The sequence below is a fragment of the Ursus americanus genome, chromosome 14 (assembly GCF_024610735.1).
Source record: "Ursus americanus isolate L20-20 chromosome 14, mUrsAme1.1.p, whole genome shotgun sequence".
NCBI lineage: Eukaryota > Metazoa > Chordata > Mammalia > Carnivora > Ursidae > Ursus > Ursus americanus.
The window spans coordinates 49,976,491-50,036,969 of NC_142140.1; the positions used below are offsets into that span (position 1 = coordinate 49,976,491).

General features: G+C 42.6%; 1 protein-coding gene across 2 annotated transcripts; it reads right to left on the bottom strand.

The window, feature by feature from the left end:
* Positions 1-2,158: 2,158 nt before the first annotated feature.
* Positions 2,159-48,684, bottom strand: LOC123801747 (adhesion G protein-coupled receptor E2-like). Of its 2 annotated transcripts, none has more exons than XM_045811967.2 (18): positions 48,588-48,684; positions 46,382-46,435; positions 46,032-46,148; positions 43,954-44,109; positions 36,963-37,109; positions 36,828-36,874; positions 36,642-36,719; positions 36,076-36,253; positions 31,486-31,593; positions 31,095-31,318; positions 30,712-30,891; positions 25,445-25,642; positions 24,930-25,165; positions 13,669-13,735; positions 13,316-13,407; positions 12,090-12,258; positions 11,894-12,004; positions 2,159-3,143 (listed from the first exon to the last, which is right to left on the bottom strand). In XM_045811967.2, the coding sequence occupies exons 1-18, from the start codon at positions 48,616-48,618 to the stop codon at positions 3,117-3,119; spliced, it is 2,220 nt and encodes a 739-aa protein (XP_045667923.2). In that variant the 5' UTR covers positions 48,619-48,684; the 3' UTR covers positions 2,159-3,116. The 2 variants fall into 2 exon arrangements, with proteins under 2 accessions (XP_045667923.2, XP_045667921.2); XM_045811965.2 differs by having other exon boundaries at positions 46,032-46,163.
* Between the last annotated feature and the right edge of the window lie 11,795 nt (positions 48,685-60,479).

Consider the following 60,479-nt stretch of genomic DNA (forward strand, 5'->3'; position numbering starts at 1 on the left):
CTCTTTCCCCTCTCTATGATGGCATTTACCCCTGATGCAGTATGGCTCCAAATCCCCGTTGCTTCCACTTTCTCCCCAGCCCCTTCCAAAAGCTTATTGTAACATACTTCTGGTGTCCGGATTCTATCTTCTCTACAAAGGTGCTAAATCCTGAATGAGTTCCTGTGTACTCATCCATACAATGGCTGTCAGATCCAGGAAAGGGGGCAACTGGTGATGGAAGCTCCTCACCACTGCCCCTCAAAGCAGAGACCTAAAGGGATAGATCTCTTCAACCTCCTATCTTAGCCCCTCTCTACCACCTGCTCTTTGATGGGTGTAGTATTGTACTGGAGCTCTGGTGTGAGAAGTGGAATCCCACTTCAGAGCCTTGCCTCATGGTGGTTTCTAACTTGATGACAGAATTCTGGAGAAAGGAGCTAGAAAACACCCATGTCCAATTGCCCTGATTAACCCTTGTCTTTCATTTTCCTACTAGAACTTAATATTTATTTTCTCACTTAACATTCAAAACTGTCTATGGATAGGGAAAATTAATAAGTATTAAATTGCAAATTGATAATATCAAATAGTAGGTAATCTTTATAATGAAAAATGAAAAATAAATATGATTATTTCAGATCCAGTAAGTGACCTGTGCTAGTTAAAGTCCTTGTCTAAGCATTGTAAAAATTTAAAAGCTATAATTTACACAAGTTACCTTATTTATACCTTAAAATGAATATTTGAAGTAGAATGGTACCACTTTAAATATGAGCAAATGGAAGCTCAGAAAGTTTAAGTTATATACTGTGAGTGACGTCTGAGTTCTTTAATTCCAATATCTAATCCTATCATCACTCTGCTATTCTCCTTCCCATTTGCAAATCTAATATATGTTGATCATTTATAACACACCAGTAACTATGCTGTGCTCTTTACATTTCTTAACTCTTAAAATTTCTCTTTGATTTACAGGTGAAAAACAGGTTCCGTGTGGTGTGAGATTGCCCATTTCATGTTAAAAAATCTTGACTTAAATCCCGGTCAGAAATGAAACTTTGTGCTTTTAACCACTATTCTACATCATTTATATATTTGTTTGTGAATAAAAATTTACCAAATGCAAAAAAAAAAAAAACACCTGACTCATAACAAAATAAATATAGTCATTCCTATTGTAGATAAGGAGACTAAATTTGGTAGACTTTAAAATTGAAGATATGGGGACAAATTCTAAGATCTGCCTCCCAAACCATAATCTAGGAATGCAGCCATCAGTTGACAATAGTGCTCCTTCCCACCTGCCCTCCCCAACCAAGGTTTGTTCCACATCTGCCATGTCCCCACAGGCACAGGGTCCCCTAGACCACAGTAGCTACTATACTGTATGTTCCCTTACTTCTGGATTCCCACCTTACAGATTGTCGTGGACTAAATGTTTGTGCACCGCTAACCAATACATATGTTGAATCCCTAACCCCCTCCCCACGTGATGGTATTTGGTGATGGGGTCTGTGGTAGATAATTAGAATTAGATGAGAGTGGAGCCCTCATGATGAGATTAGTGCCCTTGTAAGAAGAGACACGTGAGAGTTTGCCTTTTTTTCACTTTATACTTGAGAGGCGAGAGAAGGCCATGGGAGCACGCAGTGAGAAGGTGGTCAGGAAGAATGCTCTCACCAAAAACTGAACTCTGTCAAACCTAGATCATGGACTTCCCAGCCTCCAAAATTGGGAGAAAATTATCTCTTGTTTCAGCCCCCCAGTCTATGGTATTTTGTTATGGGAGTCTAAGCTAATACACAGGTCCTTGGGATTCCCAGACATGGGGATTGTGTCTGCCTTGTTCATTTTCATTTCTTTCAATTTAGCACCATGCCATAAAGAGTAAGCACTCATCAAATATTTGAAAACTGCTGAATAAATTGATATAGGATGAAGAGCTCCCTGGAACATTCTAGGGGGCAAATTACACCTGATGGGCCAAATCTGGCTCACCACCTGGTTTTGTACAGCCCACAAGGTAAGAATTGTCTTTACATTTTTAAACAGGTGAAAAAAATCAAAAGAAGAATGATATTTCATTTCATGTGAACATCACATGAAATTCAAATTCAGTATCCAAAAACAAAGTTTTATTAAAACACAGTAATGATCATTCATTTGTGAGTGTCTATAGCCCAGTTTTCATGCTACAATGGCAGAGTTGAATTGTTGCGATAGATTCTAGCCGTGATGGTTAATTTCATGTGTGTCAATTTGACTGGGCCACAGGATGCCAGATAGCTGGTTAAACGGGAATTCTGGGTGCATCTGTAAGGGTGTTTCCAAGAGAGATTAGCATGTGAGTTGGACTGGGTTAAAGAGAAGGCCCTTTCCAAGGTGGATGGGCATCATCCAGTCCCTTGAGGACCTGATAAAATAAAAATTGGAGGAAGATTGAATTAACCCAGCCTGATGGTTTGACTGGGACATCCATCTTCTTACCCTCAACACACACAGCTCTTAGGCCTTCAGACCCGGAATGGGTTCTGCACCATCAGCTCTTTGGTTCTCAGGCCTTCAAACTACACAACTGTCTTTCCTGGGTATCCACCCTTCAGACAGCAGACTGTGGGACTTAGCTCCATAATCATGTGAGCCAACACCTCATTATAAATTGCTTCATAAAACCGTGTGTGGGTGTGTGTATGTGTGTGTGTCCTTTTGGTTCTAATTCTCTGGACAACCATGACTAATACACTGGCTCACAAAGCCTAAAACATACTTATCATGATCTGAGTTTTCAAATTATCTGTATCATCATGTGAGGATGAAACAAGATGGTATCTGTGAAATGGATTATACTTCAATTGTTCAGCTATAGAGATGTAATTTATAGGAATTTTTCAACCTCTGAGTCAACTCTAGCTGCAAAAATCACTTTATTTCCCCCTTAAATCTCCGGGAAGACAAAACCTGTGTCTCTCTTGATCTCTGCCTTAGAACTAGTGAGAAATCAATATCTTTGAATGAATGAATAATTAAACCTACAGAAAACAGAACAAAGAAATTACAAAATCCAGACTGGTGTGAACATTTCCATTCTTGTGGATGTTGCTGGTAGGAAAATCCATTGAGTTGGGTTTTCCTGCTCATAGAGGTTCAGCATCTGGAAGAGACTTTGTAGGAAGGAGAGGCTTCAGAAAAAGATGTAACCCACAATGACCAAGAAATTGGGCCACATCTGGCCCTTTATATGTTGAAGGTTTTTTTTTATGATTTTTTATTATATTATGTTAGTCACCATACAGTACATCCCCGGTTTCCGATGTAAGGCTCGATGATTCATTAGTTGCGTATAACACCCAGTGCACCATGCAATACGTGCCCTCCTTCTACCCATCATCGGTCTATCCCATTCCCCCACCCCCTCCCCTCTGTAGCCCTCAGTTTGTTTCTCATAGTCCATAGTCTCTCATGTTTCATTCCCCCTTCTGATTACCCCCCCTTTCTTTATCCCTTTCTTCCCCTACCGATCATCCTAGTTCTTATGTTCCATAGATGAGAGAAATCATATGATAGTTGTCTTTCTCTACTTGACTTATTTCACTTAGCATTATCTCCTCCAGTGCTGTCCATGTTGTAGCAAATGTTGAGAACTCGTTCTTTCTGATTGCTGAGTAATATTCCATTGTATATATGGACCACAACTTCTTAATCCAGTCATCTGTTGCAGGGCATCTCGGCTCCTTCCACGATTTAGCTATTGTGGACATTGCTGCTATGAACATTGGGGTGCATATGGCCCTTCTCTTCACTACGTCTGTATCTTTGGGGTAAACACCCAGTAGTGCAATGGCTGGATCATAGGGTAGCTCCATTTTTAACTTTTTAAGGGACCTCCACACGGTTTTCCAGAGTGGCTGTACCAACTTGCATTCCCACCAACAATGTAGGAGGGATCCCCTTTCTCCACATCCTCTCCAACAATTGTTGTTTCTTGCCTTGTCTATTTTTGCCATTCTAACTGGCGTAAGGTGGTATCTCAGTGTGGTTTTGATTTGAATTTCCCTGATGGCTAAAGATTTTGAACATTTTTTCATGTGTCTGTTAGCCATTTGTATGTCTTCATTGGAAAAGTGTCTGTTCATATCTTCTGCCCATTTTTTGATTTGTTTATTTGTTTCTCGTGTATTGAGTTTGAGAAGTTCTTTGTAGATCTTGGATACCAGTCCTTTATCTGTAGTGTCATTTGCAAATATCTTCTCCCATTCCGTGGGCTGCCTCTTAGTTTTTCTGACTGTTTCCTTGGATGTGCAGAAACTTTTAATCTTGATGAAGTCCCATAAATTCATTTTATCTTTTGTTTCTCTTGCCTTTGGGGATGTGTCATGAAAAAGGTTGCTTTGGCCGATGTCGTAGAGGTTGCTGCCTATGTTCTCCTCTAGAATTTTGATAGATTCCTGTCTCACATCGAGGTCTTTCATCCATTTGGAGTTTATTTTTGTGTATGGTGTGAGATAGTGGTCAAGTTTCATTCTCTTGCATGTAGCTGTCCAAGTTTCCCAGCACCATTTATTGAAGAGACTGTCTTTTTCCCACCGGATGTTTTTTCCTGCTTTATCAAATATTAGTTGCCCAAAGAGCCGAGGGTCCATTTCTGGGCTCTCTATTCTAGTCCATTGGTCTATGTGTCTGTTTTTGTGCCAGTACCATGCTGTCTTTGTGATCACAGCTTTGTAGTACAGCTCGAAATCTGGCATTGTGATGCCCCCAGCTTTGTTTTTCCTTTTCAACAGTTCCTTGGAGATTCGGGGCCTTTTCTGTTTCCATACAAATTTAAGGACTGCTTGTTCCAGTTCTTTGAAAAATGTCCTTGGTATTTTGATCGGGATAGCATTGAAAGTGTAGATTGCTCTGGGTAGCATGGACATTTTAACTATGTTAATTCTTCCGATCCATGAGCATGGAATATCTTTCCATCTTTTTATGTCTTCCTCAATGTCTTTCAAGAGTGATTTATAGTTTCTAGAATAAAGGTCCTTTACGTCTCTGGTTAAGTTAATTCCAAGGTAACGTATGGTTTTTGGTGCTATTGTAAATGGGATGGATTCCCTAATTTCTCTTTCTTCATTCTCATTATTCGTGTACAGAAATGCAACTGATTTCTGAGCATTGATTTTGTATCCTGCCACGTTACTGAATTGCTCTATAACTTCTAATAGTTTGGGAGTGGCTTCTTTTGGGTTTTCCATATAGAGTATCATGTCATCTGCGAAGAGAGACATTTTGACTTCTTCTTTGCCAATTTGAATACCTTTGATCCCTTTTTGTCGTCTGATTGCTGTTGCAAGGACTTCTAGTACTATGTTGAATAATAGTGGCGAGAGTGGGCATCCTTGTCGTGTTCCTGATCTTAAGGGAAAGGCTTCCAGCTTTTCTCCATTGAGAATAATATTTGCAGTAGGCTTTTCATAGATGGCTTTTATGAGATTGAGAAATGTACCTTCTATTCCTACACTCTGAAGGGTTTTAATCAGGAAAGGATGCTGTATTTTGTCAAATGCTTTTTCGGCATCGATTGAGAGGATCATATGGTTCCTGAGTCTTTTCTTGTTGATATGATGTATCACGCTGATTGATTTGCGAATATTGAACCACGCTTGCATCCCAGGTATGAATCCCACTTGATCGTGATGGATAATCCTTTTAATGTACTGTTGGATTCTATTAGCAAGTATCTTGTTGAGGATTTTGGCGTCCATATTCATTAGGGAGATCGGTCTGTAATTCTCCTTTTTGATGGGGTCTTTGCCTGGTTTGGGGATCAAGGTAATATTGGCCTCATAGAATGAGTTTGGTAGCTTTCCTTCTGTTTCTATTTTTTGAAATAGCTTTAGGAGAATAGGTATTATTTCTTCTTTGAATGTTTGGTAGAATTCCCCAGGAAAACCGTCCAGGCCTGGAGTTTTGTTCTTTGGAAGGTTGTTTATCACTGACTCAATTTCTTCATAATTAATTGGCCTGTTTAAGGAATCAATTTCTTCCGGTTTCAATCTTGGTAGTTTATAGGTTTCCAGGAAGGATTCCATCTCTTCCAGATTGCTTAGTTTATTGGCATATAGCTGTTGATAAAAATTTCTAATAATCCTTCCAATTTCAATGGTGCTCGTCGTGACCTCTCCTTTTTCATTCATAATTTTAATAATCTGGGTCCTTTCTCTTTTCTTTTGGATAAGTCTTGCCAGTGGTCTGTCAATTTTATTGATTCTCTCCAAGAACCAGCTTCTAGTCCTGTTGATCTGCTCTACTGTACTTCTGGTTTCTGCTTGATTGATTTCAGCTCTAATTTTGATCAACTCCTTCCTCGTGCGTGGATTAGGCCTGTCCCTCTGTTGCTGTTCCAGCTTCTTGAGGTGAGAATATAAAAACTGCATTTTAGATTTTTCTGTTCTTTTGAGTGAGGCTTGGATGGCTATGTATTTCCCCCTTAGGACTGCCTTTGCAGTATCCCATAGGTTTTGGACTGTTGTATTTTCATTCTCATTGGTCTCCATAAATTGTTTAATTTGATTTTTGATTTCCTGGTTTATCGAGTCATTCCTGAGCAGGATGGTTCTTAGTCTCCAAGTGTTTGAGTTTCTTCCAAATTTTTCCTTGTGGTTGAGTTCCATTTTCAGAGCATTGTGGTCTGAGAATATGCAGGGGATAATTTCAATCTTTTGGTATCGGCTGAGACCTGTTTTGTGTCCCAGAACATGGTCTATTCTTGAAAATGTTCCATGGGCATTAGAATAGAATGAGTATTCTTTGGTTCTGGGGTGTAGTGTTCTATATATATCTAAGAGGTCCAACTCGTCGAGTATGGCATTCAAAGCCTTTGATTCTTTGCTTAGTTTTTGCCAGGGTGTTCTGTCTATTTCTGAGAGTGGAGTGTTGAGGTCCCCTACTATTAATGTATTTTTATCTATATGTCTCTTTATTCTGGTTAAGAGTTGGCTTGTGTATCTTGCTGCTCCCCTGTTGGGGGCATATATATTTATAATTGTCATATCCACTTGTTGAATACTTCCCTTAAGAATAATATAGTGCCCTTCTATGTCTCTAACTATAGTCTGTAGTTTAAAATCCAATTTATCTGATATGAGAATTGCTACCCCAGCTTTCTTTTGAGGTCCATTTGTGTGAAAGATGGTACTCCATCCCCTTACTCTCAGTCTGAATGCATCTTTGGGTTCGAAATGAGTCTCTTGTAGACAGCAAATGGATGGGTCATTTCTTTTTATCCAATCTGCAACCCTGTGGCGTTTTATCGGATGGTTCAAACCATTTACATTAAGACTGATTACTGAGAGATATGATTTTAATGTTGCCATGTTGCCAGTAAAGTCTTTGTTTGTGTTGGCTGTGACTTTCTGTTCTGTATCACTCTTGGGGCCTTTTTACTTTTATAGAACCCCCCGTAATATCTCCTGTAGGGCTGGTTTCGTGGTTACAAAATTGGTTAGTGACTGTCGATTCTGAAATGTCTTTATTTCTCCATCAATTCTGAATGACAGCCTTGCTGGATAAAGGATCCTTGGCTGCATGTTTTTCTCTGAAAGAGCTTTAAATATGCTCCCCCAACCCTTTCTCTCATTCCAGGTCTGTGTAGACAGGTCTGATGTAATTCTGATGCTTTTGCCTTGGTACGCGAGAAATTTCTTTGCCCTGGCCGCTTTCAATACTGTATCCTTGGATCTAATATTGGCGAAATGCACTATGACGTGACGTGGCGTAGGTTTGTTGTGGTTGAGCTTGGGAGGGGTCCTCTCTGCCTCTTGGACACGAATGTTTGTTTCCCTTGCTAGATTAGGGAAATTTTCAGCTACAATTTGTTCAAATATCTCTTCTAGACCTCTGTTTTTCTCCACCCCCTCAGGGATGCCGATGATTCTAACATTGGATCGTTTCATTGAGTCAGTAATCTCCCGTAACCTACATTCGTGGGCATGGATTTTTTTAAGACCATCTTCTATTTTCATTTTTTCCTCTATTAACCCATCCTCCAATTCACTAACCCGTTCCTCTGCTTCTGCGACCCTGGCCGTCAGAGCCTCTAGTGTTGCCTGCATTTGGCTCATAGAATTTTTAATTTCTGTCAGATTCGCTCTCATTTCTGTCCTTAGGGATTCTATATTCTCAGTAACCTTTTCGTTAATAGTTTTTTCAATTCTACTCATCATTTTGACCATTGTTACTCTGAATTCCATTTCTGATAATTTGGTTACATCAATATCCATTATTTCTGTGGCAGAGGCCACAGACTCACTGTCTTTTCTTTGCTGGGGGGGGCTTCTCCTTCTTGTCATTCTGATGAAGAGAGGTTGCGGGGGTTTCCAGAGCCCAAATTATTGACTGGGTCCCAGGCCGTGCCCCTTGTTTTATAGGGATCTTAGGGATGTGGGCTTCTTCTTTAAAGATTTTATTTATTTATTTATTTATGTGGCAGCCAACCAGCGAGAGAGGGAACAGAAGCAGGGGAGTGGGAGAGGAAGAAGCAGGCTCCCAGCGGAGGAGCCCGATGAGGGACTCCTTTCCGGAATGCCGGGATCACGCCCTAAGCCGAAGACAGGCGCTCAATGACTGCGCCACCCAGGCGCCCGGGTTGTGGTCTTCTTGATTTTTCAGCCTGCCTTCTGGGGGAGGGGCCTGCCGTGCCGATACTCAGGCAGCCCTGTTTGGGTAGAGTCTCGGTGTCCCCTGCGAGGGGGATGGGGATGGGCACTCCCTGAGCCAGTATTTCCAGGCTTTTGTTCTCTGGCGGCTTTCCCTGGCGGTTTGCTGTGCCTCTTCTGAGAGAGCAGCAGTGGCCAAATTTCAGCCTCTGTCACAGAACAGAAGGATTGCAGCCCGTTCTCTACTAATGTTCTGGCCACTTTAACTCTGTTTCTATTGGTGCTGCTCAACCCTGCAGCGTCCCGGGATGTGCACCCCACACCCGGCGTCCCAGCCCTCACTTCCAGGCCCGGCGCGTCTCTGTCCTTTGTGTTTCTAATGCCGCCAGCCGCCAGCCGCCCCACGCGCGCTTTCGGATCTCCCGGTCTCAGTCTGGATCCAGTGAGCGCACCGGGATTCTGGTGTTCCGCGAGATGCCTGGTGGCGCGCGCACCCGGCTCAAGATCTCAGTCTGCTGTTTTGCGGGTGCTGTCCGCGAGCCCTGCCCGCTCTCCCGTGCAAGTGGCTACCGCTTCCCGGCACCCGAACGCAGTGGCTCCCTCCCCCTTCCATTTATCTTCCGATATCTGTGCACAGTTTCATGGCTCCCTGCTTCGTACCTCAATACTCAGCGCTGGAGATGTTCATTTGTAGAGATCCAGATGCGTCTTCCTGGATCTCAGGCTGGTTTCTGTGGTTGTTTAGGCTGGTCTGGTACCTATCCAGCTCGACTCGGAGGACCGGCTGAAAACGGTGTCTCCTACTCCTCCGCCATCTTAACTCCCTCGAATTTATGTTGAAGTTTTCTGAGCACAATGAAGGACACAGAAAAATTCCGGATTCTGCAGATCTTGAGTGTCAAACGTGACTCACTTCTTTCACATTGTTGACATGGTGAATTTCTTGAAATGCACACAACAAAGTCTTGTTTACCCTCTCAATGGCTCAGAGAATAACAGTTCCAATTTTCCATGGTATAAAAGGACATAGTTAAAATGTCTATGCTACTCAGAGCAATCTACACTTTCAATGCCATCCTGATCAAAATACCAATGACATTTTTCAAAGAACTGGAACAAACAGTCCTTCAATTTGTGTGGAACTGGAAAAGGCCACGGATCACCAAAGAATTGTTGAAAAGGAAAAACAAAGCTGGGGGCATCACAATGCCAGATTTCAAGCTGTACTACAAAGCTGTGATCACAAAGACAGCATGGTACTGGCACAAAAACAGACACATAGACCAACGGAACAGAATAGAGAACCCAGAAATGGACCCTCGGCTCTTTGGGCAACTAATCTTTGACAAAACAGGAAAAAACATCCAGTGGAAAAAAGATAGTCTCTTCAATAAATGGTGCTGGGGAAATTGGACAGTTACATGCGAAAGAATGAAATTTGACCACTCACACCGTACACAAAGATAAACTCCAAATGGATGAAAGACCTCGATGTGAGACAGGAGTCCATCAAAATCCTAGAGGAGAACATAGGCTGCGACCTCTTTGATACCGGCCACAGCAACCTTTTTCGTGACACATCTCCAAAGGCAAGAGAAACAAAAGATAAAATGAACTTGTGGGACTTCATCAAGATAAAAAGCTTCTGCACAGCCAAGGAAACAGTCAAAAAAACTAAGAGGCAGCCCACGGAATGGGAGAAGATATTTGCAAATGACACTACAGATAAAAGACTGGTACCCAAGATCTACAAAGAACTTCTCAAACTCTATACACGGGAGTCAAATAATCAAACCAAAAAATGGGCAGAAGAAGTAATGAATCATGGAACTTTACATCAAAAACTAGGGATGTACTGTATGGTGACTAACATAATATAATAAAAAATATTATTTAAAAAATGGGGAGAAGATATGAACAGACACTTTTCCAATGAAGACATACAAATGGCTAACAGACACCTGAAAAAATGTTCAAAATCTTTAGCCATCAGGGAAATTCAAATCAAAACCACACTGAGATACCACCTTACACCAGTTAGAATGGCAAAAATTGACAAGGCAAGAAACAACAAATGTTGGAGAGGATGTGGAGAAAGGGGAACCCTCTTACACTGTTGGTGGGAATGCAAGTTGGTACAGCCACTCTGGAAAACAGTGTGGAGGTCCCTTAAAAAGTTAAAAATTGAGCTACCCTATGATCCAGCCATTGCACTACTGGGTATTTACCCCAAAGATACAGACATAGTGAAGAGAAGGGCCATATGCACCCCAATGTGCATAGCAGCATTGTCCACAATAGCTAAATCGTGGAAGGAACCAAGATGCCCTTCAACAGATGACTGGATTAAGAAGTTGTGGTCCATATATACAATGGAATATTACTCAGCCATCAAAAAGAACGATTACAGAACATTTGCAGCAACATGGACGGGACTGGGGGAGATGATGCTAAGTGAAATAAGTCAATCAGAGGAAGACAATTATCATATGGTTTCACTCATTTATAGAACATAAGAAGTAGGAAGATTGGTAGGAGAAGAACGGGAAGAAGGAAGGGGGGGTAAACAGAAAGGGGGATGAACCATGAGACTATGGACTCTGAGAAACAAACTGAGGGCTTCAGAGGGGAGGAGGGTAGGGAAATGGGATAGGCCGGTGATGGGTATTAAGGAGGGCACGTATTGCATGGTGCACTGGGTGTTATACGCAAGTAATGAATCATGGAACATTACATCAAAAACTTGAGATGTACTATATAGTGACTAATATGATATAATAAAAAATTATTATTAAATATATATATATATATTTGTAGTAATTCTTCAAATTGGGATTATGGGAAGAGAATATGGAGTTGAAGGCCCTTCCTACATCTCAGTCTTTCCAAGATTCGATTTTTTAATCTTCAAAGTAGAAGGAGTCATAACACCTATATCTCAGGAGTGCCTGGGTGGCTCAGTCAGTCAAGTGTCTGCCTTCAGCTTGGGTAGTGATTCCAAGGTCCTGGGATCGAGCCCTGCATGGGGCTTTCTGCTTGGCGGGGAGCCTCCTTCTCCCTCTCCCTCTGCCTCTCCCCACCCCACTCATGCTCTCCCTCTCTCCCTCACTCTCCCTCAGATAAATAAATAAAATCTTAACCAAAAAAAAGCAAAGCAAGTGTGAGCCACCCTGGGGCATCATCTGCTACACACTACAGTTGTTCAGCATGATAAGCATATGGTACTCAAGCGATCGCTTAGTGAGTGCTCCGAGAGCAATGCCTGATCTTACCATGCTGGGTTGGGAGGTATCAGACGTGACCTTGCTGGACAGTGTGTATTTCTCAGACTTGGCTCTTGTTTTCCTGATCACTTTGAACCATTTCCCATATTGCTCCCGCACCTGCAGAGGAAATGTATGTTCTGGATCAGCTCACTGAGGGTAGTGAGGACAGGAAGGGTCCTGGGTGGGAGCTGGGCAGGGGTACCTGCTGGCTGAGGAGGCAGTACACCAGGAAGAGGAAGACGCCCTGCAGGCTGTTGACGATGGTGAAGAGGTAAGCCATGACGAGGGCAGCTGGGCCCACCTGCAGGACGCCCAGGCACCACGTGCAGCCCAGGATGAAGAGCTGAGCTGTGGCTTTAAATGTCAGCATCCTGGGTGGGAGGAGAAAGGAGGCTCATGACGCACCCGGGGCAACACAATGACAACCATTCTCCTCTCTACCCTATGGATTCTCCTTCCTTCCCCTGTTGGTGATGAGTTCTCAGACTGAATTGTGATCAGCTTTGATCTTTACTGCCTATGATCCCCTAGAGAAAAAATGTCACTAGAGACCAGGGTAAAGTTTTGGTTCATATCAAGGAGGATAGGGATACTTCATAATGTAAGTTTCAAAAACGTATGACGCTCCATGGAGACCCTGAATTTCATTCATCCAACATTAAAGAGGAGGAATTTTGCATCAGTCTCTGAGGTGGGACCTGGGCATTAAAAATAACAAAGCAAGATTTCTATTTTCATTTGGAAAGGATAATAGGGACATGGAAGAAATAGCAAACATTTGCACAAATTTGCTGGAGCACAGGACTGCCCAAGCCTCCCAGAAGATTTGACATTGACTACAATTTTCTCCACAGAAAGGAATGGAAGAGGGGTCAGAAGGAGCCTGAACTGAGGGTGGTGTGTGGAAGTGTAGGCTGGGTTGTGAAAACAATCACAGGTTTTTCTAACTGCTTCATGGGAACATAAATGTTCTCTGCACATTTGTCATAGGATTGATGGCAAGAGTCCAAAGAATGTTTATTAACCAATGCCATTTCTTCCTGTTGCTGAGAGAGTTACAAACTGGGGTTAGAAATAGAACAGAGGCACTTGGGTGGCTCAGTCACTTAACATCTGAATCTTGATTTCAGCTCAGTGTCATGGGACTGCTTAAGATTCTCTCCTTCCCTCTCCTTCTGCCCTCCCCTTCCCCACCCTCTCTCTCTCTCTCTCTCTCTCTCTCTCTCTCTCTGAGGAAAAAAAATAGAACATTTTGGCCAGGGTGTCAGCAGCACACCACTGAATCTGAGCCAGCTGCCATAGAAGGATAGCTGCACCTCTCTACTCTAGGCCCCCTCAGCAGACCCCAAAAAGAAGCATCAGGGTCACATGGCTTTGTCCTTAGAACCACACATGTCTGTAGGGTTGTCACTCTCTTCTCCATCTTACCTTGTGTTCTGGAGGGTGGATACATCACTATTGAGGGATGACAGTTTGCTTTTCAAAATCCAGAGGGTCATGAGAACAAAAGCTAAATTGACCTTCAAGAAACCACAGAAGGTTTATTGAATAAAATTTCAATCTGTGATCTGTATCCTGACCTGTCCAACATCAATTCCACATTTAAGTTGTTTCCATATTGAGCAACAGTGTTAGAGTTTGTAGTTTTAGGAGCAATCTTAGAAAACCAAACAATGCCCTGACAATCCAGGGACACGCCTGCCCCTGTCACCCCCTTTAAAATTCTGCTCTTCTAATGACCCCCAGCTAAGCATCAAGGATGCTGTGATGTCATTACTCACAGAGAAGATGACACAGATTGGTCCAAGGAAGCTCCATAGAAATCCCTCATCTGGGTGGAGCCAGCAGCTGAGCAAGAGAGAGAATAAAAAATGCATTGGTCCTTAGGAATACAGAACTATTATATAAATTCATTCATTCGTTCTTCAACAATTTTAAGTGACTCTTTTTTTTATTATGTTCAGTTAGCTAGCATATAGTATATCATAAGTTTTTGATGTAGTGTTCAACGATTCATTAGTTGCATATAACACCCAGTGCTCATCCCAACACATGCACTCCTTAATACCCATCACCTGGTTACCCTACCCCCCACCCCCCCTTCTTTCTGTAACCCTATTTGTTTTCCAGAGTCCAGAGTCTCTCATGATTTGTCTCCCTCTCTGATTTCTTCCCATTCCATTTTCCCTCCCTTTCCCTGTGGTCCTCTGCTCTATCCCTTATGTTCCACATATGAGTGAAACTGTATGATAATCGTCTTTCTCTACCTGACTTATTTCACTTAGCATAATCCCCCCCAATTCCATCCATGTCAATGCAAATCTTTTGTGACAGGCTCTGTGGTTGCCTCTGAAGATACAGTGGTAAAGAAAGTAAACATAGTCTTAAAACCCACAAATCTCACGTGGAGTATGAGACACACGATTAGACATACTATAACAATAAAACAAAAATGTGACGCTATGAGATGTATCATTGAATGTCAATGCTTAGTTTGGAGTCTCAGGGATTAGGATGGGTAAGGAAGATTCTCTAAGGAAACTATATTTTTAGCTGAGATATTAACAGTGAAGGATGTTACGAGATAAACAGTGTGGAAGCAAAGAAGCCCACAAACATGTTAACAGATTTTGAGAGTCCTGTGAACCTAACATGGTTTCAAGGGCCTTTCTTGCACAGTTCAATTGAATTTTTTTCCATTGGCTGCCAAAGCCATCAACTTAGTTTTATGGGGGAGGGGAGGCTTAGCCTTTTATTTGTATTTTATTTTATTTTTATTTATTATGTTCAGTTTTTCATGGCTTTATTGAGATTTATTTTATAGACCATAAAATTCACCCATTTAAACTATACAGTTCAGTGATCTTTAGAATATTCACAAAGTTGTGCAACCAGCACCAACATCTAACTTTTGGACATTTTCAACTCCTCTAAGAGAAATTTCATTTACATTAGCAGTCACGTGCTCCCACCTCCACACACTCCAGTCCCCACCCACCCCCCAGGGCACCATTACTCTGCTTTCTCACTTGATGGATTTGTCTATTCTGAATATTTTACATAAGTGGTATCATGAGATATGTGGTCTTTCATGACTGGATTCTTTCATTTAGCATCATGCTTTCAAAGTTCATCCACACTGTAGCACATTTTTATGGATGAGCAATATTCCTTAGTCTTATTTTTTATTATGTTCAATTAGCCGTGGCAAAATAATATTCTGCTGGATGCATATGTTACATTTTGTTTATCCATTCACCAATTGATGGGCATTCCAGTTGCTTCCAATATTGAATACTGCTGCTATGAGGATTCATATACAAGTTTCTGTCTGAACATATGTTTCCTTTTGTTTGGGGTATATACCTAGCATATGGTAGCTGTATATTGAACTTTGTGAAAAACCGTTAAACCACGTTCCCAAATGGTTGCACCGTTTTACATTCCAACCAGCAATGTATGAGTGCTCCAAATTTCCCATATCCTTCCAAGCAGTTTTTACTGCCAGTCTTTTTTAATCATCTCCACTAATGGGTATACAGTAATATCTCACTGGTGGTTTTTGACTTGCATTTTCCTAATGACTAAGGTTGCTGAGCATCTTTTCATGTGCTAATTGGTCATTCACATATCTTCTTTGGGGAAATGTCTATTAAAATATTTTGTCCATTTTTTCAGCTTTTTATTTTCTTTAATTAATCTCTACACCCCACATGGGGCTCAAACTCATGACCCTGAAATAAAGAGTCACATGCTCTTCCAACTGATTAATTAAATTGAGTTATTTGTCTTTTGTTGTTAAGTTATTCGATTTAATTTTCACAACAGCACAAATCAGAGGTTCTCTTATGATCACACATTGGTAACTAATGCATAGAGAGCTTAGGTCTATGACTGAAGGTTTTACTGATACACAGTGACAGAATTCACTTTTGATTCTTAATTAGGATAAAGGAGAGAATGAGCAGGGCATTTCAGAACAATAGAGAGTGTGGAAGACCATTTCAGGACAACTGAAATATAGACTAAGAAGAACGTAAGCAAGAGAGAACTGAAGTGTCCAAGAAAGACACCCGGGAAGAGCTCGGTTGATGTAGGTGAGCATAAGCTGTAGCAGCATGTTGTGGTTAGGCGTGCACGTCCTGGGAACTGACCTCCTGAATGGAGGAGTAAGGACCTTGGTGAACTTGCTCTCCTTCTAAAACAATAAAAATACATACAGGACAATGAAAACCAACCATTTCAAAACTCTGGCTGTTACCCAAAACCGCAGAACAAATTGAAAATAGTCTATCCAAGAGAAATTACTACACCTCACTAAGACTAGAGAGAAAGGAGGCTGGGATGGTTAACATGGAGCTTGGTGGTGTCGCAGCCAAAAGTTGAGAGCACTGAAGACAATGGAGAGATCTGACTATTTTTGGAGCTCCACTAAAAGCATCATCATCACCCCCAGAACACAGCCAATATTTTTTTTGTAACCCTGTAGTTCCCTAACTCTTTATTCTCTAAATTTGGTGACTATTTCATTTGACTGAGAACTCATGGGGGAGAGGGGAGCCTATGCTAGGGCGTTACCAATACAATAGCCAACTACTGCCTATGATTTCAAGTGGGATCAACAAGAACTTGTCCAGCAATTTAAAAGGAAATACTGGAGAACCAAAAGACCATAACAAATTTTGAAAACCTCTGAAACATTCCTCTAAGTCTAAGGATGCACACGGATAATGCCTCACTCAAAAAAGGCATGGGATGCACCCCAGTGTTTATAGCAGCAATGTCCACAACAGCAAAAAAAATATAGGAAGAGCCCAATGTCCATAGACAAATGAATGGATAAAAAGATAGGCAAAGCATTAAGAAAATCTTCTGATCAAGCATTGGGTGGCCATTAAATTATACTGACCCAGATGTGACCAACACCCTACAAGGATCACATACTGCAAGGAATGAACAATTTACAGAATTAGTCCAGGAAAGTCACTAAACAAACAAACAAACAAAACACCACAAACCAGAAACTGCAACATATCTTCGATGGTGGAGGAACATTATAACAGAAGTGTTACAATATATTATCTAAAATATTGAGTTTTAACCAAAAATTTATGATATATCCAAAAAAACAGGAAAATGTGCAACATACAAAGGAAAAAAAATCAGTCAAAAGAAAATATCTCTAAGGAACCACAGATTTCAAACTTTGTAGATAAAGTCTTTTAATCAGATATTATAAATACATTAAAAATACTAAAGCATGTCTAAAAATTAAAGAAAAAACAACTACAGTGTTGTTGAATATGGATATGGATAAAGCAATCGATATGTATGGAACCAGATAGAAATTCTAGAGTTAAAAAATTCAATAACTGAAGTGAAAAATTCACCAGAAGGGCTCAACAACAGATTGGAGCTGGTAAAAGAAAAAAAGTAATAAATTTGAATACAGGTCAATGGAAGTTATTCACTGAGGAACAGAAAGAAAATAGAGTGAAGAAAAATGAACAGAACCTCAGAGATTTGTGGCACAGGACCAAGCCATCAATATACACGTAATTGGAGTCCCAGAAGAAGACGAAGCTAGAGGGCAGAAAAATACTTGAAGAATGAAGAGCTAAAAACTCCCCAAATTTGAATAAAAATATCAATCTATACATCCAAGAAGCTCAATGAAGTACAACTGGAATAAACTCAAAGAGATCCACACTGAAACACATCACAGACCTACTGACAAAGGACAAAGACAAAATCTTTAAAGTGGCAAGAGAAAATTGATTTTTCGTGTACAAGAGATCCTCAATGAGATTAACAAGAGACTTCTTGTCTGAGATCATGGAGGTCAAAAAGCAGTGGAATAACATCTTCAGTGTCAAAAAAAAAATGATGGTTCACAGGGACTTCCATATCCAGCTAAATTCTCCTTGAAAAGTGAAGAAATTTAGGCAATTTAAGATAAACAAAAATAAGATAATTCTTGCTTGTTGAACTGTCCTAGAAGAAATACAAAATGAGTCCTTCAGCTTGATAAGAAAGGACACTAGGCAGTAACTTGAATCCAAACAAAGAAATAAAGAGCACCAGTAAAAGTAACTAGGTAGGTATTAGGAAAGACACTGTAAGTGTATTTTTGCTTGTAACTCTTTGGTTCTCCTGTTTTAAAAGATAATTGCACAGGGGCGCCTGGGTGGCACAGTTGGTTAAGCATCCAACCCTTGATTACCGTTCAGGTCATGATCTCAGTGTCACGAGATCAAGCCCCAGAAACTGTGGAGCCTGCCTATGATTCTCTCTCTCTTTCCTTCTGCCCCTCCCTACCCCCACTTGCTCTCACTTTCTCTCTCTCTAAAAACAAAAACAAAAAAGATCACTGCACAGAATAATACTTATAAAACTGTATCATTGGGCTTATAAAGTGCAAAGACATAATTTTTATGACAGCAGTAATATAAAGGAGGAGGAAAGGAATGTTGGAATATTAGGTTGCATGATGGCTTTAGATATCACATCCAAAGATTAGCAGCAAAAGAAAAAATAAACTGGACTTCATCAAAATTAAAAACTTTTTCTGTTTTAAATGACCTATCAAGAAAGTGAAAAGACGTGGATTGGCAGAAAATATTTGCAGATCACATATCGAAGAGGCCCTAGCATCCAGAACATATTAAGAACTCAAAACCTCAACAATAAAAAGACAAATAATCCAATTTTTAAAATGGGCAGAAGACCTGGAAAAGCATTTCTCCAAAGAAGATAAGCAGATGGTCAATAAACATGGGAAAGCTTCAGCATCACTAGTTAGTAGGGATTGAAGTCTAAACCACAATGAGATATCACTTCAAACTCACACAAAAGGCTAACATTCAAAATGTAGAAAATTGAGTGTTAATGATGTGAAGAAATTATATATATATATATTTGTTCGTGGGAATCTAAATCTATATATATATCTTATATATATATCTTATATATATATAGATATCTAAATCTATATATATATATATAATGATGTGGAGAAATTATATATATATATATATATAAAATTGCTCGTGGGAATCTAAAATGGTGCAGACACTTGGGAAAATGCACGGCAGTTTGTCTAAATGCTAAATGTAGATGTGCGACGTGATCCGGCAATCCCACAAATGGATATATAACTAAAGCAATGAAAATATATGTTCACACAAAAACTTACACGTGTTTAGTTGTGGCAGCATCATTCATAATGGCAAAAACTGAAAACAATCTAAGAGCCCATCAAATGAAAGATACGTGAAACACAGTATCTGTATAATGGAATATTATTTCCAAAACCATAGCACCACCGGGAGCAATTAACAACAAGGAATGAAGTCATGAAGTCACCATACTTGCAACGACCATGTGGGTCAGCCCTGAAAGCATCCTACAAAGGGGAAGAACGCAGTCACAAGAGACCACATGTATGATTTCATTTACCTCAAATATCCAGAACAGGCAGAGCCACAGAGAGAGAGGGTAGATTAATGGTGGCCGGGGCGGGGGTGGAGGAGGGTAGCAGGAATGAGGAGGGAATGCTGTGCACAAGAGGAACGTGTTCTACATGAAAAAATGTTCAAAATCATTAGCCATCAGGGAAATTCAAATCAAAACCACACCAAGATACCACCTTACACCAGTTGGAATGGCAAAAATTAACAAGGCAGGAAACAGCAATTGCTGGAGAGGATGTGGAGAAAGGGGATCCCTCCTACATTGTTGGTGGGAATGCAAGTTGGTACAGCCACTCTGGAAAACAGTGGTTTTCCCTTAAAAAAGTTAAACCCTTAAAAAGTTAAAAATTGAGCTACCCTATGACCCAGCCATTGCACTAGTGGGTATTTACCCCAAAGATACAGACATAGTGAAGAGAAGGGCCATGTGCACCCCAATGTTCATAGCAGCATTGTCCACAATAGCTAAATTGTGGAAGGAGCCGAGATGCCCTTCAACAGATGACTGGATTAAGAAGTTGTGGTCCATCTTAGATATATATAGAACACTATACCCCAGAACCAAAGAATACTCATTCTATTCTAATGCCCATGGAACATTCTCAAGAATAGACCATGTTCTGGGACACAAAACAGGTCTCAGCCAATACCAAAAGATTGAAATTATCCCCTGCATACTCTCAGACCACAACGCTCTGAAATTGGAACTCAACCACAAGGAAAAATTTGGAAGAAACTCAAACACTTGGAGACTAAGAACCATCCTGCTCAGGAATGACTCGATAAACCAGGAAATCAAAAATCAAATTAAACAATTTATGGAGACCAATGAGAATGAAAATACAACAGTCCAAAACCTATGGGATACTGCAAAGGCAGTCCTAAGGGGGAAATACAGAGCCATCCAAGCCTCACTCAAAAGAATAGAAAAATCTAAAATGCAGTTTTTATATTCTCACCTCAAGAAGCTGGAACAGCAACAGAGGGACAGGCCTAATCCACGCACGAGGAAGCAGTTGATCAAAATTAGAGCTGAAATCAATCAAGCAGAAACCAGAAGTACAGTAGAGCAGATCAACAGGACTAGAAGCTGGTTCTTGGAGAGAATCAATAAAATTGACAGACCACTGGCAAGACTTATCCAAAAGAAAAGAGAAAGGACCCAGATTATTAAAATTATGAATGAACAAGGAGAGGTCACAACGAACACCATGGAAATTGGAAGGATTATTAGAAATTTTTATCAACAGCTATATGCCAATAAACTAAGCAATCTGGAAGAGATGGAATCCTTCCTGGAAACCTATAAACTACCAAGATTGAAACCGGAAGAAATTGATTCCTTAAACAGGCCAATTAATTATGAAGAAATTGAGTCAGTGATAAACAACCTTCCAAATAACAAAACTCCAGGCCCGGACGGTTTTCCTGGGGAATTCTACCAAACATTCAAAGAAGAAATAATACCTATTCTCCTAAAGCTATTTCAAAAAATAGAAACAGAAGGAAAGCTACCAAACTCATTCTATGAGGCCAATATTACCTTGATCCCCAAACCAGGCAAAGACCCCCTCAAAAAGGAGAATTACAGACCGATTTCCCTAATGAATATGGACGCCAAAATCCTCAACAAGATACTTGCTAATAGAATCCAACAGTTCATTAAAAGGATTATCCACCACGATCAAGTGGGATTCATACCTGGGATGCAAGCGTGGTTCAGTATTTGCAAATCAATCAGCATGATACATCATATCAACAAGAAAAGACTCAAGAACCATATGATCCTCTCAATCGATGCCGAAAAAGCATTTGACAAAATACAGCATCCTTTCCTGATTAAAACGCTTCAGAGTGTAGGAATAGAAGGTACATTTCTCAATCTCATAAAAGCCATCTATGAAAAGCCTACTGCAAATATTATTCTCAATGGGGAAAAGCTGGAAGCCTTTCCCTTAAGATCAGGAACACGACAAGGATGCCCACTCTCGCCACTATTATTCAACATAGTACTAGAAGTCCTTGCAACAGCAATCAGACAACAAAAAGGGATCAAAGGTATTCAAATCGGCAAAGAAGAAGTCAAAATGTCTCTCTTCGCAGATGACATGATACTCTATATGGAAAACCCAAAAGAAGCCACTCCCAAACTATTAGAAGTTATAGAGCAATTCAGTAACGTGGCGGGATACAAAATCAATGCTCAGAAATCAGTTGCATTTCTGTACACGAATAACGAGAACGAAGAAAGAGAAATTAGGGAATCCATCCCATTTACAATAGCACCAAAAACCATAGGTTACCTTGGAATTAACTTAACCAGAGACGTAAAGGACCTTTATTCTAGAAACTATAAATCACTCTTAAAAGACATTGAGGAAGACATAAAAAGATGGAAAGATATTCGTTGCTCATGGATCGGAAGAATTAACATAGTTAAAATGTCCATGCTACCCAGAGCAATCTACACTTTCAATGCTATCCCGATCAAAATACCAAGGACATTTTTCAAAGAACTGGAACAAATAGTCCTTAAATTTGTATGGAACCAGAAAAGACCCCAAATCTCCAAGGAACTGTTGAAAAGGAAAAACAAAGCTGGGGGCATCACAATGCCGGATTTCGAGCTGTACTACAAAACTGTGATCACAAAGACAGCATGGTACTGGCACAAAAACAGACACATAGACCAATGGAACAGAATAGAGAGCCCAGAAATGGACCCTCAGCTCTTTGGGCAACTAATATTTGATAAAGCAGGAAAAAACATCCGGTGGGAAAAAGACAGTCTCTTCAATAAATGGTGCTGGGAAAATTGGACAGCCTCATGCAAAAGAATGAAACTTGACCACTATCTCACACCATACACAAAAATAAACTCCAAATGGATGAAAGACCTCGATGTGAGACAGGAATCCATCAAAATTCTAGAGGAGAACATAGGCAGCAACCTCTACGACATCGGCCAAAGCAACCTTTTTCATGATACATCCCCAAAGGCAAGAGAAACAAAAGATAAAATGAATTTATGGGACTTCATCAAGATTAAAAGTTTCTGCACAGCCAAGGAAACAGTCAGAAAAACTAAGAGGCAGCCCACGGAATGGGAGAAGATATTTGCAAATGACACTACAGATAAAGGACTGGTATCCAAGATCTACAAAGAACTTCTCAAACTCAATACACGAGAAACAAATAAACAAATCAAAAAATGGGCAGAAGATATGAACAGACACTTTTCCAATGAAGACATACAAATGGCTAACAGACACATGAAAAAATGTTCAAAATCATTATCCATCAAGGAAATTCAAATCAAAACCACACTGAGATACCACCTTACGCCAGTTAGAATGGCAAAAATAGACAAGGCAAGAAACAACAATTGTTGGAGAGGATGTGGAGAAAGGGGATCCCTCCTACATTGTTGGTGGGAATGCAAGTTGGTACAGCCACTCTGGAAAACCGTGTGGAGGTCCCTTAAAAAGTTAAAAATTGAGCTACCCTATGATCCAGCCATTGCACTACTGGGTGTTTACCCCAAAGATACAGACGTAGTGAAGAGAAGGGCCATATACACCCCAATGTTCATAGCAGCAATGTCCACAATAGCTAAATCGTGGAAGGAGCCGAGATGCCCTGCAACAGATGACTGGATTAAGAAGTTGTGGTCCATATATACAATGGAATATTACTCAGCAATCAGAAAGAACGAGTTCTCAACATTTGCTACAACATGGACGGCACTGGAGGAGATAATGCTAAGTGAAATAAGCAGAGAAAGACAACTATCATATGATTTCTCTCATCTATGGAACATGAGAACTAGAATGATCAGTAGGGGAAGAAAGGGATAAAGAAAGGGGGGTAATCAGAAGGGGGAATGAAACATGAGAGACTATGGACTATGAGAAACAAACTGAGGACTACAGAGGGGAGGGGTGTGGGGGAATGGGATGGGCCGGTGATGGGTAGTAAGGAGGGCACGTGTTGCATGGTGCACTGGGTGTTGTACACAACTAATGAATCATCGAGCCTTACATCAAAAACCGGGGATGTACTGTATGGTGACTAACATAATATAATAAAAAATCATTATAAAAAAAATAAAAATAATAAATAAATAAAAGTGTTTGTGGGTGGTTAAAAAAAAAAGTCGTGGTCCATATATACAATGGAATATTATTCAGCTATCAAAAAGAACGATTTCTCAACATTTGCTGCAACATGGACTGCACTGGAGGAGATAATGCTTAGTGAAATAAGTCAAGCAGAGAAAGACAATTATCATATGATTTCTCTCATCTATGGAACATAAGAACTAGGAAGATCAGTAGGAGAAGAAAGGGATAAAGAAAGGGGGTAATCAGAAGGGGGAATGAAGCATGAGAGACTATGGACTCTGGGAAACAAACTGAGGGCTTCAGAGGGGAGGGGGGTGGGGGAATGGGATAGACTGGTGATGGGTAGTAAGGAGGGCACGTATTGCATGGTGCACTGGGTGTTACACGCAACTAATGAATCATCGAGCCTTACATCGGAAACCGGGGATGTACTGTATGGTAACTAACATAATATAATAAAAAAAATTTTTTAAAAGATGTAATTTTTGAGATCATTTAAAATTGTATTCCTTAAAGGAAATAAAGCAAAGTCCATTCTGAAAAAGAAAAAAAAAAGAAGAAGAAGGTGTTCTAGAATAACATCGTGGTGATGCTGCATGACTCTGTGATTGTTCTAAAAACCACAAATCTGTACAGTTTAAAGGGTCAATTTCAGGGTGTGTGGAAGATATAACAATAAAAAATGTAAAATCACAAAATTCAGTGTTGAGTGAAGAGAGAACAAGCTCTACAGCTTAGCTCCCTGGATTTGAATCCCAACTCTCCACTTACTAGTGATGGACCTTAGGGCATTTAATTAAACTACCTATGGCTCAGTTTATTTATCTACAAATGGGGCAAATGACTGTACCTACTTCATAGTATTAGTGTGAGGATTACCACATACAAAAATGGGCAGAAAAATGCATGGCATAAAGTAAGTACCATGTAAACTATGAGGCAACTTATACTGAGGGTTTCAGAGGGGAGGGGGTTGGGCAATGGGCTAGCCCAGGGATGGGTAGTAAGGAGGGCACATATTGGATGGAGCACTGGGTGTTATATGCAAACAATGAATCATGGGACTTTACATCAACTGTTGGTGATGTATCGTGTATGTTATGACTGTATGGTGACTAACATAACATAAAAAAATTAAAAAACTGAAAATAAATCAACTCTACTTTTCTAAATCAAAACATTGGAACATCTTAAAGGATTTGGACAAAGAAGTAGATTAGATTTTTTTTAGTGATGTCCTAGGCACTTCTTTTGGCTTCAGTTTTGCTATTCAAAGGACAGAGGTTTAAAGACATTCTGCTTAATTATTATAATTTTCCACCAGAAAGATGTCCTAAGAATTATTACCTTATGTATCTTCTCTGTATTATGCTCAAGCATAATAAAAAAAAAAATGCTACTCTGGTTCTAGTGGTGGCTGTGCTCATGCAGGGAATTTGCATTTACCGGGTGGTTGTTCCATAAAGGTGAGGCCTGGATGCCGCAGAAATGGCCACAATTATAGCCGGGGCTCCATAGCCCACAGGGAACATGAGCTTCTTCATGACCCTGCTCACGCTGGAGTAGTTGACCACCGTCAGGTTCCGTGCAGTGAGGAAGAGGTGCAGACCCTCCAGCAGCATCCAGGTGAAGGAGGCCAGGTAGAGGTAGTGTAAGGCACCCGCGATGATGGCACACAGCACCTGGGGGAGGACAAAGGTGCCCCAGGAGGGAATGTCGGGGAGGAGGGTGGCCCCAGGATCTGTCCCATACTTTGTCATTGGAGAGAATACTCATGCATATGGTCGAGTTGTCCGGAGAGGGTTTGTCTTCTAGTTCATTGGTCAATGTGAAATAGGCTACTTACTCCTCTAACCTCCCCGGGAACCAAGGACATTTTATTAAGGTATCAGTGCAGCACGGCTCCATGAACTGAGCACCCCTGGGACAGGGCAGGGGCTCCTCTGTGACGGTGTCAGTACCTTGATCTCGGTCCGGTCGATGGCCGTGAGGAAGAGCAGGTGGGCCAGGAAGAGGCAGATTGAGAGCTGCAGATGGATGGAGGTGCTGGTGTTCTGGATGGCTTTGCACAGCAGGAAGGTGAGGGCTGCCAGGAGGAGGCACAGCAGAGAGAGGCCCAGCCCCACATAGGTGATCACAGCCAGCAAGGGATCCTCCTCCTGGGTTCCAGCAAAGGGTAGCAAGAGGACATCGCAGTCACATTTTCCTGCTCTGGGTAATGACTCTTCTATCTTTTTTTTTTTTTTCATTTTTTGGCATAGCAACATCAAGAATGGTAGAACCAGGTAAATTTGTTATGTTATTAGGTAAGTTCCTCCAGGCTCAGAATGCCGAAATTCTATGGGATTCAGACTTTATCAATTCAGGTCCCATAATAATTGAGGGATAGGAGAGTCCTTACTCAACACAAACTCCTGGAGATCACAAGGGTTTATATTATTTTACAGATCACCTAACGAGGTCTTTTTTTTAAAAGATTTTATTTATTTATTTGACAGAGAGAGACAGCCAGCGAGAGAGGGAACACAGGCAGGGGGAGTGGGAGAGGAAGAAGCAGGCTCCCAGCGGAGGAGCCTGATGTGGGGCTCGATCCCACAACGCCGGGATCACACCCTGAGCCGAAGGCAGACGCTTAACGACTGCGCCACCCAGGTGCCCCCTAACTAAGTCTTTGATGTGATGATCCAGAGGAAGTAACCAGCTCACCTGGCCAAGGGAGCAGGCAAACATAGGTCCTATCCCACCTGCTCTCAGTGGCTTTCCTGGTCCTCTTTGATGTCTGCCACCACCAAATCTTCCTTTCTACAGCCCCTAGAGCCACTTTGTATAGCCTTCCTGTCCTGAAGACTACTGTGATAAGCAGAAATCTGTTTTGCCAATGAATGATAGAAGGGGTACACATGCTTCCCTCAAGATTTTCAGTTAAATACCGATTTGTGCTGCTGTGAAGGGATTTTGCAGATCGAATTCAGGCCCTATATCAGTTGACTTTAAGAGAGGGATTTTTTTATAATAATATTTTTTTATTATATTATGTTAGTCACCATACAGTACATCCCTGGTTTTTTTTAATATTTTTTTATTATATTATGTTAGTCACCATACAGTACATCCCTGGTTTTTTATGTAAAGTTCGATGATTCATTAGTTGTGTATAACACCCAGTGCAACATGCAATACATGCCCTCCTTACTACCCATCACCAGTCTATCCCATTCCCCCACCCCCCTCCCCTCTGGAGCCCTCCGTTTGTTTCCCAGAGTCCATAGTCTCTCATGCTTCATTCCCCTTTCTGATTACCCCCTCTTTCTTTATCCCTTTCTTCTCCTACTGATCTTCCTAGTTCTTATGTTCCATAGATGAGAGAAACCATATGATAATTGACTTTCTCTGCTTGACGTATTTCACTTAGCATTATCTCCTCCAGTGCCGTCCATGTTGCAGCAAATGTTGAGAAATCGTTCCTTTTGATAGCTGAGTAATATTCCATTGTATATATGGACCACAGCTTCTTAATCCATTCATCCGTTGAAGGGCATCTCGGCTCCTTCCATGATTTAGCTATTGTGGACAATGCTACTATGAACATTGGGGTGCATATGGCCCTTTTCTTCACTATGTCTGTATCTTTGGGGTAAATACCCAGTAGTGCAATGGCTGGATCATAGGGTAGCTCAATTTTTAACTTTTTAAGGGACCTCCGCATAAGAGAGGGATTTTATCCTGGTGGGCCTGGCCTGATCAGTGATCTCTCAAAAGCCCTGAGCACTTCCTGGAGAAAAAGATTCAAAGATTGAGCATTTGAGGTGAGGGAACTTCTCCTACTGTCCTCTAGATTGAAGTGCTGATACCCTGGTACAGAATAGAGAACCCAGAAATGGACCCTCAACTCTATGGTCAACTAACCTTCAACAAAGCAGTAAAGAATATCCAGTGGAAATAATACAGCCTCTTCAACAAATGGTGTGGGAAAATTGGACAGCCACATGCAGAAGAAAGAACCTGTACCATTCTCTTACACCATATACAAAAATAAACTCAAGATGGATGAAAGACCTAAATTTGAGACAGGAATCCATCAAAATCCAAAGCAACCTTTTTAATGACACATCTCCAAAGGCAAGAGAAACAAAAGATAAAATGAACATGTGGGACTTCATCAAGATAAAAAAGCTTCTGCACAGCCAAGGAAACAATCAAAAAAACTAAGAGGCATCCCATGGAATGGGAGAATATATTTGCAAATGATACTACAGATAAAAGACTGGTATCCAAGATCTACAAAGAACTTCTCAAACTCAATACGTGAGAAACAAATAAATCATAAAATGGGCAGAAGATATGGACACTTTTCCAATGAAGACATACAAATGGCTGACACCTGAAAAAATGTTCAAAATCTTTAGCCATCAGGGAAATTCAAATCAAAACCACATTGAGATACCACCTTATGCCAGTTAGAATGGCAAAAATAGACAAGGCAAGAAACAATTGTTGGAGAGAATGTGGAGAAAGGGGATCCCTCCTACATTGTCAGTGAGAATGCAAGTTGGTACAGCCACTTTGGAAAACAGTGTGGAGGTCCCTTAAAACGTTAAAAATTGAGCTACCCTATGACCCAGCCATTGCACTACTGGGTATTTACCCCAAAGATACAGACGTAGTGAAGAGAAGGGCCATATGCACCCCAATGTTCATAGCAGCATTGTCCACAATAGCTAAATCGTGGAAGGAGCCGAGATGCCCTTCAACAGATGACTGGATTAAGAAGCTGTGGTCCATATATACAATGGAATATTACTCAGCTATCAGAAAGAACGAGTTCTCAACATTTGCTGCAACATGGACGGCACTGGAGGAGATAATGCTAAGTGAAATAAGTCAAGCAGAGAAAGACAATTATCATATGATTTCTCTCATCTATGGACCATAAGAACTAGGAAGATCAGTAGAAGAAAGGGATAAAGAAGGGGGGTAATCAGAAGGGGGAATGAAGCATGAGAGACTATGGACTCTGAGAAACAAACGGAGGGCTTCAGAGGGGAGGGTGGTGGGGGAATGGGATAGACTGGTGATGGGTAGTAAGGAGGGCACATATTGCATGGTGCACTGGGTGTTATACGCAACTAATGAATCATCAAACTTTGCATCAGAAACCAGGGATGTACTGTATGGTGACTAACATAATATAATTTTAAAAATTAAAAATAATCCTAGAGGAGAACACAGGCAGCAACCTCTTTACCTCTTTGATCTTGGCCACATACACTTCTTGCTAGACACATCTCCAAAGGCAAAAGAAACAAAACCAAAAATGAGTTATTGGGACTTCATCAGGATAAAAAACTTTTGCACAGCAATGAAAACAGTCAACAAAACTAAAAAGCAACCTATGGAATTGGAGAAGTTATTTCCAAACGACTTATCATATAAAGGACTAATATCCAAAATCTATAAAGAACTTATCAAACTCAACACCCGAAAGTCCAGTCTAGAAATGGGCAGAAGACATGAACAGACATTTCTCCAAAGAAGACATACAAATGGCCCACAGACACATGAAAAAATGTTCAACATCACTTGGAATCAGGAAAATACAGATTAAAACCACAATGAGATACAACCTCACACCAGTCAGAATGGCTAAAATTAACAAGTCAGGAAACAACAGGTGTTGGTGAGGATGCAGAAAAAGGGCAACCCTTCTACACTGCTGGTGGGAATCCAAACTGGTGCAGCCTCTCTGGAAAACAGTATGTAACATCCTCAAAAAGTTAAAAATAGAGCTAGCCTATGACCCAGCAATTGCACTAGTAGGTATTTATCCAAAGGATAGAAACATAGTGATCTGAAGGGGCACATGCACCCCCAATGTTTAGGCAGGAATGTCCACAATAGCCAAAATATGGAAAGAGCCAAGATGGACATGGACAGATGAATGGATAAAGGAGATGTGATATACACACATACACACAGGCACACAAACACAAACAAACACAATGTAATATTACTCAGCCATCAAAATGAAATCTTACCATTTGCAACAATGTGGATGGAACTAGAGGGTATTATGCTAAGCAAAATAGTCAATCAGAGAAATACAATTATCATATGATTTCACTTTTATGTGGAATAAGAAACAAACAGGATAATAGGGGAATGGAAGGAAAAATAGAATAAGTTGAAATCAGAGAGGGAGACAAACCATAAGAGAGTCCCATCTATAGGAAACAAACTGAGAGTTGCTGGAGGGGAGGAGGGCAGATGGATGGAGTAACTGGATGATGGGCATTAAGGAGGGCATGTGGCGTAATGAACACTGGGTTATTATATGCAACTGATGAATCACTGACCTCTACCTCTGAAACTAATAATACAATATGTTAATTAATTGAATAAAAATAATATAAAATTTAAAAAAGAAGATGTGGTATATATATACACATATGATGTAACCCTCAAAAAGAATGAAATCTTGCCATTTGAAACAACATGGATGGAACTAAAGGGTATTATGTGAAGTGAGGTAAGTCAGTCAAAGAAAGACAAATACCATGTGATTTCATTCATATGTGGAATTTAAGAAACAAAACAGATGAACATAGGGGAAGGGAAGGAAAAACAAAGTAAGATGAAAATAGAGAGGGAAGTAAACCATAAGATACTCCTAACTATAGGAAACAAACGGGGCTGCTGGAGGGGAGGTGGGTGGGGGAATGGGGTAATGGGTGATGGGCATTAGGGAGGGCATTTAATGTAATGAGCACTGAGTGTTGTATGCAACTGATGAATCACTAAATTCTACTCCTGAAACTAAATATACAACATATGTTAACTAAATTCAATACAAATAAAAATTTAAAAAATAAATAGGAATGCTGATACCTGTGTGAGGGCCTGTTAGAGAAGGAATACAGGCAGCCCCTAGTAGCGAAGCATGGTCTCCTGCTCTCAGCTAGCAGAAAAGTGGAACCCTGCTCCTAAAACTGCAAGGAACTGAATTCTGCCAGCAACCAGGGAGCTCACAGGAGAACCTGAGCCACAGACAAGAATGCAGTTCTGGCTGATTTCAGGCTGTAAGATGCTGAACAGACAACTCAGCTACACCATGCCTGACTGCTGCCCAAAGAACCCACAAGATATAAATTTGTTTTTTTAAAGCCCCTACATGTGGGGAAATGTGTTACAGAGCAACAGGCGTGGAATGCAGCCCCTCCCAGGCTCTCACCTGCACATCATAGTGGGCCAAGAGGACGGCAAAGCTGCTGAGGTGGGTGCACTGGCAGGTGGTGCTGGTGTCTTCAGTGGTCACCATCCTGCAGCCCGTGGTGGACCAATAGCCATATCCATCTGGAGTGTGATCCCAGAAGGCACAAAACACCTTTTGCTTTGGCTTAAGGGTTGCTGACTGTAGGAACAGAGTGTAGGTGGGAGCTGGTGGTTCTGGTGCTCAGAAATGCTTATCCAAAGCTGGCTTGCAAACGGCTTTCCTGGAGGAATGATGCACCCATGGGGGAGCCCCCCAGAACCTCAAGAATGAGCTAGGCAGCAAGGCTGTGCCCAGGACCCAGGCTCCTTCCACACCCGCAGCCCCATCTCACCAGCACTCACATGGTGAGAGAAGATGAAGGTGATCAGGGAGCTGAGGTTCTGGGTGTCCCTTTTGCTCATAAAGGCAGAGATGACATCTGAGAGCAGGACAGAGGGGACTCCTTGCAGCACGCCCTTCTGTGCCCCATGCAGAACTGCCTGCCTCTCAGACTCCAGGACCAGGCGGGTCTTAGCCAGCAACTTGCCCATCCCTGGCGTGGAGATGAGGCCCACCACAGAAGGACCTGCAGGAAGAGGCCAATGTTGACACCTCAGGATGCCCAACAGGGCCCCTTCCTCCTCAGAGGGACACTTTGTGGTGCTACCATACCCCCCTTTCCCTTTTATCCTCAGTTCCCTGTTTGTCACATCCTTGGGCATCTTGTGACCTGTCCCCCATCTCAGGCGTTACCTGAGTCACCAGATTCGTGCACCACATTCCAGTTCAGCAGCATCTTCACCTGATTGGAACTCAAAGTGACGTTTGTGTGTCCTTGCTCCTGCACCGCAAGGGCCAGGTCTATAAGATGTCAGAGTCGTATAAGGGAGTTAGGTTAGTAATTCCGCCTGGAGTGGTTGCTGTAGCACCATTATTTTTATACGTGTTTACACACACAGTGAATTACAGAGGATTATAAGAAAATACTATGAGCAATTGTACACCAACAAATGGGATAACCGAGAAGAAAGTGACAAATTCCTAGAGACACACAAACTACGAAAGTAATAGAAGAATGAAGTTGAACAGAGCTATCACAGGCAAAGATAATGAATCAGATAAAAATTCCCCAAAATGAAAAGCCTTAACCAGATATCTTTACTGGTGAATTCTCCCAACTATTTAAGTAAGAATTAACAAGAATCCCTTGTAAATTCTTCCAAAAGTAGAAGAGGAAGGAATACTACCTAAATAATCTTATGAAGCCACCATCACAATGATAACAAAATCAGATAAAGCCATTACGAGAAAATTATAGACCAATATTTTAATGAATATAGATGTAAAAAATGAATAAAATGTTAAGAATAAATTAACCCAAGGAGGTTCAAGACTTGTACACAGAAAGCTACAAAAAAATGTGGGAATAAATGAAAGACCCTTAGTACATGGGAAAACATTCATATTCATGGTTCAAAGGCTTAATATTATTAAGATGGCAATATTTCCCAAAGATGTTTACAGATTCAATGCAATCCATATCAATATTCCAACATTTTTTAGAAATGGGAAAGTGTATCCTAAAGTTCACAGGACATTGCAAGGGGCCCAAATACCCAAAACAATCTTGAAAATGAAAAAACAAAATTGGAGTACTTATACCTCCTGATTTTAAACTGACAACTAATCTTTGATAAAGCATGAAAAAACATCCAATGGAAAAAAGACAGTCTCTTCAATAAATGGTGCTGGGAAAATTGGTCAGCTAAATGCAAAAGAATGAAACTTGACCACTCTCTCACACCATACACAAAAATAAACTCCAAATGGATGAAAGACCTCGATGTGAGACAGGAATCCATCAAAATCCTAGAGGAGAACATAGGCAGCAACATCTATGACATCGTCCACAGCAACCTTTTCATGACACATCTCCAAAGGCAAGAGAAACAAAAGATAAAATGAATTTATGGGACTTCATCAAGATTAAAAGCTTCTGCACAGCCAAGGAAACAGTCAAAAAAACTAAAAGGCAGCCCATGGAATGGGAGAAGATATTTGCAAATGACACTACAGATAAAAGACTGGTATCCAAGATCTACAAAGAAATTCCCAAACTCAATACGTGAGAAACAAATAAACAAATCATAAAATGGGCAGAAGATATGAACAGACACTTTTCCAATGAAGACATACAAATGGCTAACAGACACATGAAAAAATGTTCAAAATCATTAGCCATCAGGGAAATTCAAATCAAAACCACACTAAGATACCACCTTACACCAGTTAGAATGGCAAAAATTGACAAGGCAAGAAACAATTGTTGGAGAGAATGTGGAGAACGGGGATCCCTCCTACATTGTCTGTGGGAATGCAAGTTGGTACAGCCACTCTGGAAAACCGTGTGGAGGTCCCTTAAAAAGTTAAAAATTGAGCTACTCTATGACCCAGCCATTGCACTCCTGGGTATTTACCCCAAAGATACAGACGTAGTGAAGAGAAGGGCCATATGCACCCCAAAGTTCATAGCAGCATTGTCCACAATAGCTAAATCGAGGAAGGAACCAAGATGCCCTTCAACAGATGACTGGATTAAGAAGATGTGGTCCATATATACAATGGAATATTACTCAGCTATCAAAAAGAACAATTTCTCAACATTTGCTGCAACATGGACGGCACTGGAGGAGATAATGCTAAGTGAAGTAAGTCAAGCAGAAAAAGACAATTATCATATGGTTTCTCTCATTTATGGAACATAAGAAGTAAGAAGATCGGTAGGAGAAGAAAGGGATAAAGAAAGGGGGGGTAATCCGAAGGGGGAATGAAGCATGAGAGACTATGGACTCTGAGAAACAAACTGAGGGCTTCAGAGGGGAGGGCGGTGGAGGATGGGATAGACTGGTGATGGGTAGTAAGGAGGGCATGTATTGCATGGTGCACTGGGTGTTATACGCAACTAATGAATCATCGAACTTTACATCAAAAAATAAAAAATAAAAATAAAAGAAATAAAAAATTAAAAAATAAAAAAAATAGAAACTGACTACTAACCAACAGTAATCAGAACAGTAAGGCACTAGCATAAGGATAGACATACAAACAAGTAAAATAAAGCTGAATGTCCAGAAATAAACCCATACATCTGTGACCAATTGATTGCAATAAGGGATGCGAAGACCATTCAGTGGAAAAGGGAAAGTCTATTCAGCAAATGGTGTTTGCACATCTCGATCACCTCTTGTAGTAGAAGTAAGCTGGAACCCTACCTCACACAACAAACAATTAACTCAAAATGGGTCAAAGACCTACATTTATGAGCTAGAACTAGAATGGCTAGGAGGAAAAACAGGTGTAATCTTCATGGCCTTGGATTTGGCAATGGATTCTTACAAAAGACAACAAATGCACATACAAAAAATAGAGAAAAAGGATTTGATCAAAACATAAGCATCTGTTCATTAAAGTGAAAAGACCATGGAGAAAGTGGAAAGACAATCTATGGAATGGGAGAAAAAATGAGCAAATCATATGTTTCAAAAAATCTACTATAGAATATATAAAGAACTCTTACAGCTCAACAATCAGAAGCCAAACAATGAATTAAAAAATAGGCAAAGGACTTGAATAGATGTGTAGATATAGATAGATAGATGATGATAGATAGATAGATGATGATAGATAGATAGATAGATAGATAGATAGATAGATAGATAGATAGATGATAGATATAGATATAGAGATGTATATGTGTATATATATGTTCAATATTTCTATATATATTGAATATATATATATATTCAACAATCACATGAAAAGATGTTAAATATCATTAGTCATTTGGGAAATGCAAATCAAAACCATAGACAGATCACCTAACACACACTAAAAAGGCTATAAGAAAACAAAATATAAGTGCCAAGTGTTGCTGAGAATGTGGATATGGGAACCCCTGTGCGTTGCTGGTGCAGATGTAAAATGGTGCCGCCATTTTGGAAAAAGAGCCTGGTGGATCCTCAAAAAGTTGAACAGAGAGTGACGTCATCACTCAGAAATTCCACCCCTATGTATGTACGCAAAGAGCTGAGAACTGTTATTCAAACAAAAACTTGTCCGCCAATATTTACAGTAACACCCTTCATAATAACCCAAACGTCCGTCAGTGGATGAATGGATACACAAAAAGGGTTGTAGCCACAATGATGGACTATTATTCAACCATAAAAAGGAAAGAATTACTGCCACGTGCTACAACATGGATTCACCTTGAAAACATGATGCCGTGTGAAAGAAGCCAGACTATAGGGTCACCTATTGCATGATTCTAATGATATGAAATGTCCTGAATAGGAAAATCCAGAGACACAGAAAACAGACTGGGGCTGCCAGGGACCGGGGGAGGGAGAGAGAAGGGACTGCTTACTGGGTACATTATTCACTTTTGGGGTGATGAAAACATTTTAGAAATGGAGGTGATGGTTGTACAACTCTGTGAGTGTTCTAAGTCCCACTGAATTCTACATTTTGTTTAAAATGGTGAGGGAACAAATGAAGGGGGGGAAAGAGGGGGAGATGAACCATGAGAGACTATGGACTCTGGGAAACAATCTTATGGTTTCAGAGGGTGGATGGGTTAGCCCAGTGATGAAGGACACATATTGGGGCACCTGGGTGGCTCAGTCATTAAGCATCTGCCTTCGGCTCAGGGTGTGATCCCAGGGTCCTGGGATCGAGGCCCACATTGGGCTCCCCTGCTGGGAGCCTGCTTCTTCCTCTCCCACTCCCCCTGCTTGTGTTCCCTCTCTCGCTGGCTGTCTCTCTCTGTCAAATAAGTAAACAAAATCTTAAAAAAAAAAAAGGAGGGCATATATTGCATGGAGCACTGGGTGTTATACGCAAACAATGAATCATGGAACACTACATCAAAAACTAATGAAGTACTGTACGGTGACTAATGTAACATAATAAAAAATATGGTGAATTTTATGTTACCTGAATTTACCTCAATAAAACAAATCATACTTAAATATCAAATATAATTAAATTTACATTCTTCAAAATTAAACAAATAATCTTCTTTTAAAGATGTTTCTATTTTGTTATCTTAATTTCTTCATTATAATTATTTCATCGGCTGATAATTTATATTACAATGAAAATGTGTATGGTTTATATAGTTTTATTCATTTAACATAGTAAATGGCTTATGAGTGCAACCCTGGGATACATGGTCATGTATCTGGTCATGTATCTGTACATGGTCACACTTTCCAGAGACGCTGGGGGAGATGTGCAGCCGGGAACCACAGAGAAGGAGCCTGGGGCAGACCCCATACTGACCTGTACCTGCAGGTGCACTGAAGTTCACTGGCCCATTGGGCAGAGCCTGGCTCACATCTCTCAGGACATCTTCTAGGCCAATGAGCAGGTTAGTGGCCAGACGGTGCTGCTCTGAGCGGGGCAGGGCCTCCAGGTCCTTAGGGGTCTGCAGCAGCTCATCTACCCCCTGTATGAGGTCCTGGGGGATGGAGACACAGAGCTAGTGAGCATTAAGGCCCTGCCCACTCAGCCCCAGACAACAGACCCTGGAGACTCATTGGTGGTACTGGATCAGATTCTCTAGGTCTTTGGCCCTGGAATCCAGCCACGCAGAAATCAACCCAGTTCACAAATGCCAAAAATGACATCAGCCCAGTGTCCAGAAACAGCAAGAAGAAGTGACTTGTGGGTGCATGGGGGTGTCTCACAATGAGTGGGAATGCCTGCATGTCTGCTCTTCCCACCCATGCTGGGAGAGGAGGGGCCTCAGAGAGGAAGCCATCGTGTTGGGGCTGCCTCCTCCCAGGCCAAACTTCCCAGGCCTCTGTGGGACACCTCCACCTTGCCTCTCCTGGGATGTGCCTTACCTGGATGGTGCTCTTAGCCAAGGCTGGCTTGAAGTCTCGGCGCAGATCTTGGACTCTTTCAAAGAAGCGGGAGAGTCTCTGGGATAGAGAGACAAGACAGGTCAGAGAGCCTGAATTGTGGGTGGGGGAGCTGGGGGGAAATGGGTGGATCAGGCCGGCTGCACAGAGGGATTCCTGGCCACTCACCGGGCTCTGAATTCCAGGGGGTGGGGTCCAGGTGGGGAAGGATATCTCTGCAGGGGATAGAACACCACTCATTAGGTGCCACAGTGTGTGTGCCTGTGTCCGGGGCGGAGTCAGGGGTCAGGTCAGACCAGGTACCTTCACAGATGGTGTTGGGCTGCTTATCCTGGAATCCGGATTTGGGCTCCCAGCCCCGGAGGCAGCGGCACTTGTACGAGCCCATGGTGTTGATGCAGACAGTGGAGTTATGGCACCTAGGCAGCCCGGAGCTGCACTCGTCCACATCTGGGGACACAGAGATGAGAGTCAGGACCCCTTTCCCCTCCGTGCCCTGCCCCCTTTTCCCTGCGTTACTGTCCCCCCTTGGCTGGAGGCGATAACACCTGCTGACCCCACACCCTGGTGATGCCGTGGTTACAGGAAGTATGCGGAGCCTGACAGGTGGCACGTGAGCCCTGTACAGAAGTGCAGGTTGTGAATATAGAAATACCTTTGTCCCAGGTAGTAATTAGCTGCTGCCTGGAGTCTCCAAGGAGCCTGCTCCTCGGTACCCCAGCTCCTTCCCCGGAACCCCCCAGATCTCTTCCCATCCAGCCTCAAAAGAATTAATGCCTGGCTCAGCAGGGCACCCCCAGGGCTCATTCTGCTTGGTTTGTGTGGGTGCCACTGACTATGTGATCAGATGTTCTGAGTGTGGGTCTGGGATGTGGCATCTGAGCTCTGCACCTTCACAGACGGTGTTGTTTGGGCCATTGGGGAACCCAGGGACCGGCTTCCAGCCAGGGTGGCAGTGGCACTAATAGCCCCCAATGTTGTTGAGGCAGTGGGTGGAGGTGTGGCATGGGTTCTGCCCCGACGTGCATTCATTCACATCTGAGGACAAAGCCAGAGGGTCAGTGTCCCCTCCACTCACCACAGCCCTTCTCACTGCCCCTTCTCTCGGATTCCCTATACTTCCACCAAGGACGGACACACACACACACACACACACACACACACACACACAGACACACACACACCACGTACCAGCCACCTAGCCTGTCAAGAAACAACTTTATGATAGCATTTTCTATTGTAAAAACCCCATAATCTCAGATTCTCCCTGCAGGATGAACAGGGTAGAACCATGTATGTGTGTGTCACCCAGACAAAGCTGAGACCCTTCCCAATCATGAAGATTAGACTAGGTATCGGGGTCAGGGAGTGGGGAGGCTGGGGTGGGCCTCTAACCAGGGAGGCTGTGACATTGGGCTGCCTACATGTTGAGTCAGAGGATGGCTAATGGCACCACTGCTGTCCCAAACTGCACCCGTGTCCTTATTAGAACCGATCCCAGAGGTTCAGCCCTGCGTGCCCAGCCCAGGTTCCCAGTCTCCTCACTGCCTGCACTGAGCTTACACCGGTCCTGAAAGTACTGCTGTCTCTCTACTCCTTATGGCAGTTTCCTTCAAGATAAGCTCAACAGAGACAGTATCCTCCTTTTCAGGCAAAAACTATGGCAAAGGGGAAACTGAGTCATGGGAGCTGCACTTCCCATTGAAGGCTCTTACTCATTTCCTCCTCAACTGGGGACTGAGGTTCCCCTTCTCAGAGCTAGAAGTGACACTTCGTGCTGGAATATGACAGACGAGGAGGGGCAAGTGTGGGGGTGCACAGAGAGGCAGGGGACTCCATAAGGGAATCCCAGGCTTAGAAGGCCCTCTTGTCTCCCTGCCCTGCGGTGGAATCTTCTGGAGAGGTGAGCCCTTGCAGGTGTAACTGCCCTGGGAGTTGATGTAGATGCCGTGGCTTTTACAGACTCTGGGTTTCAGCTGACATTCGTCCACGTCTGCAGGGAGAAGGAGAGGATGATGGGTGCTTGCACTTTTTTCCTGGGATAGAAGCATCTGGAAGGCCCCCACTGTCTCTTCCCTGGTGAGTGGCTGCCTTTTCTAATTCACATGGAGGTGTGCTATGGGCGAGCATGATGGCCCAGATGTTCTGCTGTTCAGATGTTGCCAGAGGAGGTCCAAGTCCTCCCCATCTGCCAGCTCTGGTTCCTTCAGCCTCTCTGGGCAGCTTCCAGGTAGGGTAGAGACATCATGACTACCTGTGTCCCAGACCAAGAACTTGGACAAATCCAGGATGGCTCTTCCTGGGAACCAAGTGCAAGGGAAATACTGTGTTCCCCAAGCAGGACCATCTTGGCTCCCAGTGATGGCTTTTGTCCTAATTTCCCAGAGCCATTGCTTGCTGCCTGAGTTGCCACTGGAATCCCGGTGATACTAGCAGGACAGCTTGCTCTCATCCACACTGTCTCTGAGACTCCAGCTCCATGGAGATGGATCAAGACCCATACCCGAGCCAGGCTTCTCAAGGAGAAGGTTTTCTACAGAGGGGAATGAAGATGATGCCAGCCAGTTCAGAGCCACCCAGAGAGTGGACACCAAGCTGAGGAGGACAGTGGGGACTGATGTTCAGACAAGCAGCCTTGGGGTGATGAAGGTGACTTTTTCTGATTCCCATGAAGGCATGCTTGGACTGGCAGGAAGTGGTGAGAATCCACATCTGAGCAGGGCAAGTGGTGAGCAAGGGCTGATTGGCTGGAATAGAGAATGGGAGCTGATGGCAAGGGGTGGCAGGGGTTTCTGTCTTCTTGGCCATGTGTCCCTGTGGGCCCTGCCAGGTGGGCTCAGCCTTCATCTTCTGTCCCCAAGTAGTCTGAGTCAACATGGGCCCTAGGTCAACCCCCTTGGAAGAGTGTCAGGCTTGAGGCAATGGTCCCCAATTTGCCCTTTCTTGCCATTTGTTCCAGATAAGACCCTCTTCCATTCACCTGAATCTGAAGTGGGTGGGGTGGTCCACATCACCATTCCCACACTTAACACAACAACCTCCCAGATCCTGGTCATTCAATTTGCCACAGATCAGTGAATGGAAATTATTGGGGACAATCAGGCAGAGCCTTACACAGGGAACTAGATGGAGGCCTAGATGAAAAGCCAAGTCAAGGTGGAGGAAGCATCTTCTCCAGGCGGTGTTGTTGGCCAGGGTCAGGGCCAGCTGGGGAAGATGGTCCCACCCTTGAATCTCCTTCTTCCCATGTTTCTGCACAGGGTCCTTTGATTCCTCATGGCCCAGGGGTCTGAGAGAGCTCTCAGTGCTGCCAAGCCCATGTGGGACCCAGTGGGGTCAGGATTCATCATGGTAGTCACTGATGATGGTGAAGATTGGATATTGTGTTGGAAGACACATGCTCTCAACTTGTAAAGTATATGATGCCATCTCTCTCTTTTGCTTTATGCAAATAAGATGCCAACTAGGTATTTGCCCAAATATATAAAAATACTGATTCAAAGGGATGCATGCACTCTGTGTTTATAGCAGCATTATCAACAATAGCCAAGCTATGCAAAGTGCCCAAATGTCCATCAACTGAAGAATGGATAAGGAAGATGTGATATATATATCCAATGGATTATTAGTCAGTCATAAAAAAGAATGAAATCTTGCCATTTGCAATGATATGGATGGAGCTAGAGTATATTATGCTAAGTGAAATAAGTCAGTCAGAGAAAGACAAATACCATATGATTTCATTCATATTTAAGAAACAAAACAGATGAATATGGAGAGGAAAAAAGAGAGGCAAACCAGGAAACAGACTATTAACTATAGAAAACAAACTGCTGGTTACCAGGGGGAAATGAGGGGAGATGGACGAAATAGGTGATGGGGATGAAGGCAGGCATGTGTCTGGTGAGCACTGGGTGTTATATAGAGGTGATGAATCACCAAATTCTACACCTGAAACTAATATACACTGTACAGTAATGAAACTAGACGCTGGTTCTTTGAAAGAATTAGTAAGATCAATAAACCACTGGACAGACTTATCCAAAAGAAAAGAGAAAGGACCCAACTTAATAAAATTATGAATTAAAGGGGAGAGATCACGACTAACATCAAGGAAATAGAAACAATCATTAAAAACTATTATCAACAACTATATACCAATAAATTAAGCAACCTGGAAGAAATGGATGCCTTCCTGGAAATCTATAAACTACCATACCGAAACAGGAAGAAATTGACTAAATAGACTGATTAATCATGAAGAGATTGAAGCAGTGATCAAAAACCTCCCCTCCAAAACAAAAACAAAAACAAAAACAAAAATCTCCAAAAACAAGAGTCCAGGGCCTGATGGATTCCTTGGGGAATTCTATGAAACATTCAAAGAAGAGATAATACCTATTCTCCTGAAGCTGATTCAAAAAATATAAACAGAAGGAAAGCTTCTAAACTCATTCTATGAGGCCATTATTACCTTGATCCCAAAACCAGGCAAAAAGCCCATCAAAAAGGAGAATTATGCACCAATATCCCTGATGAATATGGATGCCAAAATTAGCAACAAGATCCTAGCTAGAAGAATGCAATAGTACATTAAAAGGATAATCCACCACGACCACACGGGATTCATCCCTGGGATGCAAGGATGGTTCAACAATCACAAATCCATCAGTGTGATAGATCACATTAATAAAAGACAAGAATCATATGGTCCTCCCAATTGATGCAGAAAAAGCATTTGACAAAATACAGCATCCTTTCCTGATCGAAACACTTCAGAGTGTAGAGATAGAGGGAACATTCCTCAATTTCATAAAAACCATCTATGAAAAGCCTACAGAGAATATCATTCTCAATGGGGAAAAGCTGAAAGCCTTTCCCCTAAAATCAGGAACACAGTAAGGATGCCCACTCTCACCATTATTGTTCAACATAGTACTAGAAGTCCTAGCAGCACCAATCACACAACAAAAAGAAATAAAATGTATTCAAATTGGCAAAGAAGTCAAACTCTCTCTCTTCACAGATGACATGATACTTTATGTGGAAAACCCAAAACACTCCACCCCCAAACTACTAGAACTCATACAGCAATTTAGTAACGTGGCAGGATACAAAATCAATGCACAGAAATCAGTTGCATTTCTATACACTAACAATGAGACTGAAGAAAGAGAAATTAGGGAATTGATTCCATTTACAATAGCACCAAAAACCATAAGATATTTTGGAATAAACCTAACCAAAGAGGTTAAGGATCTATACTCTAGAAACTACAGAACACTGATGAAAGACATTGAAGAAGACACAAAAAGATGGAAAAACATTCCATGCTCATGGATCAGAAGAATAAACATAGTTAAAATGTCTGTGCTACCCAGAGCAATCTCTACTTTCAATGCCATCCCAATCAAAATACCAATGACATTTTGCAAAGCACTGGAACAAACAACCCTAAAATTTGTGTGGAACCAGAAAAGACCCCAATCACCAAAGCAATGTTGAAAAAGAAAAAAAGAGCCAGCGGTATCATGATGCCTGATTTCAAGCTATACTACAAACCTGTGATCATCAAGACAGCATGGTACTGGCGCAAAAACAGACACATAGATCAAAGGAACAGAATAGAGAGCCCGGATATGGACCATCAACTCTTTGGTCAACTAATCTTTGACAAAGCAGGAAAAAACATCCAATGGAAAAAAGACTCTCTTCAATACATGCTGCTCGGAAAATTGGACAGCTATGTACAGAAGAATGAAGCTCGACCACTCTCACACCATACACAAAGATAAACTCTAAATGGATGAAAGACCTTGATGTGAGACAGGAATCCATCAGAATCATAGAGGAGAACATAGGGAGTAACCTCTTCGACATTGGCCACAGCAACTCTTTCATGACACGTCTCCAAAGGCAAGGGAAACAAAAACAAAAATGAACTTTTGGGACTTCATCAAGATAAAAAGCTTCTGCACAGCAAAGGAAACAGCCAAAAAAACTAAGAGGCAACCCACAGAATGGGAGAAGATATTTGCAAATGACACTACAGATACGGGGCTGGTACCCAAGATCTATAAAGAACTCAAACTCAGCACCCAAAAAACAAATAATCAAATCAAAAAATGGGCAGAAGATATGAACAGACACTTTTCCAATGAAGACATACAAATGGCTAACAGACACATGAAAAAAATGTTCAAAATCATTAGCCACCAGGGAAATTCAAATCAAAACCACCTTGAGATACCACCTTACACCAGTTGGAATGGCAAAAATTGACAAGGCAAGAAACAACAAATGTTGGAGAGGATGTGGAGAAAGGAGATCCCTCTTACACTGTTGGTGGGAAAGCAAGTTGGTACAGCCACTTTGGAAAACAGTGTGGAGGTCCCTTAAAAAGTTAAAAATAGAGCTACCATATGACCAAGCAATTGCACTACTGGGTATTTACCCCAAAGATACTGATGTAGTGAAAAGAAGGACCATATGCACCCCAATGTTCATAGTGGCTATTGCCCACAATAGCCAAACTATGGAAGGAGCCAAGATGCCCTTCAACAAATGACTAGATAAAGAACATGTGGTCCATACATACAATGGAATATTATTCAGCCATCAGAAAGGATGATTATGCATTTACATCAACATGGGTGGAACTGGAGGAGATTATGCTAAGTGAAATAAGTCAAGCAGAGAAAGACAATTATCATATGGTTTCACTCATTTATGGAACATAAGGAATAACAGGGAGATCGGTAGGAGAAGGAAGGGGAAAATGAAGGGGGGGAATTCAGAGAGGAAGATGAACCATGTGAGACTATGGACTCCAGGAAACAAACTGAGGGTTTTAGAGGGGAAGGGGTGGGGGGATGGGCTAGCCTGGTGATGGGTAGTAAGGAGGGCACACATTGCATGGAGCACTGGGTGTCATACGCAAACAACGAATCATGGAACACTACATCAAAAGCTAATGATGTACTGTATGGTGACTAACATATCATAATAATAATTTTTAAAAGTAACAAAAAACTGGAATTTAAATAAAGACTTAAAAATAAAAAGAAAATAAATAAATAGATAAGAGGAAAAAATAAAAGAAGATGCTAGGTGGGCATGGAGGATGTTCCAAAATTACAGAAATGACCCTCTGGAGAAGGTTCTCAGCCTTGGAGTTTGGAAAGGGACAGGATACCAGGTAGGTTCCCAGGACCTTCTCTGATGCCTGGAGAAAGTGGGGTGACTGACCCCAAAACTCATGGATGGGGAGATGGAAGGTGCAGGTGGTTCTTACCTTGACACGTGTTCTCACGCTCATTCCTAAATGTTCTTGCCCCAGAAGCAAGCTCATATCCTGGAATGCATGTGCAGTAGTAGCTGCCCTCTGTGTTCTGGCAGTCTGCGAATTTTCCACAGGACACTGTCGAGGACGGCCCACACTCATTGATGTCTGGAACACAACAGGGCAAAGGGTCACCTCCCAAAGCTGTGAGTTCCCATAGGACAGAGGCCCTGGCCTCCAGCCTGACTCAGCCATAGGGACTGGAGAGAACTCACCTTGCAGGTGGCATTCCTGGGACAGGTCTGAGCTGGAGCCAGCTGCTCTGCATGTCTGCTCATGCTCTGCTCATCCCTGATCTCTGGCTGGGCCCCAGGGCACCTAGACTCAGACACTCTGCTGTGCCATGATGGGGGCTGGAAGGAGACCTGCACCCCCTTCTGCAGGCCTTGTGCAGTAGACAGAGGCACTGAGTCCCTGCTTGCACTACTGGGGACCTGGGGGTGGGCTCCAGTCAGGGTGACAGTGGCACTGAAGTCCACTCTGGATGCTGAGTCAGTGAAGGGTGTCATGGCTGGAGTCTGTCCAGGGTAACACTCTTTCACAACCGAGGATAAAGCCAGGTGGTCAGGCCCCTGCCCATTGACACTTCCCATTACTCACAGAGGACCAACTACACTCCAGAGTCCTCATCACCTGCTGCTCCAAGCTGCCAATGTCAGGCATTTTCAAGAAGCCACAGGATGTCTCTGGAGGAGTCTTGCTACCTCCAACCGGGGAGGAAGTTTCTCTTATCTGAACTGTTGCAGATGTGAAATGAGGAAGCAGCATGCAGGTTCTCGCCGCTGAGTCACTGGGGGTGTTTTCTGGTCTCTTATCTCTACCTGTTCTCTACACATGAGAGGAAAGGGTCCCATGAGCCACGTTAATTGAGTATCTCAGGGCCCCACAGAGCAGGGGGTCTGACCAATCACTGGCTAAAAAAAAGTTTAATAAGAACAAGCAACTACTGGGTATTTACCCCAAAGATACAGACATAGTGAAGAGAAGGGCCATATGCACCCCAATGTTCATAGCAACATTGTCCACAATAGCTAAATTGTGGAAGGAGCCGAGATGCCCTTCAACAGATGACTGGATTAAGAAGCTGTGGTCCATATATACAATGGAATGTTACTCAGCTATCAGAAAGAATGAGTTCTCAACATTTGCTGCAACATGGACGGCACTGGAGGAGATAATGCTAAGTGAAATAAGTCAAGCAGAGAAAGACAATTATCATATGATTTCTCTCATCTATGGAACATAAGAACTAGGAAGATCGGTAGGGGAAGAAAGAGATAAAGAAAGGGGGGGTAATCAGAAGGGGGAATGAAACATGAGAGACTATGGACTCTGAGAAACAAACTGAGGGCTTCAGAGGGGAGGGGGTGGGGGAATGGGGTAGGCCGGTGATGGGTAGTAAGGAGGGCACTATTGCATGGTGCACTGGGTGTTATACACAACCAATGAATCATCGAGCCTTACATCAGAAACCGGGGATGTACTGTATGGTGACTAACATAATAAAATAAAAAATCATTATAAAAAAAAAAAGCAGCAGCAGCTTCCCTTCCTTCTCCTACATGTACTGTATGGTGACTAACATAACATAATAAAAAATTATTATTAAAAAAAAAATGTAGCTCTGCTTGCCTCATGGGATTGCTCGAGGAGCGAGGTGGGAAACCATGACTCTGAGGGGGAGGCGTTCCCCTTGAGCTCATGCTAGGAGGAGAGCCTGAGCTTCCAGGCCCTGGGGGTTTCTTCCCTCCTGTTTCTTCCACTACTCTCCCCTTTCTTCATGCTGTGAGAATAACCAGAGTAATAACAGCAGTGACCATAATAGCTTGTGTTTGACAGTCTGCTCTCTGCTAGTCTTCACATGTACTTCACACATGTGAATTTTAAATCTCACTCGAACCATGTAGGGTAGGTACAACGATTATCCCCAATTTACAGACAAGCAAACTGAAGCAGAGAGAAGAGAACATCTTCCCCCCATCACCTCCATCCACCATCTCCAGGCCCCTGCACCACCCAAGCCCCTGTACCTTCACATCTCTCGGAGCCATTGAAGATCACTCCAGATGAGGAATTGAATCCCGGAGAGCAACGACAGTGGGTGCCATTGAAAACAGCGGAGTTCTGAGGGCAATTGCGAGTTGAGTCTATAACAACAGAGGCTGTGAGGGCAGAGACCACAGTCAGAAGGCCCAGGAAATGGAGGGAGCAAGCGGCCAGCTGGGGGTCCAGGACCAGAGGATGGGAGGTGGAAAAAGGAGAGGGATGGCTGCCATTGAAAGAGGAAAAGACAGAAAACTCTGGACATTTGGGGATGTAGAAATGGTTTCTGTTATCTCCAGAAGACCAGAGCCTCAGTGGGGCCTCTGGGTAGACTCACCGCTAATCCACGGGACTGCAGCTCCCAATGACAACAGCAACAGCATCAAAAGTCCTGAGGAAGAAAAAAACAGAGAGATGACAAAGAGAGGAGATGGAGCTCCAGTTTCAACCCTTGTCCTCATGGCCACTGTATCCTGGGAAGTGGCTCTGAGGCTGCAGCTCATGGCTCTCCCAAGGCTCTTGTAATGTATGAAGATTTGAGGACCAGTCCTCTTCCCTCCCTCTCCCTGGACTCCCTGAGAAGTCAGTCACTATCAGACACCATCCTTATGGAACCCCCGTGCTACAGGTAAGGGGACAGAATATACACAGGTGATGTCAGGGACACAACTTAGGAATCCCAGCCTCTCCCAGGGGCACCTGGGTGGCTCAGTAGGTTGAGGCCCAACTCTGGCTTTCGATTCAGATCATGATCTCATGGGTCGTGAGACAGAGCTCTGCATCAGGCTCTGTGCTCAGTGGGGAGTCTGCTTGGGATTCGTTCCCTCTTCTTCTCCCTCCCCCTCTCCACCTCTATCTCAAATAAATTAATAAATCTGTTAAAAAGAGGGAAGGGGCGCCTGGGTGGCACAGCGGTTAAGCGTCTGCCTTCGGCCCAGGGCGTGATCCCGGAGTTCTGGGATCGAGCCCCACGTCAGGCTCCTCTGCTATGAGCCTGCTTCTTCCTCTCCCACTCCCCCTGCTTGTGTTCCCGCTCTCACTGGCTGTCTCTCTCTCTCTGTCGAATAAATAAGTAAAATCTTAAAAAAAAAAAAAAGAGGGAAAAAAAGAAATTCCACCCTCTCCTGATGAAGGGTGTAAATCTTGCAGCACAAAGTCCTCACATTGGTGTGCTCTGCCCATACCCAGGTCTTTGTTCTCTGGCGATGGCAGAAATCTACCTTGAGGATTTCTCTTCCAGGATCATTACCACTTGTTTAACCCACATGTTTTGGGGCACAGAAGAACAGCATGGGTTTGGGAGTCAGCCAGCCCCAAGTCTGAGTCCCAGCTTGCAGTGGTATTGGCCAGGCAGGGAGCCCAGGAATCACAAGAGGGAGAGCTGATGACAGGTGAGGGATGAGAACTATGGCATTGGCAGTTCAAGTCACCATCTCCTGGTTGAGTGGCCTCTCCAGGTGCAACACCCATGGCTTCTATGGTTCCTTCCAATTAAGCTCCTCACCCTCCTACAGCGCACTGAGGGCATAACCTTTATCTCCCAGTCTGGTCCTGAGTGATGAGTAACTGGACAGAGTTCACGGTATGAAAATTGCTACAGGTGTGAAGAAACCTTCCTTACAGCAATCACCTGGCCACCTGTTAGAGTCTGTCATTCCATTCATGGGAAACAGGATGTTGCTGTGAAGGTGGTTTTTTAAGTGAGATTCACAGTAAAATTAGTAGACTCTGAGTAAAGTGGATTACCTTCTATAATGTGGGTGGGCCTCATCTAATCAGTTGAAGACCTTAGGAGAAAAAAAGACTGATCTCCTCCAAGGAAGAAAGAATTCTGTTTCCAGACTGACTTCAGACTTGACAGAGAGAGATAGCCAGTGAGACAGGGAACACAAGCAGGGGGAGTGGGAGAGGAAGCAGCAGGCTCCTAGCGGAGAAGCCTGATGTGGGGCTCGATCCCAGAATGCTGGGATCACACCCTGAGCCAAAGGCAGATGCTTAACGACTGAGCCACACTTCAGACTTGAGATGCAACATCAATGTCCCTGGAAACATCCCTGGGTTTCCAGCCTGACCTACAGATTTTGGACTTTCCAACAATAACAATCTCATAAACTGATATCTTAAACTAACACATTCTCTCTCATCTCTCTATACACACAAACAAACACACACATACACACACACACACACATCTACATTTCTATACATATACGTACATATACATGTACACATATATAGAAACTAGTGATTCTCTTTCTCTGGAAAACCTGGTTTAATACCGTCCATATAGAAAGTTCTGATAAGTCCCCAAGTTTGTCCTAGAAATAAGTCCCACCAACTTTCTTCTTTGAGAACTTAATAGAACTGACTTAATACCATTCTTAAAATTTCTTCCCTGCTCTCCCTTACAGAGATAGTGGGGAAAAAAAACAGAAATAGAGCAAATCTCAGAAATAAAGCAAAGAACAGAGAAACTTCTCAAACTGGATAAAGTTCCCAGGTAGCTTTAGTTGCCCTATCACCATTGTTGTAATTCTGCCTACCTGGCAGCAACCTCAGATGCCCATTCCTCATGGTGCAGACACCAGCGAGCCCAGCTACAGAGGATGCCACCTGGTCTTCGTCTGGGTGTGCTGAAAAGACTTCCTGTTTACTTAAGTCTCAGATGAGCTACTTAGTAAAATGCTGGTCTGGATGCTTCTTTCCCCTGTGTTTCCCCATCATGTATTTCTCTGAAACTCACACTTCTCTTTTTAAGTATTTCCTTAGCATTTCTAGCAATCCTACTGAAAGCCTCTTTGATGGTTTCTAGTTTTGATACAGGAAGACCTCCCCAACATGAAGATAATCCCACTGGTATTTGGCCCCTATGAGGTCTATCATTCACAGTGAACAGATCGTTTTTTTATCCATTGATTACCTCGTCACAGACATATTTATTTTTAAGTTTTATTTTGAAATAAACATAGATTGACAGGAAGTTTCAAAAACAATTGCTAGAGGTCCTTCCCTTGGTTTCCAACAAAAGATACATGTTATGTATTTATGTATTCATATGTAACGATTGTCAAATAACTAAACCAAGAAATTGACAACAGCACAATGGAGTGTATAGTTCTGTGATATTTTATCAGATGCATTGATTCCTGTAACTGTCATTGCAATAAAGTAGATAAGTATCCAGTCACCACAAAGCTCTGCGTCATGCGACACCAACATCCCTAAACCCTGGCAAGTCTAGAACTAATTTGTTTCTATTCTTCAACAATACTCAACACAGTCTGAGATTCACATTCATTAATAAAGAAGAATGTTCCTGATATGTTTTAAAAGATGAGAAAAACACCTAAAATGTTTCACTAATCTCTGGAGGAATTATGGTGATTTTCTTTGCATTTTTACATCTTCTTTGTTTTCCCCATGTCCATGTGCATTAGTCTGCAAGAGCTACCATAATAATATAGTATTAACAAGGTAGCTTAAACCACAGAAATTTATTTTCTCAAATTGTTTCTAGAAGCTGGATTCTAAGGTCAAGGTGCCAGGAGGATTGCTTTCTGGTGAGGGCTCTCTCGTGACTTGTAGATGGCTGCCTGCTATCTGTGTGTCCTCATACGATCTTTCCTCTGGGAGTGGAGAGAGAGTGGGAGGGATGGAGGGAAGGAGGTAGGGGGAAGGATAGAAAGAGAGAGGGAGGAACAGAGGGAATGCGAGATCACTGGTGTCCTCTAGTTTCAAAGCCAGAGCTCTTCACTCTGCATCGCCCCGGCCTCATGCAGGCACTGCCCTGTCTCCACCACTCCTCCTCTGGCCTGTATGCCCTTGAAAAACTGCTTCTGTGCTGCTCCCAGGACTGAAGACTGAATGCCTCACAACCGTGGATGTGTCCGTCCATCACCCTGAAGCCTCTGTACACTGAGAACCCACCATGGGATTGCTGAAGATCTCCCCAGAGGGAAATATGAATCTGAATAACCGCAACAGGCAGGAGCACTGAGAGGTATGGAGTCAGAAGGGCACCTCCAACCACAGACACTATGGGGATGGAGACCATGCTCAGAAGCCCCAGGGAATGGAGGATGCCAGCTGCCAGCTGGGGACCAGAGAATGGAGGAGGGGAACGTTAGCTGCTACTAGAAGAGGAAGAGTTCAGGAAACTCTAGACATTTGAGGACGAAGAAAGTTTCTCTGATCTCCAGAGGAAGACCATATCTGAGGCTCATTCACAGAATAAGCCTCCTCTTCCTGGCTCTCCCCCTTGTAGTGAAGGAATCCAGACCCCAAACTGGCATGCCGTCTGTCACTCCTGGGCCAGCTGGGCAGGCTCACCTCCAGGGCTCAGGGCTGCAGCTCCCAAGGGGAACAGCAGCAGCACCGACAGTCCTGGGGCCGGAAGAGTAGTGAATGAGAGGAGTCAAGCTCCAATGGAACTCTTGTCCATATGGCCACTGCCCCCACACTAGCTGGCTCTGGCCGTACAGACCCCAGCTTTGCAGCAGAATCCCAGAGGCTCCCCCGACCAGGCTCCCACACTTTGCATGGAGTCTTGGGCTCCATGTCTCTCTTCCATCTCCTGGGACACCCTGAGGAATCAGTCACCAACAGCCACAAGCCCTCATGAAACCCCAGGTGCTACCAGTAAGGAGACAGAGTATACGCCAACAGCTGATGCCAGGTGCACAACTTTCAAACCCCAACCTCCGGGCACCTGGGTGGCTCAGCTGGTGAAGCGTCTGACTTTGACTGGGGTCATGATCTCGGGGTCCTGGGATTGAGCCCCACATCGGGCTCCCTGCTCAGTGGGGAGTCTGCTTCTCCCTTTGCCTCTGCTCTCCCCCGTGTTCGTGTATGCTCTCTCAGATAAATAAAATCTTTTAAAAGACAAAAAAAAAAAAAAAAACCTCCAACCTCTCCAGCAGGGGGGTAAATTTTAAAGAAAAAGTCCTCAGATTGGTCTGCCATTGCCCAGCACTAGACCATAGTAGAAATCTGCTTTCTCGTTCAGGATTCCTCTCCCCCGGATTACTGGTCTCTCTGTTCCAGGACATAAAGGTGAAGAGTGGGTTTTGACATCAGCCCCAAATGTAGAGTCCTCATTCGTCCCCTTATATGGAACTTTAGTTTCACCACTTACATTTTGAATCTCAGTTTGCTCAATTGTAAAATGGGTATAATGAAAATGACAATTGAATGTCATTATTATAGAAGTCTGCTCTCAGGAGTGAGATGTTAAAATAGCTAAAAGGAAAAAGGAAAAGCAGCCTTTCCTCCCTTTCTCTACAATTCGTTCTTGACTTGAGACACTCCTGTGTATGAGTCGCACTCAAGGATCTGGCCCTAAATGACTCTCTTGGCCTGGCTCTCCCATGTGGACAGGATTCCTTCCTTTTCACTGGCTGCCCTTTTCCCCAGGAATGCTCCTGCCTCTCCCTGTGTGTCACAGCATGAGGTTCCGGGGGGGGGGGAATGCACAACAAGACGGCCTGAGTACAGCCCCAACTCTGACACTTTTCAACTGTGATATTGGGCAAGCGTCAGTTTTCTATCTGCAAACTGGGAATTTTCAGAGTCCCTACTCATACGTGAGTCCCTAACTGTACACATGGAGGAGAGGGCCGGGCACATAGTAAGTGATTCATAAGTGTTAGGCTTTTGTTCTATCCTCCTTGGGTCCCTTTATTACCGATCAGTGCAGCCCAAATCAAATATCGTCACTGTAACTTTCTTTTTGCAGAAAGTTACCATTTTATTCACATTGTAGTATATATTCATTAACTGAAAATCAAACTTCAGGATCTGGAAATGAGGGGGAGGAGTTGAGATGGTGAAGGAGTAAGGGACCTTTAGTTGTCTTGGCGCTTGAATACACCTAGATAGATATCAAATCATTTGGAACACCTGAAAATCAATAGGAGATCTGAGAAAAGAAATGTTGCAATCTGAGGGAGGGAGTTAAGATGGCGGAGGAGTAGGAGACCCCTTTTTCAGCCGGTCCCCTGAGTCGAGCTGGATAGGTACCAGACCAGCCTAAATAACCACAGAATCAGCCTGAGACGCAGGATGATGCATCTGGATCTCTACAAATGAACATCTCCAGCGCTGAGTATTGAGGTACGAAGAGGGGAGCTGTAAACCGTGCACAGATATCGGAAGATAAACAGAAGGGGGAGGGAGCCGCCGCGTTTGGGCGCCGGGAAGCGGCAGCCACCTGCACGGGGGAGCGGGCGGACTCACAGAGGGCACCCGCGAGAGAGCGGACTGAGACCGGTGAGCCGTGAACGCAAGCCACCAGGCATCACCCGGAACACCGGAATCCCGGTGCGCTCACGGGATCCAGACTGAGACCGGGAACTCCCGGAGCGCGCGCGGGGCGGCTGGCGGGCCACCTGCATGGGGGAGCGGGCGGACTCGCGGTCGGCACCCATGAAACAGCAGACTGAGACCCTGAACCGGGTGCGCGCGCCAGCAGGCTTCTCACGAAACTCCGCAATTGAGGTGTGCTCACCGGGCATAGACTGAGACCGGGAGACCCGGGAGTGTGCGGCGCAGCCGGTGGCTGGCGGCATTAGAAACACAAAGGACAGAGACGCGCCGGCCCTGGAAGTGAGGGCAGGGACGCCGGGTTGGTGTGCACATCCCGGGACGCTGCAGGGTTGAGCAGCACCAACAGTAATAGAGTTAAAGTGGCCAGAACATCAGTGGAGAACGGGCCGCAATCCCTCTGTTCTGTGACAATGCAGCCTCTGCTGCTCTGACCCTCAGAAGAGGCATAGCCGGCCGCCAGGGAAAGCCGCCAGAGAACAAAAGCCGGGAAATACTGGCTCAGAGAGTGCCCATCCCCATCCCCCCTCGCAGGGGACACGGAGACTCTACCCAAACAGGGTTGCCTGAGTATCGGCGCGGCAGGCCCCTCCCCCAGAACACAGAAGGCAGGCTGAAAAATCAAGAAGCCCACAACCCGAGGCGCCTGGGTGGCGCAGTCATTGAGCGCCTGTCTCCGGCTTAGGGCGTGATCCCAGCGTTCCGGAAAGGAGTCCCTCATCGGGCTCCTCCGCTGGGAGCCTGCTTCTTCCTCTCTCACTCCCCTGCTTCTGTTCCGTTCTTGCTGACTGTCTGTCTCCCTCTCTCAGATAAGTAAATAAATAAAATCTTTAAAGAAGAAGCCCACATCTCTAAGATCCCTATAAAACAAGGGGCACGGCCTGGGACCCAGTCAATAATTTTGGGCTCTGGACAACCCCCACAACCTCCCCTCATTAAAATGACAAGAAGGAGAAGCCCCCCCCACCAGCAAAGAAAAGACAGTGTGTCAGTGGCCTCTGCCACAGAAGTAACGGATATGGATGTAACCAAATTATCAGAAATGGAATCCAGAGTAACAATGGTCAAGATAATGAGTAGACTTGAAAAAAGCATTCAGGAAAATATTACTGAGAATATAGAATCCCTAAGGACTGAAATGAGAGCGAATTTGACAGAAATTAAAAATTCTATGAGCCAAATGCAGGCAAAACTAGAGGCTCTGACGGCCAGGGTCACGGAAGCGGAGGAAAGGGTTAGTGAATTGGAGGATGGGTTAATAGAGGAACAAGTGAAAATAGAAGATGGTCTTAAAAAAATCCACGCCCACGAATGTTGGCTACGGGAGATTACTGACTCAACGAAACGATCCAATGTTAGAATCATCGGCATCCCCGAGGGGGTGGAGAAAAACAGAGGTCTAGAAGAGATATTTGAACAAATTGTAGCTGAAAACTTCCCTAATCTAGCAAGGGAAACAAAAATTCGTGTGCAAGAGGCAGAGAGGACCCCTCCCAAGCTCAACCATGACAGACCTACACCACGTCACGTCATAGTGCAACTCGCAAATATGAGATCCAAGGATACAGTATTGAAAGCGGCCAGGGCAAAGAAATTTCTCACGTACCAAGGCAAAGGCATCAGAATTACATCAGACCTGTCTACACAGACCTGGAATGAGAGAAAGGGTTGGGGGAGCATTTTTAAAGCTCTTTCAGAGAAAAACATGCAGCCAAGGATCCTTTATCCAGCAAGGCTGTCATTCAGAATTGATGGAGAAATAAAGACATTTCAGAATCGCCAGTCACTAGCCAATTTCGTAACCACGAAACCAGCCCTACAGGAGGTATTACGGGGGGTTCTATAAAAGTAAAAAGGCCCCAAGAGTGATACAAAACAGAAAGTCACAGCCAATACAAACAAAGACTTTACTGACAACATGGCAGAATTAAAAGCATATCTCTCAGTACTCAGCCTTAACATTAATGGTTTAAATTCTTGCATTAAACGCCACAGGGTTGCAGATTGGATAAAAAGAAATGACCCATCCATTTGCTGTCTACAAGAGACTCATTTCGAACCCAAAGATGCATTCAGACTGAGAGTAAGGGGATGGAGTACCATCTTTCACTCAAATGGACCTCAAAAGAAAGCTGGGGTAGCAATTCTCATATCAGATAAATTGGATTTTAAACTACAGACTATAGTTAGAGATGCAGAAGGGCACTATATTATTCTTAAAGGAAGTATTCAACAAGTGGATATGACAATTATAAATATATATGCCCCCAACAGGGGAGCAGCAAGATACACAAGCCAACTCTTAACCAGAATAAAGAGACATATAGATAAAAATACATTAATAGTAGGGGACCTCAACACTCCACTCTCAGAAATAGACAGAACACCCTGGCAAAAACTAAGCAAAGAATCAAAGGCTTTGAATGCCATACTCGACGAGTTGGACCTCTTAGATATATATAGAACACTACACCCCAGAACCAAAGAATACTCATTCTATTCTAATGCCCATGGAACATTTTCAAGAATAGACCATGTTCTGGGACACAAAACAGGTCTCAGCCGATACCAAAAGATTGAAATTATCCCCTGCATATTCTCAGACCACAACGCTCTGAAATTGGAACTCAACCACAAGGAAAAATTTGGAAGAAACTCAAACACTTGGAGACTAAGAACCATCCTGCTCAGGAATGACTCGATAAACCAGGAAATCAAAAATCACATTAAACAATTTATGGAGACCAATGAGAATGAAAATACAACAGTCCAAAACCTATGGGATACTGCAAAGGCAGTCCTAAGGGGGAAATACATAGCCATCCAAGCCTCACTCAAAAGAATAGAAAAATCTAAAATGCAGTTTTTATATTCTCACCTCAAGAAGCTGGAACAGCAACAGAGGGACAAGCCTAATCCACGCACAAGGAAGCAGTTGACCAAAATTAAAGCTGAAATCAATCAAGCAGAAACCAGAAGTACAGTAGAGCAGATCAACAGGACTAGAAGCTGGTTCTTGGAGAGAATCAATAAAATTGACAGACCACTGGCAAGACTTATCCAAAAGAAAAGAGAAAGGACCCAGATTATTAAAATTATGAATGTAAAGGGAGAGGTCACGACGAACACCATTGAAATTGGAAGGATTATTAGAAATTTTTATCAACAGCTATATGCCAATAAACTAAGCAATCTGGAAGAGATGGAATCCTTCCTGGAAACCTATAAACTACCAAGATTGAAAAAGTAAGAAATTGATTTCTTAAACAGGCCAATTAATTATGAAGAAATTGAGTCAGTGATAAACAACCTTCCAAATAACAAAACTCCAGGCCCGGACGGTTTTCCTGGGGAATTCTACCAAACATTCAAAGAAGAAATAATACCTATTCTCCTAAAGCTATTTCAAAAAATAGAAACAGAAGGAAAGCTACCAAACTCATTCTATGAGGCCAATATTACCTTGATCCCCAAACCAGGCAAAGACCCCCTCAAAAAGGAGAATTACAGACCGATTTCCCTAATGAATATGGACGCCAAAATCCTCAACAAGATACTTGCTAATAGAATCCAACAGTTCATTAAAAGGATTATCCACCACGATCAAGTGGGATTCATACCTGGGATGCAAGCGTGGTTCAATATTCGCAAATCAATCAGCGTGATACATCATATCAACAAGAAAAGACTCAAGAACCATATGATCCTCTCAATCGATGCCGAAAAAGCATTTGACAAAATACAGCATCCTTTCCTGATTAAAACCCCTCAGAGTGTAGGAGTAGAAGGTACATTTCTCAATCTCATAAAAGCCATCTATGAAAAGCCTACTGCAAATATTATTCTCAATGGGGAAAAGCTGGAAGCCTTTCCCTTAAGATCAGGAACACGACAAGGATGCCCACTCTCGCCACTATTATTCAACATAGTACTAGAAGTCCTTGCAACAGCAATCAGACAACAAAAAGGGACCAAAGGTATTCAAATCGGCAAAGAAGAAGTCAAAATGTCTCTCTTCGCAGATGACATGATACTCTATATGGAAAACCCAAAAGAAGCCACTCCCAAACTATTAGAAGTTATAGAGCAATTCAGTAACGTGGCGGGATACAAAATCAATGCTCAGAAATCAGTTGCATTTCTGTACACGAATAACGAGAACGAAGAAAGAGAAATCAGGGAATCCATCCCATTTACAATAGCACCAAAAACCATACGTCACCTTGGAATTAACTTACCAGAGACGTAAAGGACCTTTATTCTAGAAACTATAAATCACTCTTAAAAGACATTGAGGAAGACATAAAAAGATGGAAAGATATTCGTTGCTCATGGATCGGAAGAATTAACATAGTTAAAATGTCCATGCTACCCAGAGCAATCTACACTTTCAATGCTATCCCGATCAAAATACCGAGAACGTTTTTCAAAGAACTGGAACAAATAGTCCTTAAATTTGTATGGAACCAGAAAAGACCCCGAATCTCCAAGGAACTGTTGAAAAGGAAAAACAAAGCTGGGGTCATCACAATGCTGGATTTCGAGCTGTACTACAAAGCTGTGATCACAAAGACAGCATGGTACTGGCACAAAAACAGACACATAGACCAATGGAACAGACTAGAGAGCCCAGAAATGGACCCTCAGCTCTTTGGGCAACTAATATTTGATAAAGCAGGAAAAAACAATCGGTGGGAAAAAGACAGTCTCTTCAATAAATGGTGCTGGGAAACTTGGACAGCTACATGCAAAAGAATGATACTTGACCACTATCTCACACCATACACAAAAATAAACTCCAAATGGATGAAAGACCTCGATGTGAGACAGGAATCCATCAAAATTCTAGAGGAGAACATAGGCAGCAACCTCTACGACATCGGCCAAAGCAACCTTTTTCATGATACATCCCCAAAGGCAAGAGAAACAAAAGACAAAATGAATTTATGGGACTTCATCAAGATTAAAAGTTTCTGCACAGCCAAGGAAGCAGTCAGAAAAACTAAGAGGCAGCCCACGGAATGGGAGAAGATATTTGCAAATGACACTACAGATAAAGGACTGGTATCCAAGATCTACAAAGAACTTCTCAAACTCAATACACGAGAAACAAATAAACAAATCAAAAAATGGGCAGAAGATATGAACAGACACTTTCCCAATGAAGACATACAAATGGCTAACAGACACATGAAAAAATGTTCAAAATCATTAGCCATCAAGGAAATTCAAATCAAAACCACACTGAGATTCCACCTTACGCCAGTTAGAATGGCAAAAATAGACGAGGCAAGAAACAACAATTGTTGGAGAGGATGTGGAGAAAGGGGATCCCTCCTACATTGTTGGTGGGAATGCAAGTTGGTACAGCCACTCTGGAAAACCGTGTGGAGGTCCCTTAAAAAGTTAAAAATTGAGCTACCCTATGATCCAGCCATTGCACTACTGGGTGTTTACCCCAAAGATACAGACATAGTGAAGAGAAGGGCCATATGCACCCCAATGTTCATAGCAGCAATGTCCACAATAGCTAAATCGTGGAAGGAGCCGAGATGCCCTGCAACAGATGACTGGATTAAGAAGTTGTGGTCCATATATACAATGGAATATTACTCAGCAATCAGAAAGAACGAGTTCTCAACATTTGCTACAACATGGACAGCACTGGAGGAGATAATGCTTAGTGAAATAAGTCAAGCAGAGAAAGACAACTATCATATGATTTCTCTCATCTATGGAACATGAGAACTAGAATGATCAGTAGGGGAAGAAAGGGATAAAGAAAGGGGGGTAATCATAAGGGGGAATGAAACATGAGAGACTATGGACTATGAGATACAAACTGAGGGCTACAGAGGGGAGGGGGGTGGGGGAATGGGATAGACCGGTGATGGGTAGTAAGGAGGGCACATATTGCATGGTGCACTGGGTGTTATACACAACTAATGAATCATCGAGTCTTACATCAAAAACCGGGGATGTACTGTATGGTGACTAACATAATATAATAAAAAATCATTATTAAAAAAAAAAGAAAGAAATGTTGCAATTCTACAAATACAAAAGCAACCACATTTTGAAGGCAGGAGGTACAGAGACCTAGAGCAGCCTGAGCAATATGTCAAAGGATACCTTGAAGGGGAGGGAATCAGATTAAGGAGGCTACCGCAAAGGATTATAAGTAGAAGAGTGCAAAATTGAAATCAGATCTCATTTGTTTTAACAAGCAGACCAAAATACACCCAGGGTCTAGCTTTTGTTTTCTTCTGTTTTCTTTCTTCTTTGATTCTTTTATTTCATTATGTTTTTGTTTTCTTCTGGTTTGTTTGGTTTTGGTTTGTTGTTGTTGTTATTGTTCTCCTTTCTTTCTCTTTCTTCTATTCTTTTCTAGACATAATGATGAGACAGAGAAATTCACACCAAAAGAAAGAACAGGAGATAGTACTCACTAACAGCGATTTAATCACTATGGGTATGTCACATGTCCAAATAGAAACTAAACAATGATTATAAAGATACTAGCTGAACTTGAAAAAAGCATAGAAGACACTAGAGAATCCCTTACTGGAGAAATAAAAGAACTAAAATCGAATCAGATTGAAATTAAAAATTCTGTTACTGAGACGCAGTCACAAATGGAGGCTCTAACAGCAAAAATAAATGAGGGAAAAGAGTGAGTGAGTGATATAGAAGACAAAATGATAGAGAATAAAGAAACTGAGAAAAAGAGAGAGAGACAACTACTGGATCACCAGGGGAGAATTTGAGAGATAAGTGAGACCATAAAGCAAAACAATATTAGAATAATTGGAGTCCCAGAAGAACAGGAAAGAGACGGGGGCAGAAGGTATATTGGAGCAAATCATGGCCAAGAACTCTAATCTAGGGAAGGAAATAGGCATTCAAATCTAGGAAGTTCAGAGAGCACTCCCCTTAAAATCAATAAAAATAGACCAACATCCCAACTTGTAATAGCGGAGCAGGCAAATTTCAGAGATAAAGAGAAAATCCTGAAAGTAGATGAGGACAAGAAGTCCTTAACCTATAAGGGTAAAAACATAAGGCTGGCAGCAGACCTGTCCACAGACACCTGGCAGGCCAGAAAGACTGGCATGATATATTCAGGGTACTACGTGAGAATAACATGCAGCAAAGAATACATTACCCAGCAAGGCTGCCATTCAAAGTGGAAGGAGAGATAAAGTGCTTCCAGGACAAACAGAAACTAAAATAATTTGTGATCAATAAACCAGGCTTGTGTGACATATTAAAGGGGATCCTATAAGCAAAGAGAGAGCTCAAAAATAACATAGCCCAGAAAGGAATAGGGACATAATACAGAAACAGTGACTTTTCAGCTAATACCTTGCCACTAAATCCATATCTTTCGATAGTTACTCTGAATATAAATGGGCTAAATGCTCCGATCAAAAGACACAGGATATCAGATTGGACAAAAAGCAAGACCCATTAATATGCTACAAGATGCTTGTTTTAGACCCAAAGGCACCATCAGGTTGAAAGTGACGAGTTGGAGAACCATTTATCGTGCTAACAGATATCAAAACAAAGCTGGGGTACCAATCCTTATATGAGAAAAAACTATATTTTAAAACAAAGATTGTAATAAGAGATAAATAAGGACACAATAACATAATAAAAGGGATTATTCAACAAGAATATTTAACAATTGTAAATATTTTGCTAATTTGGGAGCAGCCAATTATATAAAACAACTAATAATAAAATTAAAGAAATACATTGATGACAATAGTACAAAAGTACTAGGGGACTTTAACAACCCACTTATATATTTCTTCACTTATTTGTGGAAATAAGAAATAGCAAGGAGGACATTAAGAGAAGGAAGGTAAAAATGAAGGGGGGAAATCAGAGGGTGAGATGAATCATGAGAGACTATGGACTCCAGGAAACAAACTGAGGGTTTTAGAGGGGAGGGAATGGGTTAGCCCAGTGATGGGTATTAAGGAGGGCACATGTTGCATGGAGCACTGGGTTTTTATGCAAACAATGAATCATGGAACACTACATCAAAAGCTAATGATGTACTGTATGGTGACTAAGATATCATAATAAAAAAATAAAATAAAATA

Coding starts and splice junctions, on each gene's coding strand:
- LOC123801747 (XM_045811965.2), bottom strand. CDS start 48,618: ATGAGGAATGGGCATCTGAGGTTGCTGCCAG. Junction 44,110..46,031: donor TGGCTCCGAGAGATGTGAAG/GTACAGGGGCTT, acceptor GTTGTGTTCCAG/ACATCAATGAGTGTGGGCCG. Junction 3,144..11,893: donor ATACCTCCCAACCCAGCATG/GTAAGATCAGGC, acceptor CTTCCTACAAAG/TCTCTTCCAGATGCTGAACC.